Source organism: Protopterus annectens, chromosome 7.part1 (assembly GCF_019279795.1).
Source record: "Protopterus annectens isolate FY-2018-M chromosome 7.part1, PAN1.0, whole genome shotgun sequence".
Classification (NCBI taxonomy): domain Eukaryota; kingdom Metazoa; phylum Chordata; order Ceratodontiformes; family Protopteridae; genus Protopterus; species Protopterus annectens.
In genome coordinates this window covers 170671799-170743887 of record NC_056740.1, presented here as the reverse complement: position 1 = coordinate 170743887, position 72089 = coordinate 170671799, and positions in this window count along the sequence as shown.

The window sequence follows — 72089 nt, the reverse complement described above, 5'->3', positions numbered from 1 at the left end:
CCAGTACTGAGTGTTTCACTGCTAGGCCAACTACATGGGATGTTGTAATTATTCATATGTCACCTGTGAATGTTACTCTGATACATATGCTTGTCTTAAAATTTAACAGATGTATATAGGGTATGTGCATACTACACAACAGGTGCATATGTGTGGGTTGAACTGTATGTGATATACTGAGCCCATACCTGACAACTGTCCAGAGTTTTGCAGACTGACCACATGTCTGCCTCATATTTGTAGTCAATGCCTCAGACAGGTGTGAATTGTCTGGCACATCACTGGCAACCCATTAAAGACTGAAGTCATAACATATTAGCATACATTTGATTGTCAGATGTCATATCCTGCAGAGTAGACCTGTGAATATGACACTGTCTTTGCTGGCAACTAAGTGTGTTTCAGCTAGATTCCCAAAGTGACACTATTTACTGGCCTTTGCCCACCACTGATGTGTGCCTTTGTGCAGCTGTCTTGCTCTAACAGGAGCTAGGTATCTTATCATGAAACCCATGTCAATGCAAGCATACCTTGTCCTGTCAGATGTTGACATTTGTGCAGTCACAGACACCTGGTTTGTAGCTGTGGACAGCACATCAACCTTGCCAGATCAATCATCCCATCATATGTTTAAACCCCAAATGGAGGCCTGCAAAGCCACAGGAGGTGGAGTGTTGAACATTAGCATACACATACACACCTCCAGGCTGACCAAACAGTATGACACAAGGGTGACACCCCAAGTGCAGTTAAGAGTTGACAAAACACCTCCTCAAATCATAGCTAGCTACAGGCCGCCTACCATGACTATGGACACCCACTACACCTACTGGGACCTGCAAGAATCTGTAGGATTCAATCATCTATTCTGCTCCTGGGTGACTTCAAATACCCAACCATAGTGCGCATGACCTATGCCACCTGAACATGAATGCACATAGATTCATCGGCTTTGTCAATGGCAATGCAGTGGATCAGATGGTCAACAATCCTATTACAGGTGGAAATATCCTGCACCTGGTCCTAACCAACATGAGTATCCACTGTAGCACTCCTACAGTGCCATCCTCCTTGGTAATATCTGACCACATAGCCATCACTGTTCAGGTCACTATCTCCCCTGCTCCCCCTTTACAGTGTTAAACAGTATGAACTGTACACAAATGACTATACATCCACTCAGAGCAGGTAGAAGTAGCTGTACAGCCAACGTCCCATGTGTTGAAACTAGCAGCAGTATTGAGGCCCACACCACAATACTATGGGGGCGCCTACATAGCTGTATGGACTCAGCAATGCCTGACAGGACAATATCATCTCCTTCAAGGTAGGGTAAACACCTGTGGTGGACAGCAGCAATACACTGATACCATAATAGGTGAAAACAATTGCTGGATGGGCCAAGAAGGAACAGGTGCCTCATTGAAAGCAATGTCACATTGGTCTGCACAAGCAAATAAGGTCACAGGCGATGTCCCCTAAGGCTGTCTTTGAGTGCAAATTGGACACATCCACCAAGGCTAATCACTAGGCCTTCCACACGTGTCTGCAGTTCCAGAGGCAAAACACAAATCTGCTCTGTAGTGGTGGTCAATAACACCACATACACATATGGCATAGATATAGGCAACCAGCTGCACACAGCTGAAGTGTACACATCATCCACCTGTCCCCAATTGGTACACATGTGCATGTACAGCACCTGACCCCCTGCCCTCATCATCAGGAAGTAGGTCCGTAATGCCCTCTGACAGGCCAAACACAGTGGTCCCCATAGGTCTGATACATTCTGCATGAACAAAGGCATGAAATCTCAGTTCCATTTGGCACTGTAGTCAACCACAGCCTGAGCACCAGTTTCATCCCATCTGCACAGAGGACAGCCACTGTCATACCTATACACAAAGGCAGAACAATCCACTGACCCAGCCAGTATTATGCACATCAGACTAACTAGCTTGCTCTACAAGGGCATGGAAGGCAATATCAAGGAAATTATGAACAGGGACATCGACAACATCAAAACACCTGGGCCCACACAGCATGGTATTGTCAAAGGGAGATCAAGCCTGTTAAACCTGGTCGACCTCTCTGAAATGGTCAACAAACACAGGGATGAGGGGAAGATGGTGAACAATGCCTACCTTCACCTAGCCCAATCCTCTCACACTAATCCCCAGGTGGACAGGATACATACACCTACACAGCTAGGCACCTACCTGTAGGTTACCAGATGGGTAGCTAACTGGCCCAATGATAGTACCCACTCAGTCAAAGTAGTGAAACCCACCTCTAGTAGTAGATTCTTCCACAACGGTGTACCCCAAGGATTAGTCTGGGGGCCTGCACTGTTTGAGATATACGTATCTGAGGTACAGGACAAAAGCAGTAATCTGTGGCTGACCAGGTGTACAGATGCTTGCAAGCTGGTCACTATCTTACATTCCCCTACTGATATGAGCATCCCCTAGAGGCACTCACCCAATTACTGACTGATGCAAGAAGCATCACTGCAAACTGAATGCCAGGAGAGGCATGATTCCCCCTGGTGTGGCAGATGTCATCCACACTAAGTATGACAGTAATAATGTACTGAGCAGGCAATCAGGTGTGAGGTATCTTGTGCACAGAGGTTGGTAGCAACCTGACAGTTTCCCACCGTGTGGGCACCATTGTACTGAAGGCTGTCTACATGGCCCACTTCACAAATATGGGTATGTCATCCAGGATCCGAGAGGCCACATCCTTGTACTCTACCAATACCATATGCACTACCAAGTACAATGGCTCTTTTGTCATGTACCTTGCCAAGCAAATGCAGCACTTGCAGAGACCAAGACATTCCTGACCAGACAATTCTAGAGTCTGCAAAACCTACCCTGTACAGGTAGGCTGCAAGCCCTGTCCCTGTACTCATTCTCATACAGACTGATCATAGATGACCTGTGTCTGGTATGCAAAGCCATGCCCAAACCAGCCTTGATGGCATTTCTGCATATCTGCAAGACATATTGCACTCATGCATCATGCACGCAAGGTCCTCACCTGGTCTGTGAAATGTATAGTACTTGGTGGGACAGTGTGGTGTCCCACACAATACACTCTGTGTAAAATGCACTCCCTCCCCATGTCTAGCAGAGTACGTGTATAACCCTCTGGAAGAGGAAGCTGGACAACTGCATGGGAAATGGATGAGACACCCCTGGGATCCTGTGTGTGTCTCAGATGAACAGGGGAAACAGGTGCTGGCTTGCAAGGGGCATGAGCAAAGTCTGGGCCAAGCTTATTAGGGCATCAGGGCCAATAGCCTGGTATCATCTTATGAGGCTATGCACCTAGTACTTTACATGTGTCGTGTATGTATTGCAGACTGTCCTGCAATGTTGTGTGAAATGGATCTCTGTGAGTCTGAACTGTGTATGTACTGCAGTGATAGTATATAGTCCTGTCCACTCATCAGTTATCCTCACATATCCTTACACCTTGTCAGTGTGTGTGGTCTGTATAGCAGTAAGTCAGCTCTTACAGTACAAGTATATGGACTTGGTGACATTGTATAGCTCACTCCAATAACCTTGGTCTTGCCCCCAATTACAGTTCTGATACTAGACCCTTTGTTGTGGGCTGGACAGTAGCAGTGATAGAGATGGATTGTGGCAGGCAGAACTACCATAAGGTCTGCCCTGAATGGCCCATAGGTGTCACAGCTGTGCCAAACTATACCAGCAGTGTGTGAGTGCGTGTTTGTGTGTGTGTGTGTGTGTGTGTGTGTGTGTGTGTGTGTGTGTGTGTGTGTGTGTGTGTGTACCAGCCAACCTTATAGTGCAGGTATTAATTTACATATGTTGTTTTCCCCTCAGAGGTGGTGATGGGAGTCACTGTCCCCCCCACATGGAACCTGACGTCAGTGTCTCTGCAGACTCTAACAATGATGATAGTCATAGTGTGGCACAGGTGAGGTTGTCAGGGGCTGAATCTGTGTCATTGGTTTGCATACCACTGTTGCCCACAACATCCTCACACACAGTCAAGATGCCCACATATACCCTGTCCCCAGTGGCCACAGATCATGGACAGTTGGTGGTTGGTGGCATGGAACAGGCTAGTGTGATGACTATGGCAAGTGTGAGTGCAGACACTTGCCATAGCCGGAGTGCAGGCAAGGTCCCACACAGGTGAATGGACAGAGGTGCTCATAGGAGGACTGCTGCCCATCCAGCCCCTGTCACATGTGCCTCAGCAAGTGTCACCAAATGCATGTTTTGGGCCATCATGGAGACACAGGCATGTACTGACCACAACACCAGACAAATACTCAGGATCTTAGATGCACATCTTCCTGGTGTCCTTGACGAACTACATGACCTTGTTCAGGCCACACATGAGAATACTGAGGTTATGAATAGATGGTGGGGTGAGACCATGGTACTCATCGACCATGTAGTGTCTGTGCTGGACTGTGTGGTGGGAGATGGGTGGCATCCATGTTGATGTAGGTCAGCACCACAATCAACTGAGTGTCTATGGGGCTGTGCACCTTCACACTCCTGTATTGGCAGTACCACCAGCATTACCAAAGAGAGGTTGCTGTCCACACCACAGCGCAGCAGGCCATGGGCACGTAGTCCTGGCCAGTCCCATCAGGGACACAAATCCATCAGAAAACAGTCACCATCGGGAAGTAGTACAGTCTCTGACCTTGGGCCTGCTGGTGCCAGTGAGAACTCTGAATAAACCAGTTCATGTGTTCATGACCAGAGATGATGAACTCTACACCCTGCCATGTATGGTACACAGTTGTACAACATACCCTGTGTAGGGCAGCCACATGGCATGACTGTGTGCGTGCAAAGGCACACACATCACTGTCACAGCCAGGTCACCTCCAGACACACACACACACCACCCCTGCACAGCCCATTCATAGAACACCCATCCAAACACACACACATACACACACACACACACACACACACACACACACACACACACACACACACACACACACACACACACACATAATGTCAACCATATAGCCCAGCCTAGGCCTCTGACAAGCCCACAAAAACCCTGTGCATATGATGATACTTGTGCCACATTCGTGTCATCCATACCACCGATGCAGGAACATGCTAATAAGGTTCTGATGCACAGAGTGAATTAAGTACAGTTTAGCTATGCAATGCTGTGTAAGATGCTGTCAGCTGGCATTTGTAATGGGTACACTGCAGAATGTGTGTACCTTTTCAGCCATGATGCATAATTGGTGTTAGTAACACTGAATGAATGTAGTCTGACATGCTGTATTCTGTTTGTGTTCTAGGTGTCTGTGTGTCAGCAGGATGTGGCCCTGCAGACATTGCCAATGATGGGTATGGCAGAGTGGTAACACATCGACCATGTCATAGCCAAGGTACAGCTGTATATGTACACATTTACCAGGTCTGTGTAACAGTTATTGCATGTGCCACAGAGCTTATAGGGCTCAGGGGTGTATACAGGTAAGTCTATGGTCATTGACCTCAGCAGCTCTTGTAAAGTGGACAATGGTAAGTGTAGTGGGTGGAACACACCTCAGATTTGTAAAACCCACACCCCCAGAGGATATTGTGTCGACCAAACACACAGAGAATACTGTTCACACACACACACACACACACACACACACACACACACACACACACACACACACACACACACATGCATATGCATATGACCACAGTTGTCAGTGTTTGGTTTGGAACCCCTACCCATCTAGTTAGTGGTAGTGCAGTGTTTTGCAGTTATCACAGGTGGCATGGAACTAATAGTGTGATGAGTGTTCTAAGGTACCTGTAAAGTAAATAACATGACATGCCCTTGTGATGTATGGCAATGGGGGTGTACTGGGTGGAAAGGACTCATAATATTTCACCTATGAGTCTACACACTCACAAACACTGTTATAAGTACACACACATTTGCCAGTATGAATATTAGCAGCCCTGCCTATCATGTTATTCATTCCATACTGTGACATAGCTGTTGCACATGGCATGGGTCTTATAGGGCTTAATAGTGTCTACAGCTACCTCTATGGTAGATGTCAACAGTGGGCTTCTTATATATATATATATATATATATATATATATATATATATATATATATATATATATATATATATATATCTACATATATATATATATATATATATATATTTATACACACACACACACACACACACACACACACACACACACACACACACACACACACACATATATACACACACACACACACACACACACACACACACACACACACACACACACACACACAGACACACATTTGCCAGGACTGAGATTAGAACCCCTACCTATCTAGTTATTGCTGCTACAGTATTATGCATTTAGCTCACAGGCCATGGAGCCTGTAGAGTATAAGGTGCCCCAGGGTACTTTTAGGGTGAGAAATATCACCAGCCCTTGTAAAGTATGGCAATGGGAGATGTACTGGGTGAGAAAGGCCACAACATACTTTAATATAGAGATATACACACTTACAAACACAAATACACTCACACACAAATTTGCCAGGACTGAGATTAGAACCCCTACTTATTTTTGTACTACAGTGTTACACAGTTATCACACATGCTACAGAGCTTATAGAGCTGAGGGTGTCCCACACCAGGACTGCTAAAGTAGGGCAATGGGAAGTGTATTGCTTGTGAATGGGCTCCAAATCACATACACAACACACACTTACATTTGCCATGACTAAGATTAGAACCCCTACCTAACTAGTTATTTATACTATAGTGTTATACAGTTATCACATGTACCACAGAGCTTATAGGGCTGAGAGCTACCCAGAGGTACTTCTAAGGTGATTGATATCAGCAGGACTGCTAAAGTAGGGCGAATGGAAGTGTACTGGTTGTGAATGGGCTCAAAACTATTAACCTACAAACACACATTTACATTTTCCAGGACTGAGATTAGAACCCCTACCTAACTAGTTATTTGTACTAGTGTTACGCAGTTATCACATGCTCCACATAGCTTGTAGGGCTGAGGGCTGCCCTAAGGTACTTCTAAGTTGACTGACATCAGCAGGACTGTTAAAGTAGGTCAATGGGAAGTGTACTGGGTGTGAATGGACTCAAAATATGTAACCTACAAACACACACATTTTTACATTTGCCAAGACTGAGAATAGATCCCCTACCTAACTAGTTATTTGTACTATAGTGTTCTGCAGTTGTCACATGCACCACAAAGCTTATAGGGCTGAGGCCAGTCCAAAGGTACTTCTATGGTGAATGATATCAGCAGATCTTGTGAAGTATGGCAATGGAAAGTGTACTGGGTGGGACAGGACTAAAACACTTGTTCCTACACCTCCCCCACACTTACATATGTCCAGACTGACAAGAACCCCTACCTATCTAGTTATATGTATTATAGTGTTACACAGTTATCACATGTGCTATAGAGCTCACAGAACTGAAGCCACTCCAAAGGTACTTCTAAGGTGAATGACATCAGCACATCTTGTAAAGTAGGGTAATGGGAAGTGTACTGGGAGGGTAAAGCATCATAATACTGAGACCTACAGAGACACACACACACACACACACACACACACACACACACACACACACACACACACACACACACACACACACACACACACACACACACACACACACACACACATAGGTGATGTGATATTGCAACCCCCACCTCAGTACCATCATACAATGAATGTCATCTTCATGCTGGCACGTGCCAGTGGTTATTCATAGGTTCATAGGTTCATAGGTTGGTACTAGGCTATCAGCCCTAAGGCCTATACAAGCCTAGCCATAACAATTCCCTGGCTATTTCTTCCCACATTATTTACTTTCCTGGACCCCTGTCTAGCAGGGCGACTGACGTGATCCTTGGGGTGAATTTCCTTTCTCCCATCCAATCGTCAAGGTTCCTCTTGAAGAGGTCCAAAGAGGCACTCTGCTTGACATGTATGGGCAATCTATTCCAGAGTCTGAGAGTCTCTGGGTCAGGAACCTATCCCTCCAGCATGTTTTGTTTATTGTGATGACAAGGTTTAGATCCCTGGAGCGTGTAGCTCAGAGGGATTGGGATTTCTTTAAGTGTATCATGTCCAACAGCTCTGGGTTTGACATGGCCTTGTATGTTAAGCAGAGATCGCCTCTGAGTAGATGATATGCGACAGAGTATAGCTGGAGTTTTTTAAGGCGGTCAGCGTAGGGCGTCTGCTTTAGGCCTGTGATTCTTTTAGTGAGGTATTTCTGAGGCCTTTCCAGTTTTTGCAGATGTCTTGAGAGGTACATACCAAATGGGGCATTGTATTCTATAATGGGTCTAATGGGGGATGAGTACAGTGGGACAATGACCTCCTTTTTTCTGGGTGAAAAGCCCTTTGTGATGAGGTGTGCCACATAGAAGGATTTCCTGACTGTTGTGGTGATGTGGTTATCGAAGGTGAGACCACTGTCCACCTGTGTTCCTAAGTCTCTTATCACACTTTCTGTGTTTAGTGTACTGCCACCTATATGGTAATTCATGGATACATGTTTTTCCCAAAGGGGATAACAATACATTTCTTGGCATTGAGCTTGAGCCCATGGCTCTGGCACCAAGCATCTGTTTCTGTAAGGCCCTTTTGTAGAGTATCCACATCATTTGGGGATTCAATAATGACTCCCAGTTTGCAGTCATCTGCAAACTTTGTTAGCCAGAGTCCCTTAGTGTTGACCTGTACTTCAGAGAAGTAGATGCCAAACAAGAGTGGCCCCAGGACTGAACCCTGAGGTACTCCACTTGTCACTTGTCTGGAGCTGGATTTGGAGTTGGCTACTTTTACAGTGTGGGTTCTATCAGTAAGCCATTTAGCAACCCATTGGGTGACATAGGGATTAATGCCCAACTTAGTAGGTTTATCTATGATTCCAGAGTGGGGGATGGTGTCAAAGGCCTTGGCAAGGTCTAGATAGGCTGTGTGGACCACCTTACCCTTGTCCATGGCTCTGGAGACTGATTCAAAGAAGTCAATCAGGTTCAGGAGACAAGATCGGCCCTTCACAAACCAAAACTGGGTGGGGTCCAGTGTTTGAAGATTGCCAATGTCTTTGTTTATAAGTTCCATGAAAATACACTCCATGGCCTTGCAGATAAGTCTTGTCAGACTGATGGGGCAGTAGTTTCTGGGATCCAATGTGGATGCCCCCTTGTGGATTGGGATAACTGTAGCTCTGCGCCACTCAGTGGGCACGAAACCTGAGGTGAGGCTATGATTAAACATGACACTTAGGTGAGGTGCCAGTTCATATTGTAGTTCATGTAGTTCACAGCCCGGGATGTCATCTGGTCCCATGGATGCTGTATTCTTGGCTTTAGAGAGTGTGTTTTGTACCTGTGTGGCTGTTATTACTGGAATTTGGCAATCTTCTGGTATTGAGATGGGCCATTTAGGGGGTGAGAGGGGGTGAAGTTGGCACTGAATCGATCTGCCAGGATATTGGCAATATCCTTTGGATCAGTATATTTAATGCCATTCTATTTTAGCTCAGAGCAGATCTGAGCATTGCCATTTAGATTCTTGACATAGTTATAGAATGCTTTGTGGTTGTCTTTGGAATCTTTGGCAATTTTATTTTCATAACTAGCTTTGGAGGATTTTATGAGGCATCTCAGTTTCTTACTGGGGCTAGTAAGGAGTTTTTGCATCCTGGGATTTTCCTTTTCTGCAAAAGTTTCTTCCTTTTGTTGTTGTAAGTTTGTTTATGGCAGGGGACCACCAGATTGGCTTCCTTTTTTGGATGAGAGCATTTTAGTTCTATTTGGGATGGCACGATTCATGCATGAGTGGATGTGCTCAGACAGTGCCTTAGTGTAGGATTCAGCAGTTGAACTTTCAGTTCCCGCCTGCATGGGTGTTATGAAGTTTGTCACTTCTGACTTGAGTAGCATGAAGTTGGCTTTGGAGAATTTTTTATGTGGTTTCTTTACTGGGGGTGGGGTGGGATGTGGATGTTAAGGGTGATTAGCTTATGGTCAGACCTGACTAACGAGGGGGTGACCATAGGTATGGAGCATTGATTTCCCATGTTGGTAATGACCAGGTCTAGGATATTGGAGCCCCTGGTGGAACTATGGATTAGTTGATCCAGGGCATTGGAATTTATGAATTCCAAGAACCGCGTTGTAAAGGTGTTGGGACATGAGTAGTTTTCCCAGTTAATGGCAGGGTAGTTAAAATCACCCAGTATTAGGGTGTTTGGTTCTAAAAACTTAGTAGTAATGATATGGGAGGTGCTGTCTGTAGAGTATCTGTTGCTTTTGTTAATTTTTAATTGTTGATTTATCAACAATTTTTTATATGGTTTCATCTTACTTATATAATATAGATTGTTGGTTAGTGACATGCTGTCAGATTTTTTGAGTTATGTTTATGACAGGTCACATTTTAATTGGTCAAATAGAAGTGTTCTTTTCCAATTTTGACTGCTAGCTGCTGACACAATTGTACATTACATCAAGAACATCATACATATATTTTCTGTAATGTGCATATATATTTTGTATGTGTTTTATATGTGATATATGCTCTTTATGCTTGGGATTGATATTTACAGTTTTTATGTGCTTGTTCAATTGTTTAATTGGGTGTAACCCGATTATGATGTCACTCATTGTACGTTATTTAATGCCAATGAATTTTATCAGACTTGTATAACAGTTGTCTGAAGAAGGTGGGGGAGGTGTCCCTACCGAAAGCGCCACTGCTTTCAATAAACGGACATTTGTTCTAGTTTTATTACCGTTTGTCATCTGGTTTACATTTGCTCAGTCTCAAGCCTGCCACTCTTCGTTTGTTTTATTTCATTGATCCAGTTTTGCTTTTGGTTTTTTTATTCGTTTGTTATGTCTGGAACAAACGAGGCTGGTGAGCAGGACAATAGACTGATCGTAAACGTCGGCCAAGGGTTTTCTTCTCAAAATGAAGAATTTCCGTCACTAATTGAAGGACATCAGCAGCAGCAGCAAGCGGCAGGATTTATTCCTGCTACACCTAATCCTACTCCTTCATTGAACACTTCATCAAATGATCTAACTATTTTAATCAATCTATTGATGGCCAAGGTAGATTATCTATCACAACGGATAGAAGGGGCAAACAGTTGCAGCAACAGATTACCGGGTCATGCAACAGCGGTACCTAACGTTGTAGATGGCGTTTCCCTTACAGGAAGAGGAAACACAGCACCTGTAGTAGTACAGCCAGAACGGACTGCAGAAGCAAGTCGACAACCTCGTGGGAGTCAACAATCTACAGGGATATTACAGTCAGTCAATAATTCTATGAACCAGTTGCCTAATGATGCCTGTATACCTTCCATATCGTCACTTTTTGCCAACCAGGACTTTTTTACATCTGGGAACAATCACAATGACTCCCGTGAAGAAAGGGTGAGTTCATTTTCTGACCGCCTTAATGATTTTGATTCAAAACTTTTTCGTTGCAGAAAACTGCAATTAGAAACATCTTACTTACGGGAGTGCATTAACAAACATATAGTTCCGAAGGGACTGCGCCAGTGGCGTTTTCCAGCTGGGATTATTAGGAATTCTGAGTTCCATAAGGAACTTTTGTGTTTGTTTGATAAGCAAGGTTTTGAATTTATGGAATCTTTAACTAAATTTTATTTACTAGAAATTGGTTCATTGCAAGAACAGCTTATTAATCTAGAGTCTGTTCTAAAACAGCATGTTGATTTCGAAAGATATAAGTATGATTTCCAGAGGGTGTTGTCCAGTATTGAATCTTCCATCAGCAAAATGGTCAGTACCAAAAAACGCAAAATTGACAGGGACCTGTTGGACTATCAAAATTTTAAAGCCTACCCTTTACCCCCACTGGGCCAAGTGGCTGCATGGAGACAGGAACCTATGGAATTTATCAATACTGGCAATTTGGACAGTAATGACAATGTCAATACTGATATCAATAATGGTGAAGGAGAACCACAACCGGTTCGCAGGAGCGAACGGTTACGGAACAACGGGACTAATAATAACCAAAATGCTCAGATTATTAACAACAATGTTCGGTCTACCGAACGAGATGGGCCTCTGGATGAGACCAATCAGGGTTTTCACAGGGCCAACACTTCGAATGCGCCAATCGTCAGCGAACAACAACTTTCGTGGGACTTAATCAGAGGAAGGAGGGGAATCAGCGGAGACGATGATTGGTGATACTTCTAACCTCAATGCTATAATGGCTGAGACACAGAGACCCACAATTTTGTGTAATACAAGTGGAGACTTTAAAATCTATAACTATACAGTCTTAACCATTGAAAAAAGCATTGTTGAATTTTTTGCTAAAGGGCTCTCTTTTGTTCCGGACAAAAGGTGTAACCTTGTGAGCACCATTGTAGATTTGAAACTGTATGTTCGTAAACTTAATTTAGCAGCATTATTAGGTAACACTCCGTTTCTTCTCAGTAGCCACAGGGTTTCCAGTATTTTCAATCCCCCACTTTGTAACACCCTTCATCTATTTGAAAGAATGTGTGAGCTAGATTTGAGAACTATTGTTAATAGCCAACATTTTTTATCAGGGTGAAATCAACAGAGGAAGGGGAATGTAAACAATGATGAATTGGCATTCATTCAGCTACTTAATGAATGCCAAATTCGTGTCATGGCCCCTGATAAGGGTGGTGGTTTGATTTTGATGGATAATTGTGAATATGAAGCTAAGATGCTTGAATACTTGAATACAGGTCCATATAGCCTTTCAAGCATCAATGAGTTGAATATTGCTAACAAAAAAATCAGAGAATTTCTGGATGACCTATTTTTAGAAGGCACTATTGATCATGACACACTGCAATATCTCATCATGCCGGCCCCTAGGATTCCCACCCTTTTTGGAACACCTAAAATTCACAAAAATTTAGTTGACCCTCCATTTAGACCGATTGTGGACGGGAGGGGGTCTGTCACATATGCTTCAGCGAAACTTGTCGACAGCATCCTAAAACCATTATTAAAGAAAGAAGTGCAAATTTGCAAAGATTCTTGGGATTTTTTAGAAAATATTAATAAAATCCCTTATGATTCTAATTTCATTTTTCTCACGGTGGACATCAAAGATTTATATACTGTCATCCCGCATGAGTTAGGCATCCAGTGGACTACAGAATTTATGCTCCGTAAGGGAGCGTCAAAGGAAAACATGTATCTAGTGGAGACACTGCTCGATATTATCCTTAGAAACAACTTTTTAGTATTCAAGGATAATTTTTACATTCAAACCAGCGGGATAGCTATGGGGTCACCGTGCGGTTGCACTTTTGCTAATAGCGTTCTAGCAACTTGGGAGTTCCAATGTTTGTTCACAAATGAGTGTTACAAACAACATGTCACTTGGTACACTAGGTACCAAGGTGACATGTTTTTCTTATGGAATGGTCCTTATGAAGCAATTCCCAGTTTTATAGATCAACTAGCTGGGACGACGTGTTTTTTGGAATTTACCAATGTAGCAAGCTCTAATGATATAACCTTTCTTGATGTTAGAATTAGTAAGGATGATCATTTACAGAGATTTAGGTCAACTATTTTCAGGAAAAGCACTTTTTTCTAACACATACTTACACTTTTCTAGCTCTCATCCTTTACATCAGAAAAAAAGTGTAGTCAAAGGTCAATTCGTTCGAGCAGCTCGAATGGTTTCTAATTTAGCTGATTTTACAAATGAATGTGACAATATTCAAGCCATGTTTTTGACGCGTGGGTATCCTTCCAATTTTGTGGAAGATTTAAAACGTGAGGTGGCCACAAAAAGAGAATCTGGACATTTCAAACCACTTCTTGGGGGAGGAAACATGACCACTAAAATAGCAATAGACAGTAACTTTTTTAACACTTCTTTTCTGTTTACATTCTGCACTGATGCTAATGCTATTTCTAACATAGTGCGGAAAAACTGGAAAATAATTTTGGATGATCAACATTTAGTTAGCCGGGTGGGTGAAAAGCCCACTGTTACTTATAGAAGAGGGCAAAATTTGAAGCAATTGCTTGAATTAAGAAGACCAATGTTTAATCATAAGAATGTTGGTATGAGAAAGTGTGGTTTTTGCCATTTTTGTAAGTATGTTCATGTTGGAAACAACATTATGTTAGCTGGGAAGAAATATCACATTAACGGCATGTTTAATTATTGTTCCGACAGAGTGGTCTATGTAGCAGCATGTAAAAAATCTTCAGCTTTTTACATAGGAAAAACTGATAGACCACTCAAAAAAAGATTATATGAACACTTGTATGCTATAGCTAAAAGTGATTTAAACAATGTATTGGCAAAACACATTTCTCTTAATGAAGATCATACCTTCTGTTTTTCAGTGTTACAACAGATTAAACCTGATGTGAGGGGGGGCCCATGGCAAATTGTTTTAGAACAACAGGAAGCGTTCTGGCAGATTCGTACTGCCTCATATATGGTGCCAGGTTTGAACGAAATACTGTCTATAAAATGCTTTCTTAGACTATTGGCTTTAGATAGATGATTGTGATATTTTTATTTTTACTTTCTTTTTTACAAATATATGACTAAAACTGTATATATATAAAAATTTACATAATCATTTAGTTTTTTGGATTCATCATAACAAATTTGATTGGGTTGAATTCTATTAACTTCATATCTATACATAGTCTCTATATATTAAATCAGGGAAAAACTTAGTAGTAATGATATGGGAGGTGCTGTCTGTAGAGTATCTGTTGCTTTTGTTAATTTTTAATTGTTGATTTATCAACAATTTTTTATATGGTTTCATCTTACTTATATAATATAGATTGTTGGTTAGTGACATGCTGTCAGATTTTTTGAGTTATGTTTATGACAGGTCACATTTTAATTGGTCAAATAGAAGTGTTCTTTTCCAATTTTGACTGCTAGCTGCTGACACAATTGTACATTACATCAAGAACATCATACATATATTTTCTGTAATGTGCATATATATTTTGTATGTGTTTTATATGTGATATATGCTCTTTATGCTTGGGATTGATATTTACAGTTTTTATGTGCTTGTTCAATTGTTTAATTGGGTAACCGATTATGATGTCACTCATTGTACGTTATTTAATGCCAATGAATTTTATCAGACTTGTATAACAGTTGTCTGAAGAAGGTGGGGGAGGTGTCCCTACCGAAAGCGCTCACTTCGTTTTCAATAAACGGACATTTGTTCTAGTTTTATTACCGTTTGTCATCTGGTTTACATTTGCTCAGTCTCAAGCCTGCCACTCTTCGTTTGTTTTATTTCATTGATACCGTGTTTGGTTCTATCTTAATGTTTTCCAGTATGTTTAGAAAGGTGTAGTGAGAATCTTGGGGTATGGTGGGGGATCTGTAGCAAGCTACAATTTGGATTGCAGTCTTACCTAGTGTTAGTTGCACTTGGAGAATTTCAGACACATTGTGTTGGCCAACTAGCCTGGTGGTGTGAATATCCTTGGTGAATATTGACACTCCTCCACCTTTAGTGTTTCGGTCCTGGTTTGGTGGCCGAAAAGTGTGGTAAGAGTTGTAGCCTGGTATTGCAGGGTGTGCTCTGGAGCCTTGAACCAGGTCTCAGTTACTGCACAGATATCGATGTTCTCCATTTTTAGGAGTGCCTCGAGAGAGTGCATTTTGAGGTTTAGACTTCTAGCATTGAGTAGCATTACCTTCAGATTTTGCATGCTTATACCTGTTATGGTGGTGGTTTTGTCCTTTGAAGTTTGCCTAAAAAGGCACTATAGGGGTGGCAAGAGCCTTAGCCAGTAACCTGAATCCCAGGGGTGACAAGTGCAGACCATCTCTGGCAAAGCATCGTGGTCTGTCAATCATGTCATCCCAGGCAGACAGATACTGAATCCCCTCTGAATGACACCATAAGCTTAGCCAATTGTTGAAGTCAATCATTTTATCCTTATATTGTGGTATCATTCTGGGCGAAGGCAGGATGCTACTCAGGGCTAGGGTCATACCTGCCTGGGCCACATGATCTGAGAGCTCTTCCATGTCTCTTTTCATGTAGTCCAGGGAGGTGCGTCTCAAGTCATTCACTCCAACATGGACAATGACAGAGTCATATTTGTACTTGTTGTGGAGTGACTTGAGTGCATGCGTTATGTGGCGGATCCTGGCACCCGACAGGCAGCTGACTGTAATTTTCTCCTTATTCAACCTGGTGAGAGGGACATCAATGTGCCAGACTATAGAATCACCTATGACTAAAGTGTTAGGTACATTGTCTTGCCTTAGGGGCTGTTGCTGGGTGGCACACTGTTGTTGTGAACTATGTGACACATTGGTTGTGATTGGTGTTTGTTTGCGTTTCAGCTTCAGAGGTCTTTGTTGCTTGGGCAGGTTATAGTTAAGGGCCTCTGCATATGTGGATTTAGTGTTGCTATATGTGGGTGTTGGTGGTGCGGGTTTAGAAGGGCTATGTGTTGCTTGAGATGTAGTGTGGGTGTTAACATTCTCCTCTTGACTGTTTAGCACAATCTTGGGTGGAGAGAGCTTTGCTTCCATTTTGGCTATGTAAGTGCATCTCTCACAGGTTGTAGTGTTGGGTGGTAGGAGGAGAGGGTTGTCTGTGTACATGAGGCAATTGCTGCATTGCCCCAGTATGCCCAGATTCACCAGGTGGACAGGAGAAATCACCGGAAGCTGACCCTTGGACATGCTTGGTTTGGGGCTTTTTTTTTTCTTTGTAAAGTATAGGAGCTGTTTCCTTAGCAAGGTACTTTGCAATTATAGTCTGTTTAGTGCCTACTATTAATTTCTCCTTGTTAGCAAGGAGAGTTCAGTGTTTGTATGAGTTTAAGGCTTCCTAGTGCTTTCCAGAAGGTATTAGAGAAAGTGCTAGTCACAGGGATGCTTAAAGGTAAGATTGAAAAGAATGCACTCTGCACTCTGCACTAGAGAAGTTAGATGTGAAAGTAGGTAACTTGAGTTTTACCTGTTTAAAAAGTTAAGGTTTAGTGGAGAGTTACTATTTTTAAAACAGCAAGATGGATTGAAAGGGGTGGTCACTTTTGTATTTTGGTACTATGAAATACTGTAGAATGGCCAATAAATTTAAATAATTGAAGGGGTGGGATTTCAAAAATGATGATTTTGTGATTACTCACATAAGTCAGTGAAAGTAGAGAGAAATGAGATATATGGTCAGATTAACATAAGAGGCAGGCAACTAGAAAGACAGTGGTATTTAACAAGACAACTTAAATGGGTGGGAGGGCGAGAAAAAATTTTGCTGGCTCAGAACAGAGAGAGCTGTGGTCTCTTCTGAAGTTTTAATATGCTGTTAAAACAGAATGCTAGCAAAACACAAAGTAAAAAAAACAAACTACAGTATTCAAAATATAGAAAGGCAATACAGTAATACAAAAAATAACAGCAAACTAACCTTTCCTTCACAGCAAAGTGTAGCAGAGTCTGGATGAGCCTTTCTGGTAAAGCAAGTGGTATGCCACTGTCTGCAGCAGGACATCACTCTCTGCCATTCAGGGTATCCCTGTGTATGACTCACTCTCTGTGTGTGTCTTCCTGTTTGTCTTAATCTATCCCTGTCTGTCTCTCTCTTCCCCATGTCTATGTGTTTGTATGCATGACATATTGTAATATGTTGCCCATATATATATATATATATATATATATATATATATATATATATGTGTGTGTGTGTGTGTGTGTGTGTGTGTGTGTGTGTGTGTGTATCCCACGCAACAGATGCAGAAATACCACATATGGGCCACCTACAGCTGGCTGTGGATAATCCTGTCTGATGGGTTTGTGTGGAGACAGTTAGGTGTATATAGCTGTGAGTATGCAAAGACATCTGAACAATACAGATATATATAGCTCATTGTGGTTTCAGACATGGGCCTTATTTCTCTAAGTGTAGGAGCATGCCCAGTATGACCTTCTATAGTAAGAGAGGGAATCCATTCCAGGAATAGTTGTAACTCCAGTCCAGGGTGTTGTGTGCTACAGCCATACCTTGCAACCAGTTTGTGCAGGATATCTGGAGATAGGCTGCTAATATGGGGAAACAATGGCCCAGACATAGGGAGTTACTGTCACTATTGCTCTTATCAATGTATGAGTTGCTTGAGTTACAGGGTTTGTTTTAGCAGACATTTTCTGACTTATGTAATGTTTGACACTGTAATGTATTGTGTCATTACCTACTGACAGATATCATCGGATTATCACAGTTATTTACCAGAGAAAATCAAGATGGACGATGCACAGACCAATATTATGAGGCAAAGGCTAGACATTCTTGCACAAATCAGCCAGATGGGAGGTGTGACTACAGACAATTGACTGCTGAAGCTGTGTAAAAGGTCCAGCATCTTGGTGATATACTGGCTAGGGATCTCCTGGTTGTGTGATATTCGTCTTACCTGGAAGGTCATATCCTGGTGTGGCCATACCTCTTAACTGTACAGATTCTCACAGATTATCCAAATTCATGCCTCATATATCTGGTCAGTTTCCCTTAACATTGTGGTTTTCTAGCAAGTTCATTCCAAATCACTCAGGGTTGCAGTCAGGGAATAATGACTGAACATTAGTGTTTCAGACTTCATGCCCTTCATGACATCCATGCTACTACACATATCCTCTGTTATTCTATCACCTTTTTAACATTATGAGAGCATTATTTCAAAAATGTCCCTATATTTGGGCCTTTATCCCACCATTCTGTATGGCTTTGTCCAGATTTCTTGCTCTACGAGATTGAGAGGTATGCTACTAGCACTTAGAGGCATGGCCTTTCATTTAAATTTTGTTGACTGTGTTATGTTAGTGGTATGGACCCCATGACATTCCCTACAATGGCACTATGGGTGAGGCATGGGCCTTTGCCAGTGGCCTGTAGGCCATGTGAGACTGTAGCAGTCACTCATTTGTTCTGAGGCTGCCGGGCAGTGGATCCCCCCTGGAGTGACAATGGTAGATGAGTCAGGTGTTACTGACAATCACTTTCTGTTTGTATAGATCCATCACTCTGGGTGACAGCAGGATGCTGTTTACGGCTAAGGACATACCTGCATGGGACACATATTCAGCACTCTGCATCATGTCTGTCTTTCTATAATCTGTGAGGTACGTCTGACATCCTTCACACCATCATGGACCAGGCTAGTGTGATACCTGTACCTGTTGTGAGGTGACTTGAGTGCATGTGTGATATGATAGTTTATGGCACCTGCCAAACAAGTAATTGTGACTTTCTACTTATCTTGCCTGGTGTTGTGCACATCTGTGTGTCTCACAGTGGAGTCTTCTATAAGTAATATGTTGTGTGTATGGTAAGACCTTAGTGTTTGCAGGACCCTGGTGTGTGGTGTATGCATGGTCTGTGGTGTGTAGGTTTGGGAAGTTCTTATGTGTTTTTGCCTCTGAGGTGTCCTTTACTTGGGGTATGATTTGTTGTGAACCTCCACTTATACGAGTATGTATTGTGTATTTACAGGTGATGCTTATTGACTCCATACACTGCAGGGCACCTACGTTACGGCAAAATGTGATCTGTTGTGCACATTCTCCATTTGTCTGGCCAGTGATTCCCCTCCCCCTTCTGTGTGTCTCTTTATCCTTTTGTAGTCTGGTCACAGGCTTTTTCCACAGTGGCTCCTGTTATGTATTTGTAATTCTGGTGTGAGAATGGTAAATGCTATAACATCACACACAAGGTTATGGACTACACACCTCTGAGCATGCCTATTTGGCAGGTTGTTCATCATTGCACCACTACATCTGCTGGGGTCCTCAGATAGTTTGTGTTACTATGGTATTATGTGGCTACATGCTGGCCTAGCTGTCAAACTGTCACTGAGTCTGACATCTGGACAGGCCCACATATGATAGTCAGATGAAGGCCCACATGTGGGGAGAGGGTGTTGATACTGTTCTGCCATACAAGGGGACAGGATATTGATACTGTTCTGCTATACATAGACAGTTGGGGGGCAAGTTTGTTACTTGGTTGATTTCTGTTATGGGTTTGACATCTGCTTCTCCACTGTCGGCCATTGATGTTTTGACATGACCTTTTCTTGTTTTGCAAATATTTTGCAGGCAAATGCAATGCTAGGACAAGCAGAACAGATATACAAGGCATATTCGTGTTCCTTCTGTGACAACCTGCCATTCCAGGGGTATGGCTGTTGGCTAGTGACATGTTGTCAGTGCTGAAACAGTAAGACGACAGCCTTTTATGACCTGCCAGTACACTGACCTTCAGGTACCTGCTGAGCTACTAGGTACCAGACCTCTCTACGTATGAGAGCCAGACATCTAGACAAAGCCATAAGTAATTGGGTGACAAAGGCCTAAATATAGGGGCCATTTTAACTATTGGCCTTACAAACCTAGAAGGGTGATACAATAACAGATGTTGCATTAACATGCATTTTCTATAAGGTGTGAGGTCTGGGATACTACAATCCGTCATTATTTTCTGACTTTAGACTTTCGTGGTTTGCCATTGATTTGCCACACAACCACTATTTCATGATAGAGACACCATAAATATGATGCAAACTACTGTATATTCTGCAAAAGGTCTGTACAGTTGGGAGGTATGGTAGGCACTGTGTATGTTACTCTGACATATGTACTGTTCATATGTGTGGCCCCCTGTACATGACCTGTCCAGCTTACTGGCATTAATGGATATTGACATCTGGACAGTGTGTACTACTCCCACTGTAGGTGTAGCTGACATGCAAAATAGTTGGCACTGCGATTCTTGGAACCTGGCCCTGTCTACCACAGTACTGTACCTAGGCCACTAAGACACAACAGCCAGGAGTAAGTGCTGGCAACATCCTGACAGTATTTCCCACACATATACATAGGTCATTGACCCCTGCATATTGTGGACATGCAACAAGTTATCATGTTGATTGATATAGCCCTGGCAATGTGTGCTCTGCTGCTATTACCTTACAAAACTACATGATACTGCATTTCTATGGGAATATGGGTGTGGGGAGGGGGCGCACACCTGTCAACGGTATACATTTGCACATACTGTGCTGATATTGGCTTTACATTTAGATTTAGCACAGTATTGTGCCCTGTCTTGGAGAATAGAGGCATATCACCAGAGGCCACAGGTTAGATTGTAATGGCATACAATTGAGTTTCAGACTTTTTACCATTCAGAGCCTTACTGCAACTGAAAGGCCTGCTGTGATATCACTGTGTATGTCTGCAGGGGTGTATTCCATCATTGTCACCATTTGTGGGTCTTTGCCAGACATTCCTTTATGGTTTTCTATGGCTGACTTGCTGGGTGAGTTTGAGGGGTGAGTATGGAATACCCACATTGACATCCATGCATGTGACCTATGACCCCCCTTAGCTAGCCCTCCCGCATATACTGCAGTGGGATTTGTCACCTTGGATAATACTGCATAGTGTGGGGAAGCCAGTATTGGGTAGACATTTCCTGGTGTCCTACATAGCTGTCAGTTGTCTGCTGCTACCCCAGTAGGCGACCCCATTCCCTTGTATGCATGCAGCGATACCATAGATATGCTACCATAACATACTACTCCATTCATTTATTGTTTAGAAAACTGACTTACCTTGTGCCTGGGGCAGTTGGTGGGATGTGGGTGAGGGCTGACTCTGTCGGATGCGTGCAGTACACTGTCTATACAGGGTAAGCTACAGGTAGTGTGATGTGTGTGGCATCCATTTTACTGTGTATGAGAGTCAGGGAGAGGTGTCAGTCCCCAGGTCCCTACAGTGTCAGTGTGTGTGCTATGCATTGCCTCTTTGCCAAGGCCTTGGCATACTGAGCATGCCTCCGTCTGCCTACAAGAGCAGGCTCAGGGGCTTCCTCCTCAGAGTCCCTCTGCACCTGTGGGGACCATGGCAATGGTGGGTAGGTTGTGTGGCCCTTCCCCATGCTGTTCCTGCTGCAGCTGTTTCCATAGGATCATATCATCTAGCATGACACATACTGTGAACACGTTAATAGGTTCATAGGTTGGTACTAGGCTATCAGCCCTAGGGCCTGTACAAGCTTAGCCATAACAATTCCCTGGCTATTTCTTCCTGCAATATTTACTTCCCTGAACCCCTGCCTAGCAGGGCGACTGACATGACCCCGGGGTAAATTTCCTATCTCCCATCCAGTCATTAAGGTTCCTTTTGAAGAGGGCCAAGGACGTGCTCTGCTTGACATGTATGGGCAGTCTAATCCAGAGTATGGGGAGTCTCTGGGTCAGGAACTTATCCCTCCAGCATGTTTTGTTCATTGTGATGACAAGGTTTAGGTCCCTGGAGTGTGTGGCTCTGATGGATTGGGATGTCTTTAAGTGAGCATGTCCAACAGCATTGTGTTTGACATGGCCTTGTATGTTAAGCAGAGATCACCTCTGAGTAGATGATATGCGACAGAATATAACTGGAGTTTTTTTAGTTGGTCAGCATATGGCATCTGCTTTAGGCCTGTGATTCTTTTTGTGAAGTGTTTCGGCAGCCTTTCCAGTTGTTGCAGATGTCTTGTGAGGTACATACCAAATGGGGCATTGTACTCTATGATGGGTCTAATGAGGGATGAGTACAGTAAGACAATGACCGCCTTTTTTCTGGATGAAAAGCCCTTAGTGATGATGTGTACCACATAGAAGGATTTCATGACTGTTGTGGCAATGTGGTCATCGAAGGTGAGACCACTGTCCACCTGTGGTCCTAAGTCTCTTATCACACTTTCGGTGTTTAGTGTACTGCTACCTATGTGGTAATTCATGGGTACATGGTTTTTCCCAAAGGGGATAACTACACACTTCTTGGCATTGAGCTAGAGACCATGGCTCTGGCACCAAGCATCTGTTTCTGTAAGGCCCTTTTGTAGAACATCCACATCATTTGTGGATTCAGTAATGGCTCCCAATTTGCAGTCATCTGCGAACTTTGTTAGCCAGAGTCCCTTAGTGTTGGCCTGTACTTCAGAGAAGTAGAAACCAAACAAGAGGTAGATAGAGTAGATACCAAACAGAACTGAACCCTGAGGTACTCCACTTGTCACTTATCTGGAGCTGGATTTAGTGTCAGCTACTTTTACAGTGTGGGTTCTGTCAGTAAACCAGTTGGCAACTCATCAAGTGACGTAGGGAATTATGCCTAGCTTAGTAAGTTTATCTATGATTCCAGAGTGGGGGGATGGTGATGAAGGCCTTGGCGAGGTCCAAATAGGCTGTGTGGATCACCTTACCCTCGTCCACAGCTCTGGAGAATAATTTGAAGAAGTCAATCAGGTTCAGGAGACATGATCGGCCCTTCACAAACCCAAACTGGATGGGGTCCAGTCTTTGAAGGTTGCTAATGTCTTTGTTTATAATTTCCATGATAATATGTTCTCTGGCCTTGCAGATCAGGCTTGTCAGACTGATGGGACAGTAGTTCCCAGGATCCAAGGTGGATCCCCCCTTGTGGAGTGGGATAACTGTAGCTGTGCTCCACTTAGTGGGCATGAAGCCTGAGGTGAAGCTATGATTAAACATGACACTTAGGTGAGGTGCCAGTTTATTTTATAGTTCATGTAGTACACAGCCCAGGATGTTGTCAGGTCCCATGGATGCTGTATTCGTAACTTCGGAGAGTGCGGTTTTTACCTGTGTGACCATGATTACTGGAATTTGGCAATCTTTTGGTATTGAGATGGGCCCTTTAGGAGTTGAGAGGGAGGTGAAGTTGACAGTGAATCGATCTGCGAGGATATTGGCAATGTCCTTGGGATCAGTATATTTAATGCCATTCTGTTGTAGCTCAGAGCAGATCTGAGCATTGCCATTTAGATTCTTGACATAGCTATAGAATGCCTTGTGGTTCTCTTTGGAATCTTTGGCTATTTTATTTGCATAACTAGCTTTGGAGGATTTTATGAGAGATCTCAGCTTCTTACTGAGGCTGGTAAGAGAGTATTTTTGCATCGCGGGATTTTCCTCTTTTCTGCAACAGTTTCTTCCTTCTGTTTTATAATTTGTTTATGACAGGGGACCACCAGATTGGCGTCCTTTTTTTGGAGGAGAGTGTCTTGGTTCTATTTGGGATGGCATGATTCATGCATGAGTGGATGTGCTTGTACAGTGGTTTAGTGTAGGATTCGGCAGTCGAACTTTCAGTTCCCGTCTGCATGGGTGTCATGAAGTTTGTCACTTCTGACTTGAGTAGCATGACGTTGGCCTTGGAGAAGTTTTTTAGGATGTTTCCTTACTGGGGGGTGGGGGTGGGATGTGGATGTCAAAGGTGATTAGCTTATGGTCAGACCTAACCAATGAGGGGGTGACCACTGGTGTGGAGCATCGATTTCACATGTTGGTAATGACCAGGTCCAGGATATTGGAGCCCCTGGTGGGACTATGGATTAGTTGATCCAGGACTTTTGAATTTATGAATTCCAAGAACCATTGGGCAAAGGTGTTGGTACACGAGTAGTTTTCCCAGTTAATGGCAAGGTAGTTGAAATCACCCAGTATTAGCATGTTTGGTTGTATCTTCATGTTTTCCAGTATGTTTAGAAATGTGTAGTGAGAATCTTGGGGAATGGTGGGGGATCTGTAGCAAGCTACAATTTGGATTGCAGTCTTACCTAGTGTTAGTTGCACCTGGAGAATTTTGGATGCATTGTGGTGGGCAACTATCCTGGAAGTGTGAATATTTTTGGTGAATATGGACACTCTTACACCTTTAGTTCTTCAGTCCTGGTTTGGTGGCTGAAAAGTGTGGTAAGAGTTGTAGCCTGGTATTGTAGGGGTCCTCTCTGGATCCTTGAACCAGGTCTCAGTTACTGCACAGATACAGATGTTCTTCATTTTTAGGAGTGCCGCGAGAGAGTGCATTTTGAGGTTTATACTTCTAGTATTGAGTAGCATTACCTTCAGATTTTGCATACTTGTACCTGTTATGATGGTGGTTTTGTCCTTTGAGCCTTGCCTAAAAAAGGCACTATAGGGGTGGCAAGAGCCTTAGTCAGTAACCTGAATCTGAGGGGCGACAGATGCAGACCATCCCTGGCAAAGCATCATGGTTTGTCGATCATGTCTTCCCAGGCAGACAGATACTGGACCCCTTTGAATGACATTAGAAGCTTAGCCAATTGTTGAAGTCAGTTATTTTGTCCTTATACTGTGGTATCATTCTGGGCAAAGGCAGGATGCTACTCAGGGCTAGGGTCTTACCTGCCTGGGTCATATGATCTGAGACATCTTCCACGTCTCTTTTCATGTAGTTTAGGGAGGTAAGTCTCAAGTCATTCACTCAAACATGGACAATGACAGAGTTGTATTTGCACTTGTTGTGGAGTGACTTGAGTGCATGAGTTATGTTGCAGATCTTGGCACCCAACAGGCAGCTGACTCTAATTTTCTCCTTGTTCAGCCTGGTGAGTGGGACATCAGTGTGCCTGACTATAGAGTCACCTATGACTAAAGTGTTGGGTACATTGTCTTGCCTTAGGGGCAGTTGTTGGGTGGCACACTGGTGTTGTGAGTTATGTGATACTTTGGTTGTGATTGGTGTTAGTTTGCATTTCAGCTTTGGAGGTCCTTGTTGCTTGGGCAGGTTAATGTTAAGGGTCTCCACATATGTGTGTTTAGTGTTGCTATATGTGAGTGTTGGTGGTGAGGGTTTTGAAGGGCTATGTGTTGCTTGAGGTGTAGTGCAGGTGTTAACCTTTTCCTCTTGCTTGTCTAGCACAATCTTGGCTGGAGAGAGCTTTGCTTCCAGTTTGGCTAAGTAAGTGCATCTCTCGCAGGTTGTAGTGTTGGGTGGTAGGAGGAAAGGGTTGTCTGTGTACATGAGGCAATTGCTGCATTGCCCTAGTATACCCAGATTCACCAGGTGGACAGGAGAATTCACCAGAAGCTGACCCTTGGACATGCATGGTTAGGTACTTTTTTTTCCCCTTACACATGTGGCTGGAGAGTACTGCAAGGCTCTGCCAGATATGTCAAAGCAGCGGAAACATGACTTGAGCATCCCAAACACACACTCTATAATGATCCTGGTTTGTGCGTGTGCCTCATTATGGCATTCTTGAGTGGGTGTGGGTGCATTTCTGTTCGGTGTCATCATCCATGGCTCCAGTGCATAGCCAGCATCCCCCACTAGATGGCCGTATGGGATATCCCCACTTGCAAATGCCTTGTACAGCTGTGTAGAATGCTAGATGTGGGAGTCGTGATAGTTTCCAGGGCTGCCAGCACACACATTCATGATAATGCCCTGGGCATTGCACACGGCCTGGCAGCTGATGGAGGGGAAGCCGTTGCAGTTCATGCAGACTCTACCCTGTTCACCGGTGGTGCTTTTATGTGAGTGTGCATGCAGTCAATCGCACCCAGTACCTCCAGGTTATTCTGCTACACGGTGGAAGAGACACATTTATTTATTTATTTTATTTTACATTTGTTAACCAGGTTAGTCTGGCTGAGCTTTTGGCTCATTTTCAGCAGAGACCCGGGGAGAAAAGCTCCTCAGGACTAGAAAACAATTTATTAAATTTAAGTAACATAGTAGTAACAATCAGCTATAGATCTTACAAGCAGAGACCTGGAGAGAAAAAAAGCTCCTCAGGCAATTCAATTATACAGAGCATTAACAATTGGCAGACAAGTATGTGAGTTGTTACAAACAAGGTTTTAAACAATTAGCAGAAGAAAATGTGACTAGTTACAATATTATTTAAGCTGCTTAGAGCAAAATGAGTTAATAGTTAGGCAGATGGTTATTTAAAGTGGGTAGGATCTAGTTGTATAGGAGTTTGGAAACAAGAAAGGAAAGTAAGAATGGCTAGTAGGAGATGTAGGGGAGGTAGAGTATAGGAGACAGACTAGACAGGTAGGTGTTTTGAGACTGTAAGAATTAAGAGTGGGTGGAGATAGAGGAAGGGAAGAGGTATTAGAGGCAGGGGAATAGTGTTAGAGATACATTAAGAGTGAGGTGGTGAAATAGGTGAAAGGATGGTGGTTTTAGGGTGGTTGGCTAAAGTGGCAAGACCACTTTGTTTTTAGGTATTTCCTTGTGGCTATTTTGAAACATTTGCTATGCTGGAGGGATTTTATTTCCAAGGGGAGTTGGTTCCAGGATGTAGCTGGGTTGTAGTTATAGAGAAGGCAGCCTATTTTGGTTTTGGGTTTGTAGATGTCTAATAATTCTTGATTTGAGCTGGGTAGTGTCCTAGCAGGGGAATATTTGGATATGATAGTGGAGAGGCTGGGACAGAAGGAGGGTAGATAGAGGATAGAGTGGATGCTTTGTAGTTGGTATAGTTGGAGCATCTGAGGGAATTCTAACCAGTCTAGTTGCTGTAGTGCTAAGCAGTGGTGTGACTTGTAGGTTTGGTTAGCTGAAAATCTGGCGATCTTATAATATATAGTTTCCAGCTTGGAAATATGTGTAGAATTTAGGTTTGTGAATATGTGACAGCTGTACAGGAGTGTTGGTAGTAATAAAGTCTGAGAGAGAGTTATTTTGGCAGTGTTAGTTAAGTATTTCTTGCTATGGAAAAGGTGTCCAAGTTTCTGATGAGTTCTTTTTACTGAGTTAGTAATATGGAGATCAACTTAAGCTGATCGTCTATTGTAACACCTAGCAATTTAGTACTAGATTCAGCTGAGATGGTAGTGTTGTTGCAGGATAAGATGGTAAATGTACTTTTGAGTGTGGTGATGTTTTTAGGGAGGAAGAGTAGGAGCTTAGTTTTTTTTGGATTAAGTATTAGTTTGTTATCACTAAACCAAGTCTCAATGGTGTGGAAGAATGCCTGGGTAGTTGAGTGGAGGTCAGTTGGGTTGTTAGCAATGGTTATAACAGTTGAGTCATCAGCATATTGCACAAGAGATGACCTGGGACAAGAGGAGTACAGCAAGTTGGTGAAAATATTAAAGAGTAGTGGTCCAAGTATGGACCCTTGGGTGACTCCCATTTGTACAGTGAGAGGGGAGGAGAGTGCAGAGTCATTTAACTGATTGTTGGTGGGTAGAGAGATAGCTGGAGAACCAGGAGATACTAGGGGGGAGATAAATGTAAGCTAGTGAGTTTATCTAGAAGGAGTGGGTGAGAGACAGTGTCAAAGGCTTTAGAAAGGTCAAGGAATATGCATGAGACAAGTTTATTGTTATCACGAGCTAGGGAGACTATGTTGATGAATGATATGAGTGCAGTAGTTGTACTATGCTTGGGATGGAAACCATGCTGTGTGGGTGTTAGAAGGTTTTCCTGGTGAAGGTAATGCATTACCTGCTTGTGAATGCATTTCTCTAGGATTTTTGAGAGTAGAGAGTATGGCAATCAGTCTGTAGTTGGATATGTCTGAGGAGTTGCCCCCTTTGTGAATGGGTAGAGTAAAGAAATTCTTCCATACAGTGGGGACATAGGATTCAGAAATGGATCAGTTGATTAAGATGGATACAGGATAGGCAAGAGGTTCAGAGGCAATCTGCAGGAAGTAAGAGGGTAGCTTATCAACAGATGGGAAGCAAGGTTTAAGTTTAGAGAGTAATGTCTTTACATAGTTAGTTGATACTGCTTTTAGAGAGAAGGAGTTAGGAGGGTTTGGAAGAGGTATAGAGTTTGTGGGGGTGCTAGTGTTGTTTCAGGGGGAATTTATTATGGAGGTTATTGAGTTTATAAAATGATTGTTAAATTTGTTGGCTATGTCTTCAGGTGTTGCATTGGGACATGGGTTAGGAGAGGAAGGGTTTCCTGGATGAAGACTGTTTAAAAGAGCTCCAGAATTTCTTTGGCTCTGATTTAAGAGCAGAGGGAGGATTGGCATAGAAGTTTATATTCTCATAATGGATGATTTTTTTTTGTTTTATTTCTGAGTTCTTTATATTTCTGAAGAAGAGAAGGGGTCCTAGTTTTAGTCCACATTTTCCAAATCCTATCCCGGTCTTTCATGAGGGTTCTGGTAGCTTTAGTAAGCCAGGGATCAGTATTAGATTTGATTCTAATTGTGCAAATGTAGTGTTGAAAGAGTGGATAGCTTCATCTAAAGGAAGAGTGGTGAGGTAAGACCAGTTAATTTTGGAGAGTTGGTGAATAAAGGAGTTAGGACAGAAATGAGAAAGTGAGTGGGTGATAATAAATTTGTTAGGTTCAGTAAGGAGGGGAGTATGTCTGGTAACTGTTTTAGGGCAGTGGTCACTGAGGGCATTTGGAAGGGTTTGGGAGTTATAATAGTTTTGAGGGTGGGAGACCAATATCCAGTCAAGAAGAGAACTAGGTAAGTGAGATTTATTAATGTAGGTTGGGGTTGTGATTAGCTACTCAAACCCATGTAGGTTTATACAGGAAGTAGTGTTGGGAGCTTGTATTTTAAGCCAATCGATATTTACATCTCCCAGTATAATTATTTAATTGTGGATGGTATGTGAGAGGTGAGATAGGATGTTCTCGAGTATGTTAATATTATCACCAGGGGGTATATAGATTGCTGCAACAGTTATGGTGCTGAAACTGTTAAGTTTGAAGTTGGTCAGTAGGAGTTCAGCTGGTGAGAAGGAGGGTAAGTCTAGTGTGGGACTGATTTCGGAGAGACAATTGGAGTAGAGTATGGAGACTCCTCCTCCTTTTCTTTTAGGTCGATCTAATCTAAGGATATTATAGCCAGGAGGGATGATTTCACTGTCCAGATGGTGTGGTTTTAACCATGTTTCAGTTGGGGTAACTATGTCAGGAGTATAGTTAGCTATCCAAGCATGGAGTTCTTGAACTTTATTTACAAGGCTCCTGACATTGATCAAGCAGAATTGTACTTGTTTTTGTGGGTTGAAGGGGTTGGCAGGTTTAGATACAGGGGCGTTATTGTTCAGGGTAGTGTTTGCAGGGCCTGAGTTAGGATGAATGTCATCAGATAGAAGTAGAGGGTTGTAATGGGGTTTTACTTTGAGTAAGTAGACTTTGTTTTTTAGTTTTAAAGAGGAGGGGGAGATATTTTTATTTTAGGAATGGGAGTTGTGGGGGGAAGGATGGAGGGACAAATTAGAAGATAGGGTTGTGGTATAGTACTTGAGTTAAGAGTGGTGTTTGTGGGATGGAAATAGGGAGTAGGTAACTGTGAGTGATAGGAGGTGAGGTGATAGAGTATAAGGAGTAGAGAAAGTAAGAGTATAGTTTGAGTTGTAAGAGACGTCACTTTATGGGATGTAGAACAGAGGATGTGAGGAAGGGGTGGGAGTAAGGTATAGTAGTCTTTGATAGTGGATAGTAGGTAAGTGTGGGGAGGAGCAAAGAAGGAAGGTAGTATGAGAAAAGGAAGTAGAGGGATGGGGGATTTGGGAGGAAGTGAGGGGTGTGGTTGTATGTATAGGTATAAAGGTAATGATATGGGGGGTGGGTGGGAATTGGGGTGGGAGGTGAGCAAAGTGAGTGGACCGAACGGAGCGGGACTTCACCTTCCAGATAGCTTAGCTAAAAAATAACTATCAGCTAGTCCAGGGACACTTACTAGAGATGCTACACCTGGAGGGCTTTCAGCTGCAATTAGAGCAAATATGGCATCCAGGGTTTTTAAAACCTTTGGTGTGTTGTACCTTAGCAATCACTTGGGGAGTGGGGGAAGGGAGGGAAACCATCAATTGGAATTTAAAGTAGCAGGGGAGAATCCAAGGTACTCTGCTAAACCTAGCTAATTATCAAAGGACAGCCAAGGAAATAAGGTAAACATACAGGCACCCTTGTTCAAGGACTGGAAGGTTTCTCCAAGAAAAACTATGTGTAGGACTACACCACAGGTAGAAGTTGTATGCTGCTTACTAATCTGCAATGGAAAATTTTATTCTCTTTAATATTTGTAGTCCCCTTTGCTCATTGTTTTGCTGCACACAATGTACTAAAGATAGAAGCAGCTGAAGAATTTGCACCTCTGTTTGGTGTTTAGTGAAGAACAAGTATTGAGGAGGAGGGGCTGAAGGCTATGACTATTGAGAGGGGCTAAATACCTTAACATACAACAAATTATCAACAGTGAAACAGATGAAAGGGGTGGGGGTGGGCTAAGAGGAAGAAGGTTTGCAGCTGATTGCCCCTGAGGTATGCACTCTAGCTGACTGTAACAGATTTTAACAAGGCATAACAGTAGTCACAAAAGTTGGCACCTACACTACACAAGCAGCAACAACAAGGTTCCTGGAGTTAAACCTGGGGCTGCAGCCTATTTTTGGGCGATTGCTGGTTAGAGTTTTCTTTGCTTTTAGCTGGAGTGAAAGGATTCCTTGCTCACACAAGTGGGGGGGGGGTACCCAAAGCAATCAGGTTCTCAGTGTTTCTAAAAGTTGCAAAGAAGAGAAAAGGAAAGAATGTAAGACTAAAAGCAATAAAATAAGGACATCAAAATAAGCACAACCATCATAAATATTGTACAGAAAGCAGAGCAAGTGAATATAGCCTATAAGAAGTCATCAAAAGAACACATATTGCTGGTCCTCTCCTCACAGGTGCTGGGGAAGTAAATGTGCTCACCGGCATGTGGTAACATGGCATCCAGAAACTGGTGGAGTACCCTGGATGCAGATGCCTGTGAGACCCCTATGATGCCCCCAGTAGGTCTTTGAAAAGTACTTGTAGTTAGAATTCTTAAGGCTACACATACCTTGGTATCCAGTGGGATGGTTTCCCCTCTGTTGGCTCTGGGCCTGAGTTGAGGCCTGCACAGCTTGATGTTTTGCTGCAGTATGTCTCTGTTCACCCTGTAGCACTCTAGTATCTCCAGATCATGTAGCCCCTGGTAGGTTACCCTGGGTCTGAACACTCTTCTCCTCCTCCTCATTCTGGGGCAGTTGTCAGGATTATTCTCCTCACTGCCCGCAGCCTCTAACACATACTGATAGATCAAAGCAACGGCAGCCGCTAACATTTTTTTGGTTAACATTCCCCAGCATGTGTACACCAATGGTGCAAGGTTTTTGGGAAAACCAGACTGAAAGCTGTTTGCACAGTTTATACTGTTGTGCTGCAGATGCTGCCTGTATGATTGTCTAGCTATGATACATTCACTTGCTTGCTATTTTATTAGTACTTGATTGTTTTTATTATGCTATTTGCCATTTTTCTCTTTTTTTTCTTTCCCATTTCCACCCCCTTTTAAGCCCCGAGGCATGCCATGCAAACCCAGTGCCCAAATGTAAACAGTCCTGCTATTTCTGTTTTTTTTTTTTTTTAGACCTGGTGTGCACTGCACAAACCCATTTAGCTAAAGTAAACACTTTGAAGCAGAAATGGCCCTCCCCTGGACATGAACACGCTCTTCATTTCATGGAATAAGTCAATATAGCCTGAGACACACACCCTTGCCTAGCTGTGCTTAGCTAAGCTCAACTGGTAGCCGTGGAGCTTCAATGTGCTTACACCAAGGATGACACACCCCCTTTTCATGTCAGCTGCTTCTCCTGCTTACATGACTGCCTTATAGCTCCAACACGGTTAGGTGCAGTTTGGCACTTGTCTGCTTTTTGTGATTCAGTAAATTGCCCTCATTAGCATATCCCACTGTGTTAGTCCCTAGTTCAGAGTATTTCCCCTTAGCAACCACTGTTCCCTGCTATTGTTTTGATTCTGCATGCCATAGATTATAATGGCAAAATGCAGATTTCACTTAAAATTGCCTTTTCACATTTTTTTTTATTTGCGGCACAATCCCATTTGCACGCTACCCTATGCTTAAATGGCCATCAGCAAAAAAAAAAAAAACTTTGATTTTTATAATTTTGCAGCACTTTTCCATGCCAATGGCCATATATTTGGCCATTGGCATGCCTAAGGATTATAATACATGCTTTACTTTGAGCTGTGATGCATCTGTTATGATTTTTGCAGACATGTATTCAGCTAGTAACCGAATACATTTCTGCAAGCTACACTATTCTGCCATGGATGCCTGCATGCTTACTGAATCGCTAATTAACCTAATTTGCATGGTTTTCACCAGCAAATTAGGTCATTAGCATAATCCAGTCATGCAGGCACGTGCACGCCCCCACCTTGTTTACTGGATCGCTGGGCGGCCATATTCTGTGCAGGAGCTGCTGCACTATTCAGGCATGAAGAAAAACGTTTATTGAATCCAGGGAATGTCTTTTAAAACAACTATTCATTGTTTTTATGTTATCTCTTGCATGTTTGCATTTCTTTTAAGAATTGTCTGTGGTCTGCCCATGCTACACAGGAATGGCAAGGGAAATATGTGTATAGGGTTAAGTTAGTTATTTTCATTTCTGGCAGTTCATTGCCTATTTCTTGTTACACCTGTGATGAGCAAAGCTGTCTGTAACTTACCAAATAGATTCTGTTGTAATAATATAAAAGTATTTCTTTTGCGTTGTTCGACTATTTAAGCAACATAATTTAACTGCACCTTGTTTTAACTGAATACATTTATTAGACTATATTCGTGCATTGTGCCAATAACATATATTTATTTATTTATTTATTTATTTATTTATTTATCTTTGGTCACCAGAAAAGTCTGCCTGGGATAGATATGCTTTTTCAGAAGAGGTCTGAGGAGAAATGCTCAAATATTCACATATATAGGCAATATATAGTATATTTTCATTTTCCACCTTGCATATGATATTTTTGTCTTGGTTACATATATATTTTTCTTACATAATTAGATGTAACAGATGCTTACTGCTAACCTTGGATCATATAATTTGTGACTACAGGAAGAGTAGAAACTGTATTTGCATAAAGTTGTAGCAGACAGAAATATAAAGAAAAACAAGAGGAGAGACAAAGATTGACATTTGTTTGAAATTAGTAAGTAATGGTACGATGAATGATATTGAGGATTGAGTTGAAGTAGGTAGTTAAGAAATATAACTAGTTAAATGTTTACAGTAGTAGATAGAAGGGAAAGTGTAATAATCACCATATGGAATTTATTTAGTACAGAGCAGCTATTATTTTGTCACAGGTACTGCAGCTTGTATTTTCTTCAAGATCTAGGTATAGAGCAAGAGCAGAGCCAGGTGCCTTGCAGGTGCTGTTTTAGCAGACTTTTAAAGCATTTGTTGTTTTCTGTAAGCTTTAACTCTAATGGGATGGAGTTCCATGGTTTTGAGGCACGAGAATAGAGTGAGTTTCCAGCTGAGCTTTTTGAGTTAGTCACAGCTAGGAGAGACTTGTTATTGGAGCTCAGTGTTCTGTTGTTGCTGTAATGTAGTAATATGTATTTTAGAGAGTGGCAACTATCTGGCTTGTAGGTAAGTCTGTGGGCATTGGTGAGTTGAGATTAGATTAGCTGATTTGGGAGCTCTAGCCAGTTTATGTCCTTTATAGCTGTGTAGTGGTGGGTTTTATGCAATGAATATGTGGTAAATCTAGTTATTTTATTATAACATGCATCAAGTTTGGAGAGTATTGTTGTGATTAGTGATGACAGGTGATGCATACAATAGGGATGGGAGTATGCAGGCTGTTGCTATGGATTTTCTTGTGGATGCTGTAAGATATTGCATTAGTCTATATAGGGAGCCTATTTTGTGTGCATTTTTGATAGTTTGGAAAATATGTTGGTCATATTTGAATTTGTCATCTAGAAGTACTCCAAGTAATTTGAGTTTTCACAGTTTCAATTTTTGCATTGTCAGATGAAACAATATGAAAATTACTTTTTAAATATTACATTGTTTTGGTAAAAATAATTTTGTCTTTTTTTTTACATTTAGGAGTAGGTCTGCAGTGTCTAGCTAGAATTCAACAGATGAGAAAGACTCTTGTGTGTTTTCCTGAAGGATCTGTAGTGTTGGGGTAGAGCAGATGAAGGTTACATCATCTGCATACTGAACTATATTTGATTTTTTTTATGGCAGTAAGGAGTTTGTTTACACATATATTAAATATAAGTGATCCTTGTGGGACTCTAACTCTGATAGGAAGGAAAGAGGAAAATTCTTGTTTCCATTTTACTGATTGCTGTGTATTTGTAAAATAGCTATGAAATAAGGTGAGAGATGATTTATTTAGACCTAGGGGGGAGAGTTCACTAAGAGGTCAAAGGCCTTTGACAGATCCAAGAAGAGTGCTGATACTAGGTTGCCATTGTTTCTACTGTGGTTGATAGTATTGGTAAAGCTAATAAGAGCAGTAATTGTGCTATGAGTGGGGCAGAAACCATGTTGGATCATGGACAGAATATTATTTTGGATAAGATATTTAAGGACCTGGGAGTGGATACATTTGTCTAATATTTTAGAAGCAGTGGCAGTATAGCTATGAGTCTGTAGTTGGATAAGTCAGTTGAATTTCCACATTTGAGGAGTGAAATTATGAAAGATTTATTCCAGATGACTGGAACATGGTTTTCTGTTATGGATCATTTAATTACTGTAGAAACAGGGAAGGCTAGATCTTCAGAAGTGAGGTTTAGGTATTCTGTAAGTAGGTTGCTTGCTGCTAAGTTTGTTGGCTTGGGTTTATGTAGGTATTTTTTATTATGCTAGTTGGGACTGGTAAGAAAGAGAAGGATATGTTATTGTTATTAGATGAGGTTGGTGTAGTGAGGTTATGGGAGAGCTTTGTTTAGTAAGAGATAGTACTAAATTTATAAGGTTGGAGTTGAACTGGGTAGCTATATTGTCTGGATTGTTACTTGTTGTTGCTGTGGGAGTAGTTGTTTGGCCAGGGTGTAATAGTTTGCTTATGGCAGACCAAAATAGATTTGGATAATTTTGGTGTGCTATATGAAGGTTGATGAAGTAGGAGTTTTTGTCATTTATTAACTTTTTTTGCAAGATTTCTTAAGTATCTCAAGTATTGGTAGTTGGACTAGATTTTTGTGGACCATATTTTTTATGCTTTGTCTCTTTGAAGAAGAATTTCCCTGGCGTCTTTTGATAAACAGGCTGCATGGTTTGACCTGACTCTTTTAGTTCTGAGTGGTACATGGCTATTGGTGACTTTTAGCAAAGTATTATTGAAATGGGTTACAGCATCATCTATTGGCATGATCTTTGGGATATTCCAGTTGTAGAGCTTCATTGTGGAAATTAAGTTGTTTGAATTAAAGTATTTTATATCGATTCATATATTGTTTCTCGGTAATAACCACCCAAGGAGCCTTTCTAAGCCTAGCCAAGTCTTCCCAAAAGTATAATGATGTCTGGTGTCTGAAGAGGACATTGAGGGTCAGGCATGTATAAGCTATCTCTGTCCATAAGAGACATGAGTGCTAGGCCCAGTGTAAATTTCGTATTCCCCACCCTGAATAGGACATTGAGGGCCAGGCATGTATAAGCTATCTCTGTCCATAAGAGACATGAGTGCTAGGCCCAGTGTAAATTTCTTATTCCCCAGCCACTCATCTAGGTTGTACTTAAATTTGGTTAAAGGGGATTTGTCCACCGTGGGGCTTGAACCCTGACTCTGGGATTAAGAGCGTCATGCTCTACCAACTGAGGTAGCCAGACTGTTATAAGAAAGCACCAGCAGACTTGTTATCATTTTTTTCTTTGAATCACACTCATACGTTATAGTTAAGTATTAGGCTAGCTGCCCTTCTGGGCTAATTTAAGCCTAGCCAATTGCTCAAAGGTGAGAATCAAACCTTGTGTCTATGAGGCAAAAGCCTTAACCAATACTTCAACAGTTATTCACTCACTCATTTTACACTTGTTTGTAGGCTACCTGTTTACATATGTTGGAATGGTTTCTGATAGCATAAGTTGGTAGATAATCACTAAAACTATCAGCAAGGCAGCCAGGGGAATTTATGTTATTTCATTTGTTTCTTTGTAAGAATACAGTCTAAGATGAATTCTTTGTTTATATATTTATGTATCATGGTTGCATCTTTTATTACTTGGGAGAAACCAAATTGATTCATAGGTGGGGTGTTTGTGTCTTTAGGGTCCCAGTTAATGTTAAGGACACCCATTATAATGATTTCATGGGGTATATTGTTATACGCCAGAAGTCTCAACCTCAAAATGCACGCACTCGAGGCACTCCTCGGTGTGGAGAAAATCAATGTTTGTGCAGCAACAGAAACCTGGTTCAAGGCTCCAGAGAGCACCTCAGCACTACCAGGTTACAATTCATATCATACCTTCCGGCCTCAGTTACCGGACCATAGTACAAAGGGCGGAGGCATATCCATATTCATCTGGGATACCCACATCTCCAGGTTAGTGGCACAGCATGATGCCCCAGAGATCATCCATGGGCAACTATCAGCAGGCAAAACCACATTTGAAGTCGTAGCCTGTTATAGATTGCCCACCATATCCCAAGATGCTCACTCAGCATTCCTTGAGGCATTGGAAAATATAAAGGTCCTACTCAACACCATAATTTCGGGTGATTTCAACTACCCTGGTATAGACTGGGTGAACTACCAAAGTTCTAACTCCTAGGCCCAGCGGTTCATAGAATTTATAAATTCAAATGCCCTCGAACAACTGGTATGTTCTCCCACTAGAGGGGACAACATATTGGATTTAGTCATCACAAATATGGGTGCCTATTGTACCACACCCATTATCACTCCCCCTCAGGTCAGATCAGACCACAAACTGATAACCCTAGACATCCTCACCCCTCCACCTCCCCAAGTCAAAGAAACCATCATAAAAAACCTTTCCAAAGCAAATTTCAAACTACTTGTATCAGAAGTGGAAAGCTTCACTATCCCCCTGCAGAAGGATAATGATATCCAGGCTGCAGAATCCTACACCAAGGCACTTTATATACATCTTCAGGATTGCATGGACCATGCTATCTCAAAGAAAACCAAGACTCCTTCCTCAAGCAAGAAGAAACCAGTCTGGTGGACCCCAGCCTGAAGCAAACTATACAATAAAAGGAGGAGACTTATACAAAAAAAGGCCAAATCTCAAGTAGAAAAATCTTCCCTGATCAGCTTTAGTAAGAAATTGAGGGCCTTCATCAAGTCAACTAAAGCCAATTTCGAAAAGAAAGTTGCCAAGGATGCCAAGGATAACCATAAGGCCTTCTATGGTTACGTCAAAAACCTAAATGGCAATGCTCAGGACTGTTCTGAGCTAGTACAAAATGGAACAAAATACACTGACCCCACTGACATTGCCAACATCTTGGCTGTCAGGTTCAGTGCAAATTTCTCCCCCCCTCACCACCTACAGGGCCTATTACTATTTCAGGGGATTGTGTAACTCCAATTATTACTGATACATTGGTTAATAAGGCTCTATCTAAATCTAAAAACACTGCCTCCATGGGACCAGATGGTGTCCTGGGCTGTGTCATACGTGAGCTCCAAAATTAATTAACCCTGCATCTGAATACCCTGTTCAGTCTCAGCCTCTTGACAGGATATGTGCCTATAGAATGGTGCACAGCAACGGTGGTTCTGCTGCACAGTGGTGGGCCTACAAATGACCCTGGGAACTACTGACCAATAAGCCTGACCAGTCTGATCTGTAAGGTAATGGAGCGAATCATTATGGAACTCATAAATGGAGAGCTTGGGAACCTCCAAACACTTGACCCCACACAGTTCGGCTTTGTCAAGGGCAGATCATGTCTCGTGAACCTGGTGGACTTCTTTGAGACAGTTACTGAGGCTATAGATAAGGGAAAGGAGGTACACACGGCTTACCTTGACCTTGCAAAAGCATTTGACACCATTCCCCATTCGGGTATTATTGATAACTCACCAACCTGGGCATAAACCCTTATATCACAAGATGGATCACAAACTGGCTCTCAGACAGATCCCACAAAGTAAGAGTAGCGGGATCTATGTCCAAATCCAGACCAGTAATGAGCGGTGTGCCTCAGGGCTCTGTCCTGGGGTCCTTCCTGTTTGGCATATACTTCTCAGAAGTACAGGCAAGCACTGATGGGCTGTGGCTGACCAAGTTTGCAGACGACTGCAAACTTGGTGCTATAATAGAGTCTCCGGCTGACATGCATATCCTCCAGAAGGACCTTAACGAGACTGATGCATGGTGTCAAAGACATGGTCTCAAGCTAAATGCTAAAAAATGTGTAGTAATCCCCTTTGGAAAAAACAGAGTACCCGCGAACTACCACATAAGAGGTAACCCCCTGAAATCTGAAGTAGTAATAAGGGACCTAGGGACCCAAGCAGATAGTCAGCTTTCCTTTGATAACCATGTTGCCAAGGTGGTTAGAAAATCCTTCTATGTGACCCATCTGATCACGAAAGGGTTTGCATCAAGATCTAAGGATGTAGTAGTACCCCTCTACTCTTCCCTCATCAGAGCCATTATTGAGTACAATGCACCAATTGGAATGTACCTGGCTAGGCATCTCCAGCAGCTGGAGAGACCACAAAGGTACCTCACTAAGAGGATCACTGGCCTCAAACAGTTGCCCTATGCAGCACAATTGAAAAAACTAAGGCTTTTCTCTGTTGCATACTGCCTTCTCAGAGGCGATCTCTGTCTAACATACAGAGCCATGTCCAACCCAGAACTGTTGAACATACTCCATCTTAGCAAAACCAAATCCACTCGAGCTACATGCTCTAGGGATATAAACCTCAGCACAACAATGAATAGAACATGCTGGAGGGATAGATTCCCTTCGCAAAGACTTCCCTTGCTATGGAACAAGGTCCCGATCTACATAAGACAGAGCCCCTCACTATCACTCTTCAAAAGGAACCTTGACGAGTGGATGGGTAACAGAAAGTTCACACCAGGGGTCATACCAACAGCTCTACTAGATAGGGGCCAAGGGTACTAGCTGTAGATCAAGGGCCTAGGGAACTAACCAAAGGGGCGGTGAATACCGCACAACGTGTCTGGGCTATATTCCCAAAACCAAAACCTCTACAAGGATGGCATGTGCATAGGCTGAAACAGCAAAGTCAAAAACAACAAAAGCAGCCAGCATTCAATTGGAGCAAATATCTAATTTTAATGTACAAAAACAGACCTGTTTCAGCCCACAGGCCTTTTTCAATGTAAAACACATCAGTACATTCCCCTTCTTATATACCATCACATATTGAGAAAATTATATCTCATTAAACAATTATTACAAATGTTCATTGAGACCAGGTGAAAACAATCCCCAAAATTTTACTATCCACAACTTCTCTTTTTTATTTAAAACATTATGCCAGCCACTTTTCATTGATCTATGCCAAAAATAATACATTTAAAAATCGCTGTTTTGTGTATAACGATATTAATGATATGTTTATACAAGGCATTAGCCAGATATTTATTTCTAATGCTACTCATATGTTCTGAAATACGCAATTTTAGTGGTCTAGAAGTTTGCCCTATATAAAAGGCTATGCAAGAGCAGATAGCCAGGTAAATAGCCCAATCACTATTACAATTACCAAACATTCTGATAGAAAAAACCCTAGATGTGTTTGCACTTAAAAATTCCTTAGTGGAAAAAAATTTACAGTAAGAACAGTGGCTACAAGGATAACAACCAACCACTTGTGTACCATCTATGGCAGTGTGTATAGAATTTATCAAGGGTGAAAAATGTTTATAATGGGTAAAATAACTACTTAAAGTTTTCCCCCTTCTAAAAGAAAAAAAAGCATCTCTGGCCTAACAACTCACCTAACCTGTTGTCTAATAATAGAATGTCCCAATGTTGTTGTATCATATCCAAAAATCTATGAGTGTTTCTACCATAAGTGGTAGTTAATCTGATTTTGTTGCTAGAGCAAGCACCCCTGTCTTTATATTTCAAAAGCTCCCTTCTAAAATAACATTGTACTTCTCTACTTGTCTGCCTAACCTGTGCTAGCAAATAACCACGTTCAACAAAATGTATATATTCTTGAGTACTGGAACAAATCCTATGTATTCTCATAAACTGTGATTTAGGTATATTCACTGTTATATGTTTCAGATGACAACTGGATGTATGGAGTAGAGTATTAGAATGATGTGGTTTTCTATATAGTGTGTCAGGCAAAGTGCCATCAGATTGTTTGGACACTTTGACATCTAAAAAAGAAATGGCTGTATTATCATAGTTTACTGTAAACCTGATACCCCATTTGTTTTCATTCAAATATTGAACAAATTCCTGTAAATATACCACATCTGACTTCCACACCATCCAGCAGTCATCCAAAAACCTATGTCAGATATCAATCTCGCCAAGAAAAATATTATGATTTATATCATAAATTATTATCTGTTGCAAATGCCCCATAAAGAAGTCAGCATATATGGGTGCAAATGATGCACCCAATGCTGTACCCCTCAATTGCAAAAAACATTTGGTATTGAAGAAAAAAACCTTTTTGGATAACATATGCTCTAAGCATAACAAGAAAATATTGAAACCAGGGCTATATAAAGCCATTTTATTTAGCTAATACTCTAAAGCACACAAACCAGCCCAGTGAGGAATACTGGTATATAAAGATGTAACATCTAAAGTACATAATAACCAGGCAGATTCTAGTTGGGCATCAGAAATAATATTAAAAAAATCAGTAGTGTCTTTTATCCTTGTTCTCACTTCCGCTAACAATGGCTTCAAATAAACCATCAGATAAGCAGACAAAGGTTCAGTCAAGGAGTCCTGACTGGAGACAATTGGTCGACCTGGTGGTTGCTGCATGTCCTTGTGTATTTTGGGAAGAAGGTAAAAATATTAGGAAGACGGATTTTTAACCTTCAAATGAAACATTGTCCATTTATCAATAATCCCCTCACTAACAGCAGACTCAAGAAACATATCTATTTCTTTTTTGTAAACAGAAGTGGGATCTTGAGGCATACATGCATAGAATCTATTGTCTTGCAGCTGTTTATTAGCTTCAGTGACATATAGTTTTATCCATAATCACAGTTGCTTCACCTTTATCAGCTGGAACAATAACTATATTTTTGTTATTTTTCAGCTGTGTCAAAGCTTTCCTTTCTTCACTAGATAAGTTAGAAGGAGAAACATGTTATGGACCATTATACCCAAAATGTAGTTCCTTAAGTATACATTTCTGAAATATTTCTACATTCTTATTCATAGGTGGAATAAATGTTGATTTATGAAACTTAAAGCCGCTGTTTTCACTAATAGATTCCTCATTCTGAAAATGTAGTTTCAAATTAAGTAGTCTGCAAAAAGCATATAAATCTTCCACAAAGATATCCTCAGGAACAAAAAACCCAGGAATGAAATTAAGGCCCTTGCTCAGCAACAAATATTTAGATTCTGATAAAACCTCTGAATATATGTTAATTACATTACTAGAAGACACTATCTGGGTTTCAGGAAATTCAGCATGGCCTTCAGGAATCAATTGATCCTTATTTTTGGGCTTATGTTTCCTACCCCTCCTTCTTTTCCTAAAGGTAAAGGGGCCAAGTCAGAATTCAATAACATATTGTCTTGCATTCCCATACAAGACATTTTGGTAGCTGATGGCATTTGCTGTTTATCTACCTCTATATCTGTACATGATCTTCTCCTGAGGTGTCACTCATAGATTTTTTCAAACCAGACTTATTTATTTTTCTTTTATGACCAGTAGACTTCAATTCCTTCTGAACAAATCTGACATTTTTGCCTTGGCTACCATTTTTAGTAAACTCAGAGGGCTTACATAATTGGTAGTCCCTTGAGTCTCTATTAAATTTACCAATCTTTCTTTCTTTTAAACTTTATTCAAAGAGAAGGAATTCTTCTCACAGTTTATTGAAACATTCTTTATAAATAACAGAACCTTCAAAGGACTTAAACTTTTTTCACATATTTGAGTAACTTCTGGTATATATGAATCTATTTTTCGTTCATAGAAATCATGTAATTTTTTTAGTAAAGTAGTTTTTTGTTGAATGTATGCCCAAGATGACAATAATACATCATCCACTTGACGAACTAAGGGTTTAATACAAACTCTAAGGCCCCTAGGAGTAATTCCTTTATCTAAATAGGCCTTAAAGAGTCTTAAATGCCAAACAAAAGATCTTAATTTTTTCATGTGTCTAATAAGCTGGTCAAGCAAAGACATAGAAGTTTGGTCTAAATTATTAGCTGTCTGACTGTTCATCACATTTATATTCCCCATCCCAAAAACCTGGATGTCTTCTTTGTCTACTGACAGCCCCTTCAGAATAGCTGTTAGATCCATGCTTGCAAGTTATAAATAAATTGTTCACAATTCACTATGTTTATGCCCACATATAAGTCCTAAAGACCAATAACTGATGTTAATATAGTTCTTAGTTAAAACAACAGAGCATAAATATGAAATTTTCCTGTATATTCACGTGCTAAACATATATTTTAACAGTTGTTATTATTAATGCACATATTTTGAAACATTAGTTCCATAAGTGTAACCAGTAGCTCCCAGAGTTTTAAATGCATTCATTTATCGTTTTTTTTAAAAGCAAAACATTTAAAGTTCATAAAAAATTCAATTAGTAATGCACCCAATGCTGTACCCCTCAATTGCAAAAAACATTTGGTATTGAAGAAAAAAACATTTTTGGATAACATATGCTCTAAGCATAACAAGAAAATATTGAAACCAGGGCTATATAAAGCCATTTTATTTAGCCAATACTCTAAAGCACACAAACCAGCCCACTGAGGAATGCTGGTATATAAAGATGTAACATCTAAAGTACATAATAACCAGGCAGATTCTAGTTGGGCATCAGAAATAATATTAAAAAAATCAGTAGTGTCTTTTATCCTTGTTCTCACTTCCACTAACAATGGCTTCAAATAAACCATCAGATAAGCAGACAAAGGTTCAGTCAAGGAGCCCTGACTGGAGGCAATTGGTCGACCTGGTGGTTGCTGCATGTCCTTGTGTATTTTGGGAAGAAGGTAAAAATATTAGGAAGACGGATTTTTAACCTTCAAATGAAACATTGTCCATTTATCAATAATCCCCTCACTAACAGCAGACTCAAGAAACATATCTATTTCTTTTTTGTAAACAGAAGTGGGATCTTGAGGCATACATGCATAGAATCTATTGTCTTGCAGCTGTTTATTAGCTTCAGTGACATATAGTTTTATCCATAATCACAGTTGCTTCACCTTTATCAGCTGGAACTATAACTATATTTTTGTTATTTTTCAGCTGTATCAAAGCATTCCTTTCTTCACTAGATAAGTTAGAAGGAGAAACATGTTATGGACCATTATACCCAAAATGTAGGTCCTTAAGTACACATTTCTGAAATATTTCTACATTCTTATTCATAGGTGGAATAAATGTTGATTTATGAAACTTAAAGCCGCTGTTTTCACTAATAGATTCCTCATTCTGAAAATGTAGTTTCAAATTAAGTAATCTGCAAAAAGCATATAAATCTTCCACAAAGACATCCTCGGGAACAAAAAACCCAGGAATGAAATTAAGGCCCTTGCTCAGCAACAAATATTTAGATTCTGATAAAACCTCTGAATATATGTTAATTACATTACTAGAAGACACTATCTGGGTTTTAGGAAATTCAGCATGGCCTTCAGGAATCAATTGATCCTTATTTTTGGGCTTATGTTTCCTACCCCTCCTTCTTTTCCTAAAGGTAAAGGGGTCAAGTCAGAATTCAATAACATATTGTCTTGCATTCCCATACAAGACATTTTGGTAGCTGATGGCATTTGCTGTTTATCTACCTCTATATCTGTACATGATCTTCTCCTGAGGTGTCACTCATAGATTTTTTCAAAACAGACTTATTTCTTTTTCTTTTATGACCAGTAGACTTCAATTCCTTCGGAACAAATCTGACATTTTTGCCTTGGCTACCATTTTTAGTAAACTCAGAGGGCTTACATAATTGGTAGTCCCTTGAGTCTCTATTAAATTTACCAATCTTTCTTTCTTTTAAACTTTATTCAAAGAGAAGGAATTCTTCTCACAGTTTATTGAAGCATTCTTTATAAATAACAGAACCTTCAAAGGACTTAACTTTTTTCACATATTTGAGTAACTTCTGGTATATATGAATCTATTTTTCGTTCATAGAAATCATGTAATTTTTTTAGTAAAGTAGTTTTTTGTTGAATGTATGCCCAAGATGACAATAATACATCATCCACTTGACGAACTAAGGGTTTAATACAAAATCTAAGGCCCCTAGGAGTAATTCCTTTATCTAAATAGGCCTTAAAGAGTCTTAAATGCCAAACAAAAGATCTTAATTTTTTCATGTGTCTAATAAGCTGGTCAAGCAAAGACATACAAGTTTGGTCTAAATTATTAGCTGTCTGACTGTTCATCACATTTATATTCCCCATCCCAAAAACCTGGATGTCTTCTTTGTCTACTGACAGCCCCTTCAGAATAGCTGTTAGATCCATGCTTGCAAGTTATAAATAAATTGTTCACGATTCACTATGTTTATGCCCACATATAAGTCCTAAAGACCAATAACTGATGTTAATATAGTTCTTAGTTAAAACAACAGAGCATAAATATGAAATTTTCCTGTACATTCACGTGTTAAACATAGATTCATAGGTTGGTACTAGGGGCTATCAGCCCTAGGGCCTATACAAGCCTAGCCATAACAATTCCCTGGCTGTTTCTTCCCACATTATTTACTTTCCTGGACCCCTGTCTAGCAGGGCGACTGACGTGATCCCTGAGGTGAATTTCCTTTCTTCCATCCAATCGTCAAGGTTCCTCTTGAAGAGGTCCAAAGAGGCACTCTACTTGACATGTATGGGCAATCTATTCCAGAGTCTGGGGAGTCTCTGGGTCAGGAACCTATCCCTCCAGCATGTTTTGTTTATTGTGATGACAAGATTTAGATCCCTGGAGCGTGTAGCTCTGAGGGATTGGGATTTCTTTAAGTGTAGCATATTTTAACAGTTTGTATATTTGTATATTTTAACAGTTGTTATTATTAATGCACATATTTTGAAACATTAGTTCCATAAGTGTAACCAGTAGCTCCCAGAGTTTTAAATGCATTCATTTATCGTTTTTTTTAAAAGCAAAACATTTAAAGTTCATGTCTATATGTTCAAAAATTCATTGAGCTTTAATTTAAAGCTAACAGGATGGTGTTCACCTCTTCCATTAACCCGTTCACAACTTCCAAAGAACCGATGGTATTCACCTCTCTGGCCTTCCCAATATGCCCAGCACTTTAGTCAAAAATGTGATTCACGATACCAATGTTCCAAAAACACCTATTATGGCATGAACCAATGCTTAACACATACCTTCCCTATATATAAGAAGAAACATTTTAAATACAAAAAAACTAACAGAGCCTTCTTTTATGAACAAAAACATGCTTGTACACTTTCTTAATATTATGTCCAACCACTGTGAACATACATCCACATAGTGAAAAATATTCGAACATCTTATAAATTATGTTGTTTTACAAAAAAAAAAAAAACAATTTACAGCATAGAAACCCAACAACTCTTATGTAGTGTAAAACACTACAGTAATAAACATATTCCAAAGAAGATAAGTTAACACCAAACTTGTCCTTTTGAAACAGATGCACATATACGAAAATAGCATCCGTAACGAACCCAAAAAGTCCAAAGAGTCAAAAAATTCTCATAGGTTTGAATGATATATAGCCAAATTCCCCAGAACTTGCCAAGTGAAAAAGAAATGTTCCGGACCTCAAAATAGGTACCTTACTTCTGTCCACTGTAAAAAATTACTCATTTCCATGATGAAGCATTAGAAAATGGTGCCTCCATTGTAAATGACACTCACAAAACCCACAAAAGTTTACCAGTGCTCAAACTGTTCCATTCCTTATTAGAAATATTCCAAAAATAAAAAAAAATGTTGGTAAAATAGATCCAAAAGTAACTGGAAAGAGAGCCCCAACTGGATGAGAAGTAGATGCTCCAGCAAATGCCGCCAGCAGACTGCAACAAGGAAATCCCCAAACCAAAACATGTGCAAGGATGGCAGGTGCATAGGCTCAAACAGCAAAGTCAAAAACAACAAAAACAGCCAGCACTCAACTGGAGCAAATATCTGATTTTAATGTACAAAAACAGACTGGTTTCAGCCCACAGGCCTTTTTCAATGTAAAACACATCAGTACATTCCCCTTCTTATATACCATCACATATTGAGATAATTATATCTCATTAAACATTCATTACAAATGTTCATTAAGACCAGGTGGAAACAATCCCTGCAATTTTACTATCCTGGACTTCTCTTTTTTATTTAAAACATTATGCCAGCCACTTTTCATTGATCTATGTCACAACACCCTGTCAATAATAATAAATTAAAAAGTTGCTGCTTTCTGTATAATGGTATGTTTATACAAGGCATTAGCCATATATTTATTTCTAATGCTACTCATATGTTCTGAAATACACAGTTTTAGTGGTCTAGAAGTTTGCCCTATATAAAAGGCTGTGCAAGAGCAGGTAGCCAGATAAATAGCCCAATCACTATTACAATTACCAAACATTCTGATAGAAAAAACCCTAGATGTGTTTGCACTTGAAAACTCCTTAGTGGAACATATACATTTATGGAAAGAACACTGGCCACAAGGATAACAACAGATAATAATTTATGATATAAATCGTAATATTTTTCTTGGCGAGATTGATATCTGACGTAGGTTTTTGGATGACTGCTGGATGGTGTGGAAGTCAGATGTGGTATATTTACAAGAATTCATTCAATATTTGAATGAAAACAAATGGAGTATCAGGTTTACAGTAAACTATGATAATACAGCCATTTCTTTTTTAGATGGCAAAGTGTCCAAACAATCTGATGGCACTTTGTCTAGAACACTATATAGAAAATCCCATCATTCTAATACTCTACTGCATGCATCCAGTTGTCATCCTAGACATATAACAGCAAATATACCTAGATCACAGTTTATGAGAATGCATAGGATTTGTTCCAATACTGAAGAATATATACATTTTGATAATGACCTTATAGGTCGTTTTGTTGAACGTGGTTATTCATTAGCACAGGTTACGCTGACAAGTAGGGAAGTACAATCTTATTCTAGAAATTAGCTTTTGAAATATAAAGACAGGGTCCCTTGCTCTAGCAACAAAATCAGATTCACTACCACTTATGGTAGAAACACTCATAGATTTTTGGATATGATACAACAACATTGGGACATTCTATTAACAGATGACAGGTTAAGTGAGTTGTTAGGTCAGAGTTGCTTTTTTTCTTTTAGAAGGGGGAAAATTTTAAGTAGTTATTTTAGCCATTATAAACATTTTTCACCCTTGATAAATTCTATAAAAACTACCATAGATGGTACACAAGTGGCGAGTTGTTATCCTTGTGGCCACTGTTCTTTCTGTAAATTTATATGTTCTGCTAAGGAGTTTTTAAGTGCAAACACATCTAGGGTTTTTTCTATCAGAATGTTTGGTAATTGTAATAGTGATTGGGCTATTTATCTGGCTATCTGCTCTTGCACAGCCTTTTATATAGGGCAGACTTCTAGACCACTAAAATTGCTTATTTTAGAACATATGAGTAGTATTAGAAATAAATATCTGGCTAATGCCTTATATAAACATACCATTATACACAAAACAGCGATTTTTAAATGTATTATTTTTGACAGGGTGTTGGGACATAGATCAATGAAAAGTGGCTGGCATAATATTTTAAATAAAAAAGATAAGTCCTGGATAGTAAAATTGGGGGGATTGTTTCCACCTGGTCTCAATGAAGATATTTGTAATAATTGTTTAATGAGATATAATTATCTCAATATGTGATGGTATATAAGAAGGGGAATGTACTGATGTGTTTTACATTGAAAAAGGCCTGTGGGCCTAAACCAGTCTGTTTTTGTACATTAAAATCAGATATTTGCTCCAGTTGAGTGTTGGCTGTTTTCATTGTATATTGTTATATTGTCAATGCAGAAGTTGTTCTGCTGTGTTATTATTTTGTCCCAGTGGGATGTAAAGCCCAGTGATACAGTTGGCTTTTCTGCTAAGTTTGAATGTACTATGAGGTATTCTGTTCATAGGTTTATACTTGGCTAACTGCCCTAGGGCATTTATAAGCCTAGCCCAAAGTTATGTGGCTTACGCCACCCCTTATGTTAGAAATACTGTGCCCATTAGTTTGTTGTGCCTCTGTCCAGTAGTGACACAGAGATGATTCCAGGGTAAACCTCGATCTCCCATCCACCGGTCAAGATTTCTCTTGAACAGAGCCAGCGAGGTGCTCTGCCTCACATGGACCGGGATTTTATTCCACAGCATGGGGAGTCTCTGGGTGATAAATCTATCCCTCCAGCACGTCCTATTTATATCTGTGCTAAGGTTTAAGTCTCTTGCTCTAGTGGTTTTGGTGGATTTGGATTTTTTGAGGTGGAGCATGTCCATTAATTCCGGGTTGGTCATGGCCTTGTATGTCAGGCACAGGTCACCTCTGAGCAGACGGTATGCAACTGAATAGAGTTGGAGTTTTTTTAAGTCTGGCAGCATATGACAGGTTTTGGAGTCCCTTTATCCTTTTGGTGAGGAACTTTTGGGGTCTCTCCAATTGCTGCAGGTGTCGGGTGAGATACATCCCGAATGGGGCATTGTACTCGATCATTGGTCTGATAAGTGAAGAGTACAGGGGAACAATGACCTCACTTGATCTGGATGTGAATCCCTTCATGATAAGGTGGGCAATGTAGAAGGTCTTTCGAACCACTTTAGCAACGTGAGCATAAAACGAGAGGCCACTGTCAACCTGGGTCCCCAGGTCCCTGATAACCTCTTCTGTGCTTAGTGGGTTGCCACCTATATGGTAGCTTGGGGTTACCTTGTTTTTCGCGAAGGGTATGACTATACAATTTTTTGCGTTTAACTTCAGGCCATGGCTCTGGCACCAGCTATCAGTTTCCGTGAGACCCCTCTGAAGGATGTCTGTGTCCGATGTACTATCCACTATGGCACCCAGTTTGCAGTCATCCGCAAACTTTGTCAGCCATAGTCCTCCTATGTTTGCCTGTACTTCTGAGAAGTAGATGCCGAACAATAGGGGGCCAAGGACTGAGCCCTGTGGGACACCACTTGTAACCGGCTTGGAGTCTGACATGGCTCCAGCAACTCTAACCCTGTGGGTTCTGTCCTTTAGCCAGTTTGCAACCCATCTTGTGACATATGGGTTTACATTTAAGCTGGTAAGTTTCTCTATAATACCCGAGTGGGGTATTGTGTCGAAAGCTTTTGCAAGGTCAAGGTAGGCTGTATGTACTGCCTTTCCCTCATCAATGGCCTTGGTGACTATTTCGAAGAAGTCGACCAAGTTCAAAAGGCAAGATCTGCCCTTGACAAAGCCAAACTGGGTTGGGTCCAAGGTCTGCAAGTCCCCTATGTCCTTGTTTATGAGTTCCATTATGATCCTCTCCATAGCTTTGCAGACCAGGCTTGTTAAGCTTATGGGGCTGTAATTACCAGGGTCCGTAGAGGCACCGCCTTTGTGGAGTGGGACCACAGTTGCCGTACGCCACTCCTTGGGCACATATCCTGTGGTGAGGCTAAGATTAAACAGCTGCCTTATGTGTGGGTTTAGTTCTTCATTGAGTTCATGTAGCACACAGCCGGGGACCCTATCCGATCCCATTGATGCTGTGTTTTTAGCTTTAGAGAGCGCAGCTTTCTCCTGCGCATTTGAGATGTCTGGGAGGCTACTCTCAGTTGGGATAGTTATCTCTCCTTTTGGGGGGGAGAGGGGGATGAAGTTTGCGCTGAACCTGTCTGCCAGTATGTTGGCAATGTCTGTGGGTTCAGTGATTTTCGTATCATTTTGGACTAATTCTGAGCATATCTGGGAGTTTCCACCCAGGTTTCTGACATAGCTGAAGTCTATGGCAATTTTTCTCTCAAAGTTGGCCTTGGATGATTTTATGAGGGATCGTAGTTTCTTGCTAGTGCTGATCAAAGATGCCTTCCCTTTTTGGGATTTTGCTCTATCATGTAATAGCTTTCTCCTGTTATTGTAAAGTTTGTTTATGGCTAGGGTCCACCAGACTGGACGTTTGCCCTTGGTGGAAAGAGTCTTGGTTTTATTTGGGATTGCCTGATCCATGCAGTCCTGAAGGTGTTCATAGAAGGCATTTGTAAGGGCTTCCGCAGCTTGGGTTGTGGTTTCCATTGGCTCGGGGGCCTTGAAGGATACCACACCTGTCTTGAGTAGTGTGAAGTTTGCTTTAGAGAAGTTCTTCACTGTGGTCTTTTTGTTTGGGGTGGGGCGGGATGTGGATTTCTAGTGAGATTAGTTTATGATCTGATCTCACCAATGAGGGATATACTTCCGGTGTGGAGCATTTTGTCCCCATGTTCGTGATGATGAGATCTAGCATATTTTCTCCTCTTGTAGGGGCGGTGACTAGTTGTTCCATGGCATTTGAATTTATGAACTCCAGGAACCTTTGGGCTAGAAAGTTTGGGCTTGAGTAATGTTCCCAGTCTATATTCGGGTAGTTGAAGTCACCCAATATGATGGTGTTTGGTGATACATTTATACCCTCCAGTGTCTTCAGGAAGGCTGTGTGGGTTTCCTGAGTTTGAGAGGGTGGCCTGTATCATGCTACAAATTGTAGAGCAGTTTTGCCTATGGTTAATTGCACCTGGATGGTTTCCGATGCTTTGTGCGTAGCCACCAACCTGGAGGTGTGGGTATCCTTGATGAATATGGATACACCCCCTCCTTTTGTGGTGTGGTCCGGGTTTTGGGGCCGGAACGCATGATATGAGATGAAACCTGATAGTGCCGGGGTGCTCTCAGGAGCTTTGAACCAGGTTTCAGTCACAGAACAGACATCGATGTTCTCCATACTGAGAAGGGCCTCGAGTGCGTGCATTTTGAGATTTAGACTTCTGGCATTGAGCAGCATTACCCTTAGTTTCTTCACGTTTTTGTTTTCTAGGGTGGTAGGTTTAGAATTTGAGCCTTGCCTAAAAAAGGCACTATGGGGGTGGCAAGAGCCTTAGCCAATATCCAGAATCCCAGGGGTGACAGGTGCAAGCCGTCCCTTGCGAAGCAGCGTGGCTTGTCGAGCATGTCATCCCAGGCAGACAGGCACTGGATCCCCTTTGAATGACACCAGAAATTAAGCCAATTGTTAAAGCTGATCATCTTGTCACTATATTGTGGCATCATTCTTGGTGAAGGAAGGATACTGCTCAGGGTCAGGGTCATACCTGCCTGGGCTACATAATCAGAGAGCTCCTCTATGTCTCTTTTCATGTAGTCCAGGGAGGTACGTCTCAGGTCGTTCACAGCAGCATGGACAATGACTGTGCCATACTTGTACTTGCCGTGGAGTGACCTGAGTGCTTGTGTTATGTGGCAGATTCTAGCGCCCGATAGGCAGCTTACCGTGACCTTCTCCTTGTTCAGCCTGGTGAGTGGGACGTCAGTAAGTATGTTTGGTGTTGTATTTGGCCTTAAGGGCAGTGACTGCTTTGCACACTGATTTTGTTGTTTATGTGTTGTTTGTGTGGTGTATTGAGTTTGCAGTTGCTTGGGTGTCTGCTTTGGAGGCCTCTGCTGTTTAGGTAAATTTTTACTCAGAGCCTCCGAGTATGTCTTAGTGTGTTTATGTGTTTGATTCAGTGGTGTGGTTGAGTTATGTGAGACTGGTATTGTGGTGTGTGTAGTTGCCTTCTCCTCCTGCCTGGTCTTGCCAGTCCTGAGTTGAGAGAGTTCAGCCTCCAGTTTGGCTAAATAGCTGCATCTCTCGCAAGTGTTAGTGTTACGTGGGAGGAGGAGAGGGTTGTCCGTGTACATGAGGCAACTGTAACATTGTCTCAGAATTCCCAGATTCACCAACTGGGCAGGAGAGGACGCCAGCATCTGACCCTTCGACATGCTAGAAAGATTTATGAGTTGGTATGAGACAGAAAAGTAGCGGGCTTAGCAGGGAAGTGGGCACTCCTGGGGGGTTTTGCTAGTAAGAGATTTGTATAATATAGGAGTGCTTGACCTGCAAAGAGAATGCTTATAAGACAAGGGATATGCTTATAAGACAAGTGCTGAGCTTTTTGAGAAGAAAAAGCTATTTGGAACAAGTGCTGCACTTTTTTAGTGAAGGTGTAAACTGTTTAGGTTCCTAACAGAGCAGTTCTAAGGGAAAAATTGAAGAACAGACTTTCTGGAGCCAGAAAGAGTTTAACCTTGTTTAACCGGCGCTGCCCGATGCTGCTCTAGTGGCAACTCCACGCTAAATCGCGCTAAAGCACGTTAAAGCGTGCCTGATAGCAGGGGCTGGAAAGAAGCAGGAATAGACCCAAATGGACAATAAAACTACAGTTTCAAGTCAGTAACCACCTCTACGTGGGGCAGGGAAGCTGCTCAATGTTATTCACTGCCACTGATCAACAGAGAGACTTTCCTTTAGCCCAAGCAAAAATGGCCTCACAGAAACTTTCAAATAGTTCAGGAACAGCAAGCCTGTAACTGAACTTTTTTAACTCTCAGAAAAGTGGGAAAAAAGCAAGATTTTTTTTTTTGTTTTGTTTTTTTCAGAGATAGCAGAGGTTCACAAGTAATATCAAGTTATAACAGTGCAGTAAATGACCCCACAAAAGAGTGCTAGGTCAAGGACAGAAAATATGCAAGTTTTAAGAAAAAAACTATTTAAAATTAAGTGCAAACAGGAAATTCAGCAAACAGCTTTTGGTTGTGCTCTAAATACAGCTACTAATACAGAAATCAAGTTTAACAAGCCAGCAAATGCTCAAGCTAGGCAGCTATGCAGAAAAACTTAGCCAATAAACAGAGAAAAAATACTTAAAATCTCAAAAGTGGCTCCCTTCTTCTCTCAGCGTTTTTTCCTCTTGGAGGGTGCTTCACCAACAGCCAACAATCCTGAAAAGACGCCCAGACCACGAGGCAACTAGGTTTTAAGAGAGGAAGATGAAGGAGTTTTGGAAATGACCCCTAGTGGCCAATAAAACTACAGTTTCAAGTCAGTAACCACCTCTACGGGGGGCAGGGAAGCTGCTCAATGTTATTCACTGCCACTGATCAACAGAGAGACTTTTCTTTAGCCCAAGCAAAAATGGCCTCACAGAAACTTTCAAATAGTTCAGGAACAGCAAGCCTGTAACTGAACATTTTTAACTCTCAGAAAAGTGGGAAAAAAGCAAGATTTTTTTTTTTGTTTTTTCAGAGATAGCAGAGGTTCACAAGTAATATCAAGTTATAACAGTGCAGTAAATGACCCCACACAAGAGTGCTAGGTCAAGGACAGAAAATATGCAAGTTTTAAGAAAAAATGATTTAAAATTAAGTGCAAACAGGAAATTCAGCAAACAGCTTTTGGTTGTGCTCTAAATACAGCTACTAATACAGAAATCAAGTTTAACAAGCCAGCAAATGCTCAAGCTAGGCAGCTATGCAGAAAATCTTAGCAAATAAACAGAGAAAAAATACTTAAAATCTCAAAAGTGGCTCCCTTCTTCTCTCAGCATTTTTTCCTCTTGGAGAGTGCTTCACCAACAGCCAACAAGCCTGAAAAGATGCCCAAACCATGAGGCAACGGTTTTAAGAGAGGAAGATGAAGGAGTTTTGGAAATGACAGCTAGTGGCCAATAAAACTACAGTTTCAAGTCAGTAACCACCTCTACGGGGGGGGGCAGGGAAGCTGCTCAATGTTATTCACTGCCACTGATCAACAGAGAGACTTTCCTTTAGCCCAAGCAAAAATGGCCTCACAGAAACTTTCAAATAGTTCAGGAACAGCAAGCCTGTAACTGAACTTTTTTAACTCTCAGAAAAGTGGGAAAAAAGCAAGATTTTTTTTGTTTTGTTTTTTCAGAGATAGCAGAGGTTCACAAGTAATATCAAGTTATAACAGTGCAGTAAATGACCCCACACAAGAGTGCTAGGTCAAGGACAGAAAATATGCAAGTTTTAAGAAAAAAACGATTTAAAATTAAGTGCAAACAGGAAATTCAGCAAACAGCTTTTGGTTGTGCTCTAAATACAGCTACTAATACAGAAATCAAGTTTAACAAGCCAGCAAATGCTCAAGCTAGCAGCTATGCAGAAAAACTTAGCAAATAAACAGAGAAAAAATACTTAAAATCTCAAAAGTGGCTCCCTTCTTCTCTCAGCGTTTTTTCCTCTTGGAGGGTGCTTCACCAACAGCCAACAAGCCTGAAAAGATGCCCAAACCACGAGGCAACTAGGTTTTAAGAGAGGAAGATGAAGGAGTTTTGGAAATGACCCCTAGTGGCCAATAAAACTACAGTTTCAAATCAGTAACCACCTCTATGGGGGGCAGGGAAGCTGCTCAATGTTATTCACTGCCACTGATCAACAGAGAGACTTTCCTTTAGCCCAAGCAAAAATGGCCTCACAGAAACTTTCAAACAGTTCAGGAACAGCAAGTCTGTAACTGAACTTTTTTAACTCTCAGAAAAGTGGGAAAAAAGCAAGATTTTTTTTTTGTTTGTTTTTTCAGAGATAGCAGAGGTTCACAAGTAATATCAAGTTATAACAGTGCAGTAAATGACCCCACACAAGAGTGCTAGGTCAAGGACAGAAAATATGCAAGTTTTAAGAAAAAAACGATTTAAAATTAAGTGCAAACAGGAAATTCAGTAAACAGCTTTTGGTTGTGCTCTAAATACAGTAGCTAATACAGAAATCAAGTTTAACAAGCCAGCAAATGCTCAAGCTAGGCAGCTATGCAGAAAACCTTAGCAAATAAACAGAGAAAAAATACTTAAAATCTCAAAAGTGGCTCCCTTCTTCTCTCAGCGTTTTTTCCTCTTGGAGGGTGCTTCACCAACAGCCAACAAGCCTGAAAAGATGCCCAAACCACGAGGCAACTAGGTTTTAAGAGAGGAAGATGAAGGAGTTTTGGAAATGACCCCTAGTGGCCAATAAAACTACAGTTTCAAGTCAGTAACCACCTCTACGGGGGGCAGGGAAGCTGCTCAATGTTATTCACTGCCACTGATCAACAGAGAGACTTTCCTTTAGCCCAAGCAAAATGGCCTCACAGAAACTTTCAAATAGTTCAGGAACAGCAAGCCTGTAACTGAACTTTTTTAACTCTCAGAAAAGTGGGAAAAAAGCAAGATTTTTTTTTGTTTTTGTTTTTTTCAGAGTTAGCAGAGGTTCACAAGTAATATCAAGTTATAACAGTGCAGTAAATGACCCCACACAAGAGTGCTAGGTCAAGGACAGAAAATATGCAAGTTTTAAGAAAAAAACAATTTAAAATTAAGTGCAAACAGGAAATTCACAACAATTAGAAAATTAACAATTAGGAAATTAACAACAGAAGTTGTTAAATGTGGGTAATGTACATGAGTAAAGGCTAAGTTCTAGGGGGTCATTGTATATATTCGCTTCTCCTCCACCATGTTTGTATGTTTGTTCTGACAGGACTGAAAATGTTTTAACCTGGAGGTAGTATTTCATTGTCTTTTGCATGAGGTTTTAACCAGGTTTCTGTGACTACAGCTATATTTGCAAAATGCTTGGTATGCTTGTAATTCATGGAGTGTATTGCAAATGCTTCTGAGATTAATATTAAGTGGTGTTATGTCCAATTACTTTGCAGCTAGAGGTGTTGCACTTGGGGAAGGCTATTAATGCAGTTTGTGACATAGTAGTAGGGCTTGGGTTTGGATGGCCATATCCACTGAGTTTCAGATGAGAGACTGAGTGGTAGAGATGGAAAAATCATTTAGATTTGGATTTGTTTCTAAGGAGGTGATTTATTGTTTTCAGGTTAGTTTTTACATATTTGTTGCTAAGCAGGTTGTAGGGATTTTGTGAGTGTATTTGTGATGAAATGAAAAAGAAGGGTGTGAGTGGTGTATGAGGGTGTAGGGTGGTGAGTTATTTGCTCTTTGAAGAAATGCAAGTTTGACAGCTAGTCATATGTGCAAGTGTTGTGAGGAGTAGTGGAGAGATTAGGTGTAAGCACATCATTGTAGGGTACTGTATCATGTGTAGGGTTTGTACTGTATTGTGTGTAGGGTTTGTAGGAGGTTTTTGTGAGATACCAGTGAGATGTGAGTGATTGATAAAAGAAACTATCTAGAAAATGTATTTTTGTTTTGTTTAGAGAAAGATCTACAAGGGAATCAAAATCGAATGTTAAATATTTTTATTTTCTTGGGCTGTTTTTATTAGACTGGTTACAGGGTTGCTACTTGCTATGTGTCTGCAAAGCCTCTTAGTTTTTGGGAGAAACAGACTGAAATGCAGTATATGTTTCAAGAGTGACAAGGGACAAAGTTGTATGAGGTAGCTGCTCAACTGAAGACATGGTAATCTATTACAAACTATAGCAGAAACAGTGCATTGCTTTGCAGTAAGGTAAAACCAGCTGGGTATGAAAAAAAAACTGGTTCTACTGACATACCTAACAGCAGCTGGGCATAAGCCAGTATTTTATTAATGTCTCCTCTTTGTTTAAACTTTTCCAAGAAGTGGAATAATTGGCATGGACAAATCTTGGTGGGAAAGTTATTAAGACCTTTAGCAGTAATGGGAGATGGTTAGTTCTCCTGTGTCAATCAGCTGAATTCCTGGAGGGGAGAGGTAGATGCATACTTTATGTGACTGGATAGTGGGCTATATGATTTTAAGCAGGTAATATTGTTGTGATGGATGGTATATGGTGGAAGGATACATGGAAATGGTTCTGATATGTAGCTGTATCTTTAAACATATAATTTTAATGTAGACAGTTTTGTTGAAACACATTGTCACTTTGATTTATGCAGTTTTTGGCAATGCTTAAAGTGTAGGCAATGTCAGTTCAATCACTTGGCTGTCTTTGAGAGAAGTGGCCTTAATCATGCTGATAAATCATGAAATGATGACACGTTGCCCTAGACTGATGCTCTCTCCTTCAGTGAAGGCACAGTAAATGGCATTTCATACACTTCAGATCTACTAATTAACTTTAAAGGCACATAGAGAAAGATCTCCTTCTGCATGATGGTGGAGGGACAAGATTAAGCATAAGTCAGACAAAAAAAAACAGTAAATCAGTAAATGGCATTTCATACACTTCAGATCTGCTAATTAACTTTAAAGCCACATAGAGAAAGATCTCCTTCTGCATGATGGTAGAGGGACAAGATTAAGCATAAGTCAGACAAAAAAAAAACAGCATTCCAACTCTAATGCAGTGACTACTATGTCAAGTCTAAGGTGAAAGTATAGACAACAGTAGTTTTAATCACATTTTGTAAAGCAAATAGTGCAACACTGTATTTGTGGAAATTAATCAGAAAGTTGTTCTTTTCTGTGGAATACGAAGTCCTCATCTTAAACATTCAGGAGCATTATCTCCTGCATTTCCATAATATATCTGAGTCAGACATAATGGCACTTTGGAGAAAGGATGGTTGTCTCCTATTGAATTCCATGGGGGGGGGCTGCTCATTGAGGTTGGATAGTAAGCGATATGGTTTTAAGCAGGTAGACCTATTGTGATGGATAGTATAGGGTGGACGTATTAATTTCACACTCTTGCTTGTCATGTAGCAGGAAAACCTGTTCCCTACACTGTCTGTATGATTTGCATATAAGTTAATGACTTTGAAGAGCGGTGGCATGTAACCTATAGGGACTTATATGGTTTTCTCCTATTGAATTCCATGGGGGGGGGGTGCTCATTGAGGTTGGATAGTGAGCGATATGGTTTTAAGCAGGTAGACCTATTGTGATGGATAGTATAGGGTGGAAGTATTCATTTCACACTCTTGTTTGTCATGTAGCAGCGAAACCTGTTTCTACACTGTCTGTATGATTTGCATATAAGTTAATGACTTTGGAGAGCGGTGGCATGTAACCTATAGGGACTTATATAGGCAGGCAGTATTATTTCTTCTTTTGCATCAAACAATTGTGTTGCTCCTCTTTCATCAAAACATGTTCATACCATCTGTATTATATTTTCATATATATCAAGATACAGGTGCATCCTTGAACATATTACTGCTCTCTCTCTTGATATATTTACCAATTTATTGGATATATTACTTATAAAACAAATATAGCACCTTTCCTCAGATGGCTGGGTTATGTTGCTTACTTTAAACTTGTTTTTTTTTCATAACTAACAAAATTCTATTGTGTAGTTTGCAAAAGTTGTTCAGCATGTTCTGTAATTGCCTACTGCTCAAGTAGTATATCTGCTGCATACACTATAAATAGTTATAGCTGTGGGAGTATGATCTACAAAGAGAACATTGATTAAATGTGTTTTACATATGGCGCTTCTTTACCACTTTATTTTTATTTTAGCCACGTTCTTCTCCTCCTTTGAATTGTATGATATCTTTTCTGTGTCAGTGACTTGTTCTGTGAATGTTAGCGGTAGTGTGTCACCTTGTATTGTATTTTCTTGAGGTTATAGGATTTCATTTGAGCATAATGATGGATGTAGAAATGTGGACAAGGTAATATGTGCATGGTATATATTTGGTCCGCTGGACTAAGTGTTTGGCATGTGTTGTTTATTGTTTGTATTGTTTGGTATGTCTTGTTTATTGTTTGTAGTCTCTTTGGATGGGGTAAGTGCTCACATGTTGTATAATTAATAAACATTTCTTATTTCACATTCTTGCTGTTACTGAGATAACTTTTGTAAATAAGACAATAGTGTATAATATGACTATCAGGCTTGCACTGTGGATTGCATGCTGTCTGAGTTCATCTGCTTCGAGAAGGAAAGTATTTAACAGACATAAGCCCTTCATGGCTTCTAATCATTCTACTACATCAAATGGGATGACATGCATCAATTAAGGGGTTTAGATGGTGGCAGTCAGAAGAATGAAAGTAGCCATTACTAAGAATGGAAAAGATAATAAACTGAATGAGAGTTTATTTTTTAAATGCTGGAGATGCAGGACAGTAGATGACAGCCATCTTTCTATGCAAATGGAGTACTTAGAAGACCAAGACACACGGAATCACCTGTAAATCTTACTAGCGACCCAACTGAGGCTAAACAATTTCTATCCTTCAAGAGTTAGCCTTCAGAAATTGGAAATGCAAAATTCTTGTTGATGAGTTATATAGGCAGATGTTGAATACAATGCATACCGTGCACTGAGTATATAGAAAGAGACCAATAAACATCTTATTTCATATTGTTCAGCATCATTTAAGTAAGCTAGTTCAGACCACATAGGTACCATATGAAAATTCTTATGTCAGACTGCCACTGATAAACACTGGCACTCATGATCGAATCTATGAGGTATTGACATGAAGCGAAGTGAAACAAAGGGGTATCGTATGGATTCATAAATACTGTTGTTAATTGACAGTTTTTTGTTATCAGATCATCAGATATACATTAAAACTCGTATTGTCTAGGACACAAATCAGGCATTTTGTAGTACTACATAGTGATACTTGCCCAGACTAATGTGCACTGCTGTGAATATAGCACACTGGTCCTTAGCTCACAAAGATGAAAATACACTGCACCCATTATAGACCTGCATGTCAGTAGTTGAACTACAGGATGCTTCATACCTATCACAGCATATCGGATAGTAATTCAAGGCCAGCCCTATTCGGCATATGTTATACAGTTTAAGTACATCATATCTTGAGGTTTGCTTATGTTGTTTCATATCAGACAGAAGAGCAGTACCCAGCATTTTTCTGTACTGTGTTAATTACTGGTGAATAATCACTTGCATACCGAACCTGATCTGAAGGATTGGTATACTCTATTACACTTTACTACCAATGTCTTTTACAAAGTAAAGTTTATAGTAAAAAATAACTACTGCATAAAATATTGGTTTTCATAGATGCATTATAAAACAGAGGCTTTGTTACAGGTTATGTTAATATATTTAAGAAATACTGCTATTTTGGTAAGATGTTTTAGTTTTCTGACATTTAATTTACTTTATGGCTTTGTGTTTTTTCATTAATTTTTTAACTAAATATACTTCCTGAATACATCATTGCTAGTCTCATTCTTAATGTCAAATCATACTAAATTATTAAATGTCAAACATTTCTAAATTTTGACCAGATACAGCACTTATGCTAGTTGTGGTGAAAAGTGTTACATATATATTTTTGCAAACCTTTGTAAAAGACTGCAAGAGGTTAAACTTGTCTTGATTAAATTATTTCATTGAGATTTAACTTGCAATATGGATTTAGTAACATTTAGTAAAATTGCTTTATACTACAGATGAGATGAATGGTGGACCCTAGAATGCTAAATGGATACTCAAGATGAGAGATGTGCTTAGTCTTAACATTAATAAATTATAAAAAACTATAGTAGATGGGAAGGCATTTCAACTTCCTACTATGCTGACTGAAGTATGCTGCACTCAGAGGGAATGACTAAACTTAAAGATCAGCACTGCAGACAAAATATTAAAAAACAACACAGAATAATTCAACACAATATGCAAAATTCTCTCAAAAAGTGGAGAGAAGAATATGCAGTTGTACACACACATAAAAGTATGCCACTGATGACTTTCATATATATTTGCTATACTCTACGCAGTTCTAATTGTAACAGTACTTTGGGACACGCAAATACACAGATGACATAAAAAAGCATCCTTATTCATCATATATGCAAGGCAATGGTGTGACATGTTTCTTATAAAACTGCACCACATTATTTTCCATAAAAATATACTTAATGTAATATAACACTACCTGTAAATATTGCTCTGTAGATCAAGCTACTGACATTTCTATAATAATTAGTAATCATTGTGCATGTTGCACAAAGACTGCTTTACATATATAGAAATCACAGTCTAAGATAGAGAAAAATGTGTCAGATCTAACATATGAGATCACACAGACACAGGACAGTCCCAAAGCATAAGATATATGTGCATGTGAGGACATAGCTAGGCAGTTTCTACAGAACCAAAACATGTGAGGTAAAATATCATATAAATGCTGCATAAAACACACATAGCCCCATACTGATGATGTAAATGTGGAGAACAAAATGTGTGTGTAAATGTGAATCATAGGCTTTGTACTGTGATTCACATTTATTTCTATATTGCACACTCTCAGATATTTTAGGAACATTGTATACATATTGAAAATTACACATGGAAACATATACATATAAATGCAGTGGGTCATATATACATAAACATGCACACACAGTAACAAGTGTATGGATATAACAAAGAATAGGCACATTGCTATGTTAGCGCTATACTTGTACACATATATACATAATGTCCAGTCATGTGAATGATATGTCCCCCCAATATAATATTTTACACACAGGCATAATCATTAAATCCTACAGAGATATAGTGACATACTTATAAGCAATTATGAAATCTCCAAAGTATTGAGCATGTAATACATACATATGCATGAAACATTAGTTATAGTGTACAATATAAAGATATACATGTGATTAAAAGGTCGTGCCTAATCAGTATACATCAAAACTAATATTCTCTAGGACATATTGCAGATGTTTTGTAGTATACAATGTTGTTACTTCATAGATATCTGACCAGACAAATCTACATTGCCATGAATATAGCACATAGGTCCTTCTCTCATAAAGGCAAAAATGCACTACACCCATTATAGACATACATGTCAGTAACTGAACTGCAGTTTGCTTCATACCTACCACCAGCATATCAGATAGTAATTTCAGAACAGCTCTGCGATGTTTATTAGACTTTGAACAATATTATCAGTTGGAGGACGCTTCCTGAATCGCATTTGGATACAGATGGAAATAATTGTACTGGAAAGCAGTTGCCAGCTCCATATCATCAAAAATGTAATTAGATGCACCCACAGCTCCCTTTATATTTTGTACAGTGTTGCCTTCTTCAGGAGACCAAATGCAGCTCAGTCACCTTGACAAGGCAACTCTGCATGGCATCTGCACATGGCTGACTGTCAGAGTAATGCAAATGCAATATATGAGTGGCCAGTTTCCCACAATGTACCTTGTATTCTTCACACTGCTAAACATAAAGACCAAAAACTGTATTGAGCAACTATCTCTAAGACAACATGACTAGTGTTGAAATGGACAGATAATGCGCTGCAGGCCTATAAGTGAGGCCCTAAAATGTAATGTACTGTTTTGTGGCCACAGCATCAAGTTGCAAACCACAAGTTACATTTTAAAGCAGTGGTGCAGTATGTAAGGCACTGTAAGCATAGGGAAAGGTCACAGAATACATACATACAAATCCATCCACTACATTGACTCTTGCTGATTACTTCATGCAGGATATTATAATGCAGCACCCAAAAAAGTGTTGTTTCAGGGTAAGTATAACAGCATAACTGCAACATAGTGACAATACTGAGTAAAACAATCATGCATACAAAGGCTATGTACATTGGAAATTCTTGAAAAAAAGCCATATGTGATACAACACATACTTTTAAAATACCCAGCATTCAGTGCAAATCTACTGCCAGCAAATGCCAGTATGTATTAATCTTTGTCAGTTATGTCCATTTTTGCCAGTCTTTATATATAGTCATGAAAGCTTGCAAGTGATAGCAGATTTTGCATTTACAAAAGCAGAGATATTAGCTGCAGAACAACATAACAATTAAGTAAAAGATAGCAATGCAGAAATAATTAAAGCATAGCAGCATAATGCTGCAACAATGACACCAGAAAAAAAGCATTTCAGGCATGACAACAGGTCACAGATTATCAGAAGAATGCCGAAGTGCAGACTGAAATCACCACATGAAACAGTGCTGTTTCATAGGCCTTTACATGCAAGGAGCTATAATTCACACTCCAACCAGAAAGTGATTACATGTATGCATTTGTAGAAGAGTGCTGCTCTATATAACTCAGGCTTTGTAATGTGCAAGTGACACATGCACATAACTAACTTGTACAGGGTATAGAATGGATGTCTTGAAATCAGATCTAGCATGCTTCTGTAAGAGTACATGCCTTAAAGCACAATTTCCCAGCAAAATCATCTGTAACTCATGGCTGAGGTACAGAAATCCTTGTAACACATGTACTCTCAGCTATAGAGCAATGCACCAAATTAATCATAGTGCTAAATAAATAAATAAATAAATAAATAAATAAATAAAAGGATTTGCTTACAGGAAAAAAATCCCCATTCCACCCATCTCCTTACTTCATTATTTTCAGCCCAAGAGCATGCCACCATGGAAAAAGGAATCAGTAACAGCTTCCTCTTCCTGTCTGAGGGAGGCTGCAGTCCCAAAATACATAACAAGTAGTATACATTCAAGTGCAAACAAATAGTCCTTCATGGAAAGAGCAATAACAAATGGAAGGTTAGTAACCCTAGATCTGACATGTGTCCTGCTATGATACAAGTAATGTCATATCAAGAACTCCAGTGAGACGGAAACCTCTAATCCATCTAGTTAATGCAGAGCAAATATTTGGCATCAACTGCCAAGCAAGAGCTCCACTATGAAGAATAACAGGCTTGCTGGTAGTCTGTATAGCTTGCTATATCTTATTGTGACACAACATGCATGGACAGAACTGCCCACAGCATAACCCCCAGGCTACTTAGCCTCGCATTCACATATGGGGCACCAACTGGCACTAAATAATCCATTGTCCACCTGGAGATATCAAATGTAACATACATTTTGGTAAGTGTTTAGTGATATGTACATAATGAGAAACAGGCAACAGTACCTTAGATGCTAAAAGGCAGTCATGAGTATGACCCCCCCCCCACCAAAAAAAAGGTAGACCAGCATACTTGCCCACATTGTCCTGCAATCAACTTACAGCTGATAGAAAAATAGAAGGCAGCCTTTGTGACAAATAACATACTTACATATTGAACTCTAATATTGTACTATAATTATTTACTTTGTTTTTTTTTCCACTTTCATTTATTCAGGTGTTTGCTTGCATTTTATACACTTAGCTATCAATCGTTTACTGTATGTCATTATTAATGTGAAGTTTTTCTCCCCAGGCCTCCACTGAAAATGGGCTCATCACAGCCCAATGGGCCTTCCCAGTGAACAAATGTAAATAAATAAATAAAAATAATAATAAATGAAAATACCACACACTGTCCAAAAGTAACCTGGCAACCAGCAATACAAGCCACAACAAGGCCATCATTCACTGACATCACATCTTTTTCAAGCATTTCTGTATACTGTGTTAGTATAAAAATTATATTCTTTGTCAAAAGAAGCATAAATTGTCAGAGGCAAGATTTTTTTTTAAATGAGATGAACTCTAGTGTTATTTCTTGCATGCTTCATCTACATCTAATTGCTTTACTGATTAAAATATATATTCCTAAAGTGAGCTGCTTCCAAGGGTGGCACAGTAGTGACACAGGACGGGATGCTGCCTCCCAAAGCTTAGTCCTTTGGTTTGTTTCCCAGCTGGGGTATCTTCTATACAGATTGTGCACATCTTGCACCCCATCCATGTTCATTTGAATAGATTGCAGTATGTGACTTATCCTCTAAATTGCCCACAGATAAATGTATGGCTAAAGTATTTTAGCATTGTGTCCATGACTGGCTATATACTCTATGCCTATTACTTGTACAAGATTATCTGGCTCCTCTGTAACCCTGAACTGGATAAAACATGTATTGGTAACTGGATTAAAGAGTTACTTCCAGTCTAAACATGTCAATGTCATCAGGAACAGTTTAGAGAGCAAACCATCTATATAGTACAAACATACAAGATTATGCACTATGTGACCATTGCTTTATAAGCATCATTATTTTGAGAAGAATTTATGTGTGTTTATTTATTTATTAACTTATTTGCTTGTTTTTATGCTTGTTTGTCTGCTTGTTCACTGAGTAGTTCAACTAACATAAATTTCAACCATGGCTCGGGCCAGTCTAAAAAGTATGGTTTATATGCTGGCAGAACAGAAAACATTTAGACAGTTGTGATTATATATGAAATTTAGCTGAAAAACAAGGCAGGTATTATGACAAATAACACTTACAGATGAGTATACTTAAAGGTTGCAGTCTGGACCTATATGAAAGCTACATAGTTAGACTGTAGTTAAACAGAAAAAACAAGCAATCTACACCTTGAATATGCCTAACTTAATAAGTATTAAGCAAATGTATAAAAAAGTTAAAAAATACAGTTTATACTGTAGCTTCTGCAGTTTGTGCGTTAGGCTCGTCAAGCCAGTACGTAAAAAATCTACTGCCAATCATTAGCGGACCGGAGTTCCGCTGTGGCGACCCCTAACCGGGAAAAGCCGAAAGACACAAATAAACAAACAAACTGTAGCTTCTGCAGTTTTATTAAGATACTCCATTTTGTGACCATACTGGGCTGTAGGTAAATGTCTACTCACAGCCATAGAAGCAACAACATTGGTTATAGCTAATAAAATAAAAAAAATATGTTTTTTATTTATGAATGGAAGACAACTATGTGTCATATTTGTTTAGCATTTATAGTACAACAAATAAAGAATATCTTCTTCTTCTCTTTTGGCTGTTCCCATTAGGGGTCGCCACAGTGGATCATCTGTTTCCATTTCTTCCTGTTCTCTGCATCTTGCTCTATCACACCAACCACCTGCATGTCCTCTCTCACCACATCCATAAACCTTAACTTAGGCCTCCATCTTTTCCTCTTACCTGGCAGCTCCATACTTAGCATCCTTTTCCCAATATACCCAGCATCCCTCCATAGCACATGTCCAAACCAATGCAATCTTGCCTCTCTGACTTTGTCTCCAAACCATCCAACCTGAGTTGACCCTGTAATATACTGATTCCTAATCTTGTCTATCCTTGTCACACCCAGTGCAAATCTTAACATCTTTAACTCTGCCACTTCCAGCTCTGAATCCTGCCTTTTTGTCAGTGCCACTATCTCCAACTCATACAAAACAGCTGGTCTCACTACCCTCTTGTAGACCTTCCCTTTCACTCTTACTGGTACCCATTTGTCACAAATCACTCCTGAAACTCTTCTTCACCCATTCCACCCTGCCTGTACTCTCTTCTACACCTTTCTTCCACATTCACCATTACTCTGAACTGTTGATCCCAAGTACTTAAGGATCTATATCAGAATATCGAAGTTTTAAAACTTCGAATGTTCTAATATCGACCTGTTTTAACTGAACGCTAAAAATAGAGAAGCTGCAGAACACCAAATTCTTTCTTAGGGAAAGAATTCGGTTGGCCAGTTCTGTGGCTTTGCTATTTTCAGCGCTGTGGTGGAGATTTACGGATTGGGTTCAGGTAAGAGTGCAAGTGTGTGGTTGTTAGGATTAGGGTGTGGGTTAGGTGAGTTAGGGTTAGGGCGCAGGTTAGGTGAGTTATGGTTAGGGCACGGGTTAGATGAATTAGGTTTAGGGGCGGGTTAAGTGAGTTAGGGTTAGGGCACAGGTTAGGTGAGTGTGCGATAATAACGGACCTTAGGGTTAGGGTTTGGGTTAAGGTAAGTGGATAGATAGTAGTGTATGTATAGTTTAGTGTAGGGTTAGTTGTAGGATTATAAATGTATATGTGTGTATTGATGTTTTTTAGGTATGCTTGTGTTGTGTGTATGTGTTTTGGAATAGCAAATTTTTTCCCAAGGAAAACATTTGCTGTTCTGAATGTTCGATATTATGTGGTTTAGATAATTTAGGTTCAATGAAATAGCATTCGCTATTTTCATCTTTTGATGGCGTGATATAAACACGTACTTAAACTCATCCACCTTCGCCATCTCTACTCCCTGCATCCTCACCATTCCTCTATCCTCCCTCTCATTCACACAAATATATTCTGTCTTAGTCCTGCTGACCTTCATTCCTCTCCTGTCTAGAGCATATCTCCACCTCTCCAGGGTCTCCTCAACCTGGTCTCTACTCTCACTACAGATCACAATGTCATCTGAAAACATCATAGTCCATGGGGCCTCCTGTCTGATCTTGTCTGTCAGCCTGTCCATCACCATTGCAAATAAGAAATGGCTTAGAGCTGATCTTTACTGTAATCCCACCTCCACCTTAAATGCATCTATCACTCCCACTGCAGACTTCACCAAATAAAGAATATCATTTCTAATTATTTTATCAACAAAGCCATTTATATAAATGCTATAGCACAAATTGTGGGAAAAAACAAGTTGTTAAGAACTTGTTAAAATAACTAATACCATCTGCTGTTATCTAGACCAGCAGTACTCTATTACAACTCTCTTTCTGGGCCTGTCAAAGGTACTAGACAACCATTCCTCTTATTGAGTTAATCAAACAAATGACTGAACCCACTGACCCCAAAAAGATCAAACCTTAAAAACATTAAACTGCCTCAAAACCTTTTAACAACATTTAAGAAGTGGGAAATCCCCCTGTACCCCCATACCTCTGCTGACTGCATATACCTACTCTGAGATTGCTCTACATTGAGAAAGGGCTAAAATCCCACTCCTAGCTATACCATGATCCTGCACAAGTTACCAGCAATTGTCAAAAATTCTGGGATTTTGACTAAACATGCTAGTAGTGTATGCAGTCGTCATTCTGCACAGTCAGTGCAGTGAATGGCCTCACTTGACACTGCTTTTCATCCTGTTCTCCTTAACACATTATAAGCTACTAGCCTACCCCTCAGACTTTTAGTTCCACAGTTATTTTCTCAACATTTCCAAGAAAGCAAGGTAGAAACATTTGTTTTCTTCCTCTGAGAGTAACACTGAGTGCTCAACATGGATTTTCTCCTTATATATTAATAACATGAGAAGATAGAGAAGAAAGTCAAAGCATGTGCAAAATGCAAATGGTATCAACCTCATGATGAAAAGTTAAAATGACTAAATTTATCAATTCTTCTTTTAAGATTAACAAGATAATTATTTTCAAAAAGAGAATGGTCTGTAAAGACTGAAGAAGAACAAGGAACATGGAATGCTTATAAACAAGGGTGCCTCAGGGGTCTACCTTCTGGTTTTATATGCATCTATTTGACAGACCTGCATTATTAATAAGTTAGTCCTTTGCACTTCCTATGGTATCAGCTCTAAAACAAGCAAAATAATAACTTTAGCAGATGATCAACAAACTTTCTTGAAAGCTTTGTTTCATAGTCAGATACAAATAATATGAAAGTAAACTGTAAAAGACTCAACACATGATATTTGGAAGAGAGCAAAAAATCCATGTGCAAGATATTGACTACTGAAATAGAATTTACAAGATCTTAAGATTTTTTTAAAGAACTGAGCACAATAATCAATAAAGCAAATAAGCTGTAAGGAACATATTAACAACATAAAAAAGAATTCAACACGAGCAGACTATGTAAGAAAACATCAAATCCTGAGCACCCAAGGTTATTGTAAACTTTTTTAGTATTGTTCAAAGCAAGACTGCATCTGGAAATACCCCACAGGCCTCTCTTTCTAAAGGTCAATAAACAGCATAATGTATTCAAAGAGAACTCATGAAAATAATAAAACAAATGGAAGATATGAACTACAGTCTGAAATGTCACATATTGAAATGTACTCCCTAAACTATATGAAGATGAGAAAGAACTTGATGGAATTATATAAAGCATATACAGATGGTTATTTTGGGAATATGTGTGTTTAAGTAAATGAGACAATCATACAGAAGTCAAACTGATAGTTAGTACACATGATAGATAGAGCTATTACTTGTTTCTCTAAAAGAGTTAAGCTGCAGAACTCATTGCCCTTTAAATAAAAGGGAATTCACTAATTTAAAGTGCTTTATGCAAAAAAAAAAAAAAGATACATTTTATGGAAACAGGCATTTTGCTTTAGACTAGGCAGTAAAATGGTCCTCATCTTGTGTCTGTAAGAATGTATATATGTATGTGTTATCACCTATTGCACAACATCCATTGTTCAGAGTGGTTTTAACACATCGCATACCCTACTAAACAAGAATGCTTTCAAAGTGCCAAAATATCATAGTTCCAGATACTTGATTACAAAAAACATACTTAGTTGTAGATCAAACCTAATTCAGATCTCTTCCATAAAAGTTATAGTTGGTGCCACTCCCAAAATCAGGTACTTGGATTTTGACTGGACAAAAATTTGTCTTGTTATGAATCTATTACAAATGATGGAATTTAAAGGTAGACTCAGGTGGATCAGTAAAGCATATAGCTCGTCGTGTTAATGCGTATCTCTCTGTGTGTTGCTGCGTAGGTTTCTGTAGGATTACCTTTGAGAGGAGTGCCCTTTTTGGGGAGTAGGAAGACAGCAGCTAGCATTACAATTAGTCTGTTTCTTTAGAAAAAAAAAGTTACCTCATTATTGACATAAAAGGACCTGCTATAAATCTGACTGTTTTTATGTTCTTGTGTTAATAGCTCCTTTACAGACAGAGTTGTTAGATGTTTTGCACATATTTGCCATAAACTGGCAAAATTATTTTTCTAGTGCTGGACCATCGTGTGATATTCTCATGACCACATTGTGCTTGGTGAAAGCAACCCTTACCTAACTCATACCCATTTGGTATATATTGCTATATTACTGCAGGCATTTGCCTTTCTCAGTAAATGCGGTAATCCCTTATATGATCTATTCAAGTAGGTAGACTCAGGTGGAGCAGGAATTTAATATTGTATGACTGTGATTATCACAACCATATGACAATCATTTTATGAGGCAGTGATTCTGCTAACATTGTTTTATTTACACAATACCTGCACTTACAAACATGTTTGTGATTTTACTATACTTTAATTTACTCTGAAACTGCCAGTTCAGTTATACACTTTTTTCTTGACACATTAGTGCCATCGTATATGTGCCAAGTTATGTTTTATTTTCTATTTGCTCATCAATGAAATTCAATAAATTTTAAGTCGACCAGTTCTGTCCAGTTCTTTGTTCATTATCCTTTAGATTCTCATCTTTTAATATAGGTCATAATAGTTAGTTATTACTTCTGGCCTTGCATCAACACAAAGTTCATTCCTACAATCATGCCAGCGAATATCATCTAGTTATAAAAAGGTTTGTCATTAAGTACTCCTAACAGGGTTAAGCTGCCGCAGTTACTCTGAAATATAATTATCTGCCTTGTGTGTTATTATGTGTGAAATATAATCAGACACAGTTATGAAGCATGACAAAATATCCCTTAGAGACTACCCTAATGCAAGAATGATCACGTTATCTCTATCATATCTTTTAAGACGCTTTATGAAAAGATTACTTTTTGTGTGCTGCCTTCCTTCAATCCTAATTATCACAGTTTATACTGAAAAACTGTAGCACTGAATGCATAATACTTCCTTAAATGTTCTGATGATGAAACTCAAGGTAATGTTTATTCAACACAAATTAAGAAAAAATGACATTTCAAAGGTTATTATGAAAAGGAATGTTTCGTATGTATGTTTCTATAACACTGATGTGTTTTTGAAAAAAAAACAACTTGGGAATATATAGAAATAAATGTAAGTCTCCATTAATAATGTGTACAGACAGATTTTTTTAATATTCTTTGGCAAAGTTGTTGAGCATTACTTTGTGAATAATATTCACAGCCATTAAAAAGTTAGTCACATTATTAATGAAATTGTACATATAACAAAAGTGACTACTGAATATGTCTTTCTCAACATTAAAAATCATCATATAGTACAGTATGATTGGTAACTATGTAAAATGGCACCAACTTACTAAAAATACAATGCACATTTGTTTGAATGTTTTTACAAGAGTATTTCTTTTAATGATTGACAGATTATTGTCTATTTTGTTTGTTGGCACTACTTTAACTGCAGTGTTGGTCACTGTAATATCATAATATCATACAACAGAATATGACCTTTCATTGCTTTTCTTAAGATGTCGCATGACATTAACCAGAAATAAAAGTAAGTGCCACTAAGTTAACAGCAAAATGCTGTTGATCCATTTGCAATTTGAAATGGTAAGATATAAAAAATCATCATGAAAAAAAATTACAGCTTATTGGTTAGTATAAATACAATTTTAAATTTATACCATGAAAACAGTGAATTGATTGACCTGAACTCTGAAACTTCTATATCATTTATACTTTAACATTC